The 71,929-nt window shown below is 45.3% G+C and overlaps 1 protein-coding gene and 1 long non-coding RNA gene across 2 annotated transcripts; one reads left to right on the top strand and one right to left on the bottom strand.

Moving 5' to 3' along the window:
- Positions 1–46,332: 46,332 nt before the first annotated feature.
- ZNF706 (zinc finger protein 706) lies at positions 46,333–51,816 on the bottom strand. The gene is made up of 4 exons (XM_064647479.1): positions 51,656–51,816; positions 48,530–48,666; positions 47,251–47,358; positions 46,333–46,637 (listed from the first exon to the last, which is right to left on the bottom strand). The coding sequence occupies exons 2-3, from the start codon at positions 48,662–48,664 to the stop codon at positions 47,263–47,265; spliced, it is 231 nt and encodes a 76-aa protein (XP_064503549.1). The 5' UTR covers positions 48,665–48,666; positions 51,656–51,816; the 3' UTR covers positions 46,333–46,637; positions 47,251–47,262.
- LOC135410755 (uncharacterized) lies at positions 51,011–57,333 on the top strand. Its single transcript, XR_010428858.1, has 2 exons — positions 51,011–51,212; positions 56,892–57,333. It is a non-coding gene; the product is annotated as an uncharacterized LOC135410755 (long non-coding RNA).
- Positions 57,334–71,929: the final 14,596 nt, after the last annotated feature.

The following is a 71,929-nucleotide window of genomic DNA, read 5'->3' as shown; positions in this document are numbered from 1 at the left end:
TGAGCAGGAAGCGAGGTGAATGAACAGCAGAGCTCAGAGGGTTGCAATCAGCAGCACAGAGTCTGGTTGGAGGCCTGTAGCTCGTGGTGTTCCCTGGGGTCAGTACTGGGTCCAGTCTGTTCAACTGATTCACCAATGACCTGGATGAAGGAACAGAGTGTACCCTCAGCAAGTTTGCTGGTGTTACAAAACTGGGAGGAGTGGCTGATACCCCAGAGTGTTGTGCTGCTGTTCAGCAAGACCTGGACAGGCTGGAGAGATGGGCAGAGCAGAACATTTTGAAGTTCAACAAAGGCAAGTGCAGAGCCTTGCACCTGGGGAGAGATAGTAGATGTGAAAGAATAACCCCATGCACCAGTACAGGCTGGGGGCTGACCTGCCAGGAAGCAGCTCTGTGGAGAAGGACTTGGGGGTCCTGGTGGACAGCACTGTCCATGAGCCAGCAGTGCCCTTGTGGCCGAGAAGGCCAAGGGTATCCTGTGGTGACAGGAAGAGTTTGGCCATCAGGTGATCCTGCCCCTCTGCTCTGGTGAGGCCTCACCTGAAGTGCTGGGCCCAATTTGAACTCTCAGTTCAAGAAAAGCAAGGAACTGCTGGAGCAGGTCCAGTGAAGGGCTGTGAATGATGAGGGGGCTAGAGCACCTCTCTTATGAGGAAAGGCTGAGGGAGCTGAGCCTGGTTATCCTGGAGGGGAGATGACTGGGATCTAATCAATGCATACAAATATCTTAAAGGCAGGTGTCAAGAGAATGTGGCAAGATTCTTTCCAGTGGTTCTCAGTAAGAGGATAAGGGGCAATGGGCACAACTTGAAACACAGGATATTTTGTCTAAATATGAGGAAAAAATTCTTTACTGTGAGGGTGGCGGAGAACCTGGGGAACGGGCTGCCCAGAGAGGCTGTGGAGTCTCCTTCTCTGGAGATATGAAAAACCTGCCTTGATGGGATCTCATGCAACCTGTCCTAGGTGAACCTGCTTTAACAGGGGTGTTGGACTAGGTGATCTCCAGAGGTCCTTTCCAACTATTCTGTGATTCTGTGAATAAAGATGATCCTAGAACTCAGTACCACTAACACTTGCTTTACTGTCGCTTTTTTCATAGTTTTGTGCTATTTTTACCATGTTACAGGAGTGGGAAAGAGATTTTGGAGGCAAATACAGCCGCTATAACATTCTCACACAAAGCTTCCATTAAAACCTTGTTTTTGGAGAAGGAACAGATGAAATTTGAAAGAAATTATATTTGAAAAAAAGGCCTGGGGCAATTTCTGATTTCCACTTCAGCAGACATCAGAGATGGGCAAGGGAATCTCGGTGATGGTGCTGTCTGAAGGCTGAGGCTTTTAGTTCAGTAGCACTTAAGTGCCACCCACCATCAGCCAAAGTTTTGTTCACAGAGCTGTGATGTTCTGGTCTGGAGGGTACAGGAGTACCAGCTATTGGAGAAACAGCTGCTAATGCAACTGAATTCACTACAGATATACGAACCTACTTGCTTGACAGTGTTGTGCTTGCTGATAAAAGGCAGATATTAGTCCTGACTTTGCAGAGGTGCTTAGTCAATGCTGAAGAAGTGAAAAGCTCAGGTGGGAAGTGCTTCTGACATTAAAAACGGGACTTGCATACTGCATGAAACATTCAAGTATGGAAGGTTTAAAACATACGGTGACTTTACTTACTCCTACCTTTTGGATCAGTCACTATTGCAGTTAGCTCAAAAAAACCCAAGGCAAACCACAGCCAAAACCGTGGAGCTGCATACAATTTTGACTGAAAACTGTGCAAAAATGTAGCCTTCCAATGGTTTGAGTTTATTGAAACCATAATTCCCTCCTTCCTCTGCTTCATAATTCTCACTGGGAGGGATACCATCAGGAAACTGAGTCCTGCTACCCCCCAGGTTGGCCTCAGTTTTCTGAGAAGGGCTGCAACTCAGTTAGGGGAGCTCAGCTGAGACTTCATGCTGGAACAGTGAACCCTGTAGCTGAACTCTTGAAAGTCTCAGGTGGTTCTATTTAGAAGCTACATTTTCTATCAAATTAGTTAGAGCCCCCCGTGGGCTTAGATCTAGGCCATTTTAAAATGATTGCAGAGTCTATTATATTTAAATATGTACTCCACTCACAGCTGGAGTGGTAGTGGTGCAACTTCTAAACCAGGTCGATGACTAATCAAGGGCAGTTTGTACTAAAAAGAAAAAAAATTGTGGCACATGCATGACTTCTAGATGAGGCCCCATGTGTCCCACACTCTGCCAATGTGGGGCTTGGCAGGTCCGGGATCACTCTGGTCCCAAACTACTTCTGGGCGTTATCCTGGTTACTGTTTAAAGTCATTCTGGTGTTTTACTCAGTTTTAAGTACTAGAAGGCCATATAGTGTTACAGCTATTTGACTGTAGGGTTAAGGGTACTGTTTATATCATCTTGAGGATGACAGTTTCTCATGCACATTGGTATAATGTTACACATGCAAGTGTCTCCACATATAATTGTGTCCGCATATAAGTGCCATATATCCAGCCCTTGTGTGAAACAGCCTTAGTTTCTAAAGCTATGGTGGAATTGATACCACCTGATTTCAGGGCTTTCTGTGTCCCTTCTCTCAGTTAGCCAACTGGGCTCCATTTGTAGTCAGAGGGAAACAGGCACTTAAAGGTGTTTTGCCTGATATTTTTGATACTTGTGCACAAGGATGAGAGGAATCAGGTTCTGGATGTGTTGATTTCTCTTCACTGACTACTGGAGGAGTCCAGAGCTTTGTTTTGGAGCTGCCATCTTAGCATGCAGGCCTCCTGCTCCCTATGCCACTTGTGTCTCCCTGCATCCCTGACGGATCATAGCTTCCACAGGAAGCACTTGTGGGCAGCAAACATAGGCAGCCACACAGTGTAATCCTGGCTGATACACACACTGCTGCAACCAGAGATCCCATCTGAAGGTGGGGTAAGCTGCAAGATACATCTGTGGGAAAGGAAGAGGTTCAGGTATTTGTCATGGACAGCCAAAAGATCAGAAATGCAACGATCCTGAATGTTCTTCACAAACCCAGCACAGGAACCACCCAGCACACCAGTATGCTTTGCCATCATTTCTTCCTGTTTTTACAGACTCTTATTTCTCTGTCTTAACTGTTTAGTGAGGAAGATTTCTCTTTCCTCATTCTCTTGAGGCCTTTTCAGTCTTCACATCTTGTCTGTCCCGGACACCACCCTTCAAGGTGCCCCCCACACCCTTGGCCCTGTTAGGGTGGCAGTCTGCAGAGCCCTTTAGAGCTGGGGCCAAGCCCACCCCACGCTTGGCTGACCCTGCCTAGCCATAGCAGCCTTTCGCTGGAAGATGACCTGGGCTGCCTCAGCTCCAAGCTGCAGGGAAAGCCAGGACACAGGGAAACTGGCCAGCAACCCAAACCTACCCTGGGAGTGTGTACAAACAGATCTGGCAACGAGCCTGGCCTCCCAGGAGCTCCCAGGGAGAAATACCACCACAAGCAAATGAAAAACGCGAAGAGATGAGGACTCAGGAAACAGCCGAGCTTTTCAGATCATCTGAAGCAGGATCTAGTGGGTGTTTTACTCCTTTCAGTTCCCTCTGAAAACCCTGGCTCGCAGTGATAAGATCACATGGGTGCACAAGCCAGTTATTGCACAATTTTGTTCCAGGCAGTTTAAGAGACTGCCTGTTGTTTTTTAATATACACTGCCCCCTCTGGCATCCCTCTCTGCTGCTGCCTGGCTGCCAGTGGCCAAGCTCCTTCAGCAATCCGGGGCACAAGGGGAGGGGGAACAGGGCTGCAGAGAACCAGGGAGAGGCATAGTTTTATGGATCACGTCAGCTAGGACATGCTATATCCTCAGGCAGCATGGGAGAAGGTGGGAAGATGCTGGTCGGGGAAGCTGGCAAGCAAGTGGTGTCATTTCTGGAGCACAGGAGGTGTAAGAAGATTTTTCTGCCTCCAAGTGCCATTCACATTCCTGTAGCTGGCACTTCATTGTGACAGAGTTCAAATTATTTGACTTCCATTTATTTTTGTTTCTTTCGCGGTTTTCCTTAGCTATGTCAGCACTTATGTAATCTCCATCGGGCTCTGATATTAACACCTCATTAAAATGAGCAGAGAACAGGATTCACACTGCTGCTGTGTTTGCTTAGAGGCAGGTGTTCTCTGAAATTTTTATGGGGAAAACTATCTTTATAACAGATAAGGCTAAGAATAGACAAACTCCTTGGCTTGCACCCATCTTTCAAAGAGACATCCAGATGGAAATCCTGAGTCCAGTGAGTCAGACCGTCTGTGCAAGATGAGGGGGCAGAGGGCTCCTTTGCAAATCTTGCTAGATAAGCAGGATTTAGAGAGCATTTTCACTCCATGAAGCTCCCTGTGATCCCACAGGGAGCTGGGGGCACCCATGCAGCAGGTTATGTCTGTGGGCAGGACTGCAGTCATGCTGTTCCTCGAACTGTACAGACATCAAGCATATCCCTCACTGGGGCCTGCATATTGGTAAGGGCTTTTGCACACTGGGAAGTGCTTTCAAGAAGGGAAATGTGATGGCACTGTTCCACAAGAGGAAATGATGTAGACGTGTGCTCAAGTATCTGAGAGAAAGGGCTTGTCCCTCCGATGGGTTCAGAGAGGTTTTTGCTCAAAGAAGAGAAAGGAGAATTTGTCCCTTTTGTGAGGTTCCTGTTGCCTCCCCTTGCCAACAGCTGGAAAGGCAGGCAGAGACAAATATTCATAAAGCAAAAATGGGCAAAGAGCAAGTGGTGCGATGACTCTTTGAAGCTGCCTATTTGATATTTTTCCCACATGAGAGGCATTAACCCTTATTTGGTTGTATATGCCAAAATGAACTTTGTCTTGAAGGAATTTCTGAGCCAGCACAAAAGTGCTGGCCAGATAAACACAACACCAAGTTTAGGATTCTTTTTTTTTTTCAAAGTGTTTTTAAAGAAGCAAGGATAACTGCTGTTGAATTAGGTGGTTTTAAGAATCATCCCTCAGGAGGGAACTAGGTCATTCAGAAATTCCGGCTGACCACTGCCAGAAACAATTTCTTTTAAAGGCAGTACTTGTATGAGTGAAGTGAGAATACAGAAATACTCAGTCTTACACCTCCAGGTTGACAGGTAAGTGAGATATCTGTTGAAGGTGCATCATTAAAATATAATGCAGGTCCCTGGGGTACCATCAGCAAACTGGATATTCATTAATCCCCGTATATGACTGTATTTGAGTGAATGCCAAGTAGGAAAAAAGACTTACACTGTTCTGCAGCCATACTGCAGAAATTTTCTTTAAAGCTGTAAAAATAAAAATACATATTTTCTATTGATTCATGTCCTCTTAAAGTCAAACCCTAAAGGAATGTCTTTGGTGTTTGAAGGTGGCCCAATATGTATCTTTCCCTCACTGTGGGATGGTAGGTTTCAGTATTGTGAACACTTCGAGTGCACAAAGCTAAATAAAAGGTATTGCATATCTCTTTGTGTGTGGGATTCATTCTTGATTCACATGGCAACTTAATTTATACTGTCTTTGTTATGTGAAACAAATCAGACCAGCTGTTCAGTGTCAGCAACTAGAAAATGAAGCTTCTGAGATAATGGAAACCAGTATCATTGCTGTAGTATGTCAGTACTGGTCCTATGGGAAGATCTTTTCTATGGTAAGAAAAAATAGTGCCTATGTACCTTTATTTTTAATTATTTTACAAGGAGTACTCTAAAAGAAATGTCCATGAAGGAAAGCAGTGATGGGAAGTTCTTGTTTCTTCTCTATGATTACCTGTGCTAAGGAGGAGAGCAACAGTGGGCCTTCGTCTGTTCTTCTCAGGTGACAGTGTACTTGGCGTATCATGCTCAAGTGAAGGATCACTGCTACTTGTAAAGTGTTTTCAGATACTCTAGAGAAATGAGAAATTATAGGATAAGGTATTAATTCTATCAGATCTTGCTGTTATCCCTATAAATCCCAGAGGCAAATAACATGGATCTTAGCAAATCAGTCCCCATCTATCAAGGATGGCATTTCAGGGTTTGGTAGAGCAGTAAATTAATACTGCATTCTGGATGACTGATCAAAGAGGTCTGATCATTTCTTTAGTTTCTTTGGTCGTGGAATTTAAATTTTCAGTATTCAAGGATGCTGAAAAACATTTTTTCCCAAAGCTACTCCTCTGTAATGTCATCTGTATAACCCAGTGCAGCATTGTGAAACAAATGTACCTCTTTTGTATTCATAACACGAGTTTTCCTTTGCTTATGCTCTGTGTTCAGAATAACTAAGGTCCTGATCTATAACACAGCCTAATAGCTGTAGAAATTAACAGAAGTGAGATATCGGTCATCTTTGTGGTTCTCGACCTGGTTGCTTAAGTTTCTGGTTAGCCTCATAGTGATTATCTGCTTGTATGGGAGGGGATAGCTCTGTGTCTGTCAGGAGCAGTGATACAGGGGAGAGCATTGGTGTAGTTATGTAAGACGACAGAGAGAAACTTCCAGCAAGTATCAGTTTCACAGGAGAAGTTAAAAAGAGGGATGACTTAAGCATCCAGTGAAACCAGTTTCTCCCTTTTTCAGATTTTCCTCTAACCTTTATAGCTCACTTGCAGCACGTCAAAGACGAGATCCTAGACATGAGCACAGAGTTGGACCTCATCAAATGCCACCTAAACCCCCTGTGGATATGGGGGCCAGCAGGCGGAACATGTTGTTCAGATGTTTCCAGAGGCTCTCGCAGAAGTCTCCCCTGGGCAGAGCTAGCCAGATATTTTCATCAGCTAAAGATACTTCTGACAGAAATCTGTCCAGGTGCCAGTGAGTACTGGCATTTACTCAGTGGCAGATCAAGCAAACAACCCCTCTAGGGGCTAAAGCCTCCTTCTCTTCCCCATGGTACCAGGGGGAACATCCCTGTCTGCAGAAGTGGTCCAGGAATGTCTCTGTCAAACTGGAGCTGTGAACCTCAATCCCAAAGTTCACCTGACTGCCCTGATCTCCTCATTCTCCCTCTGATGCTGTTGATGGCAGATGAATCTCCCTCCATGTCCCTCTGTAAGTTTATGCTGAACCTTTCACTGAGCTGGTTATACCCTTGCTTATGATCAGCACTGATGTAGAAACTGCGCCCTTAGCACACAGGACCAGCAGGGCTAAACTAAAGGAACAACCTCTCACCCCTGCTTTTGGAGGTCAATACCCCCTGCCTTCCTGCCTGCGTGCACTGCCCTCCAATGTATGGACCTCATGTAGTTGTAACACCTCTTTCTAGAAGCACAGCTCCCTCCTTTAGTTATGCTTCTAGAGCAGTGCCACCTCTGATCCTGATGCCATATGTATGCCCTAGACTCCCCATAAGATCCCCCTCACCTGTATTTAGGGATACCCTCACACTGATACACTGCAATTTATTTACCACACTGTGGTTATCAGAAGAGGACATTTTATCCTACAGAGAAGATGCAATGAAGCCCGGAAGGGTGGAAGGGACTTTTGATTCACCAATTGCAAAATCGCATCATGTTCGACTACGAGGATTAAATGCAGAACTCAGCACTTTCTTACATTGGTAAGACAATATGAAGGGACTAATAATTTTCTTACATAGAAAAGATAATAATAAATATTAATAATTTTATTAGATCAGTTAAAGGATTTTCCTAATTCTGTGCATAAGTAATCTGGCCCTAATTGCAAGTACTCTAAACTTTAGCAGAGTAAAGCTATGCCTGCTCTGTGCTGGCACTTCTGTTTAGATCATGCAGTGAATTATGCTTAGACAAAAAAATGTATTAGAACGCTAAGTGGAACTTGACAAACCATCAAAAATATTTTATGGGAAGAAAATGTAGAAAATGAGTAATATTTATGCATAGTTAAAACATATTTGTCAAATGCCGAGGAAACGGGAAATATTAATTAATAATGCTTTTTTACAGCAGAAAATTAATTGAAATTATTCAGAGTCCAATTCTGTTCTCCTTGTGCTGTGACTAATCTAATTGAGATGAATAGGCTAGTTGTGAAAAAAGAAACTACTCAGCATGACTAACTTTGGTAGAATCAAGCCCTCCATGAACATTATTAACTAGTTTTGAAATACAAAGCTTATTTTGTGTTCCTCTACTCAAAGACAAGTAATTTGATCCACTCCTTTTTCCACTTCATTTCCAAGATGTCCAGAAAGGTGTAGCTTTGAATTGTGCCAAGAAAAAAACCAGCTAGTTATGAGAGGCGCAAAAGTTATCCTTACAGGTGAAAAACTACTACTACAAGTACAAGAAATGAAATCACACTTCCAAATTGTGCACCTCAACAAGGCAGGACCTCTGCTAGGGTGTTATGCTGGTGGAGGCTTAGCACCTTCGGTGTCAAAGTGATGTATTGGGTTTTCCAGTGTCAGCTGAAGGCAAATAACATAAAAGCACAGCTCAGGACTGTCCCCTGGATTTCTCAGGGCCCTCATGTTCTGCAGCCATCTGCTGTACAGAGCTGGCTCTCTCAGTGGTGCTCATTATGAGACATGGTTTTAAAGCATTTAACATAACCACAGTCTGACAGACAGGCAAATGTTTATCCCCTTAGGGAAGATATCAACAAAAAGCACATCTGGATGCAAAGAAAAGCTTTTGGATCCCGTCCTTGTGGCCTAACTCCATAAACGATGAAGTCAAACTCTTTTTTTGCCTTCAAGAGGACTTTACACTTTTGATTCAGACATGCATTAACACAAAAAAATCAGAGAGTAGAGGTGACATCCCAGATGTCCCACTGCAGATCTCTGGATTTCCACAAAAGGAAATCCTAGTACTGTTTCTGAGTCCTGCTTTTTGTTTTCTGGGTCCTGTGCAGGCAGTTCTGCCAGTCTCTGAGCAGGGAGGAGAGGTCTGCCTGACACGTGCCCAGGTATACCAAGTTGGTGCTGGTTCCAGATAATTACTGGTTTTCTCTCTGTGTCTGACCTAACAAAAGAACTTTTTCCTTGGTTCTAATATTACAAGAAAAACAAAATCCTTACACCATGGCTGCTTATTAAGCTATCCTAATTTATTCAGTATTAGTCTTTACATAACAAACTCTTAAATAAGACTATAGTCTTTCTGACAATCCACTCCTCAGTGTGTCCACTAACGGTGCTGTGGATTCATGGGGGAGATGCCAAACACAGAAGAGGATGTCCAAATGTTCTGTGTTCAATGTCCCATATGTTTTACCACATTAGTGATAAAATGTTCTGCACTGCTGTTTAGAACAAGACGACCAGTGTATTGCTGCTTACACTGGTCACCTGCCAGAGTTTGGGCCTTACTCTCACACTGACCTTTATGATACTGCCACCATATGAAAGAAAAGAACTGAGGTGTATTATAATTGAAAGGCAAATTGTCTAAAGTTGTGAAAACTAATTTAGAGTTCTAGCCTCCTGCATACATAAGGCCTTAACTAATTGTATCAAGTCCCAGACACGGTTGTGCATTCCTCCAAAAGACTTAACTATGCAAAACAGGACTGAAAGGCGAGCATGTAATTTATATTATGATCTAGGATCCTGTGAACATCTGTGGAGAGGACAACCCCGAGGATGAGTCATCCCACCTACTCTAGACACCTCTCCTAGGAGGTGATGAGTCATCCATGAGAGTACCTGATCTCTCTCCATTGATTGCAGAGGAGACACAGCCGACACAGAGCACCTGCTCAGCTCCTCCCTGGTTGGTGTTAGGTGAATTCTGCCTCAGCTGATGAGTGACTTCACCTTGTCTGTAATGGTGGCAAGGAAGGAATAACATCTTTGTCCTTCCCTGTTGAATATATGGGGAGATTAAAGGTAGCACTAGTTGCTGGAATGAGGTCCAGAACCACCTTAAATTTTATACTTTTCTGGCCTTTCATTTGCAGAGAGGGCATGATGCTTGCGGTCCCTCAGTTACTATCGCCCATCAGAAATGGGTAATTCTGCCTTTAAACCTGGATGGTTGGCAGAGTGATTAATGAGATTTGATTTAAATGATAGCACTGAGCCTGAAATAGTTCCTTGGGGAATGTCTTTTTTCATTTGACTTATGTTCACACTTTATATACAAATTTGAATCCCTTCACTTCTCTGAGCCTGTGCTGTTCATCTTTGAGAGCTGCCTGTAAAAGTGTTTATTGAGCTGAAAGCGGGAGAGATCTGCTCTTTACTGGGGCCTCCTAAGTCTTTTCTAAATTGCTGATGTCTGCCAAGTAGAGGGAGGGAGGCCTTGTTGCTGGGCCCATGGTGCTTTCTTCATCTTGCTTCCCATCATGTTAGGTGGGCTGGCAGGGGAGATGTGGTATGTGAACCATGTCCTGGTTGTATGCACACTTTCTCATTTCATTTATGTGCTACTTTATGTGCCCCTGCCTAAAGCTAGCATTGTGCCCACATACCTTTAGAGAGTCAATGGGTTTGTTTGGGACTCTGTAACATGTAGATTTTTTTCCTTTTTGCAGATACTTCCCTACATCTGCATTGCATTTCTTGTGCCTTGAGTTGCCCTTCAGGTTGTTTTAGGTCCTGCAAAGCTCTTCACCTCTGTGGCCACAAGCTTACTTATTTTAATACCTTTTTTGACATCTGTGGATATTCTTGCCTGAGCTTCATCTTCCATAAGTCACCTAAAGGCATAAAGTCTGAGTTCCAGGAAACTTAGTTGCATGGATGATAGGAAGAATGCTTCTTATTCAGTGTGGCTAATATGGACATGGTCTTTCAACTGTGGTAATAGTGTTCTTATTCTGACCCCCTGATTCAGGCCAAATCTGTTACTACTACATAGGTTGTGGCACAACATTATACCTTTTGAACCAACTGGTACCAACCAGAGGTTCACATCACTGTGCTGATGCCATAGTCCACATGCATGGAGGCCTGTTTTCTTTTCAAGGAGCTTTAAGGAAAAGTGGCCTGAAATGAACATTTTGCTTTAGCATCCATCTCTCAGTTTGGACACACTCAGGTGTTGACTTGAAGGTCATGTTTCAACTTAATGCTGACAGGTTAGAATATGAAGTTTTGAGCAGAAAAGAACAGAGTCTGGGGAATAACTGCAAAGGATGCTCTGGGGGAATATCCTACCAAGCCAAATTTCTTGTGGTTAAAGAGTGCTACTAAAGTCACATACTCCATATTGCAGTTTCTCTTTGGAACAAATTACAATTCTTTTAGCTAAACGTTAATATTTTAAGCATGAGTTTTATCCAGAAATATATTTTTAAAAATCAGTTAAAATTCTATTAACTACAACTCCTATAGTTAATTTAAATAGCTTGTTTGATTGATGGATGGTAAAGGTTTGTCAGACCAGTAAATTGCACTGAGCTGTAATCCAGGAATTAAATGGTTACTTATTGCAGTTCTGTGCAAGAACTGATTGTGACACCAGGTGTTTGCTGTGTACACACTAGGTAGAAGTTCCTGAGAACAAGGTGCTTCTGTATGATTGTTGTTCTAGCTTGAAACTATGCTAATCTCATTAGAGTGGAAAGAGAGTGGCATGGAGAACATCTTAAGAGGGCAAAAAGATTGTTAGTGTCTGGGCTGCTAGGTTGTTGTTTTGAGTTCTAAGGATATTTCCCTTTTTTCTTCCCTATGTTTAAATAAGAATGAAACATCTGTGAAACATTTTCTCTGATGTGCCAGGTGTTCTTAGACAACCTTTTCACATATCAAACCTTACTGTGTCCTATCCTTTCCTCATACATCTTGGTAATGGAATGCCATTGTATGAAGGGAAGCTACCTGATTCATCATTAAGCCTTTCAATTTCTACAAAGGTTGACACTGCTGGCATATTTTCCAATAAACTCCTCATTCCTAATATCTTGTTCATGGTATTCGTAGAGCTTCCAGTGTCCATGAAATCAGGAACTATAAAAAATAACCAGAAATCATGCTACTATTTGTCACTTGCTATTCTTCTGTTTTACAAGCTTGTCATCCAGTTAGGGAACATAAGATACACTGTGTGACGAGTCCAATACTAGTAACAGACAGCAACTTGTCAAAATGAACATTTGCAGACAACCCACAGCATAAAAATGTTTTTTTTTTTTCTGAAGTGTTTGAGAACACTTACAAATAACAATTACATTCAGGAAAGCCTGAGAGTAGCATTCAAATCAACTAAGTCTAAACTTGTATTTTTGACTCATTATTTCATACTCTGAGTGTGATATGTGCATCTTTATGTATAGGATTAACCAGAGAGAAAACAGACAGTAGACAGTAAAAATCTATATCTATCTATCTATCTATCTATCTATCTATCTATCTATCTATCTATCTATCTATCTATCTATCTAAAATCTCCTCCTAAAATCTGCCCCTCTATCATAAAGCATAAGCAAGGCCTGCATGCCTTGAAGACCAAGTTTTGCTGGTGAATGCTGGGTGCTTGAAAAACTTGACTGCAGATCATTTGCTTCATGTTGTGAAGCAAAGACAGGAATGAAAACTACATCTCCAGAAACCTAGCTGAGAGCCAAGGGACACAAGTTCCTTCTTGCATCCCAGTGGTACTAGAGCTCAGCTCGGGAGTGAGCTCAGCTGTGCTGGTGGAACTACAGAAGGACTGATGATCATCCAGCTGAAATTCACTACAAACGTCAGGATTAGCATGAGAAAAAATGGTGGCATTTCAGTCCCCAGGTGGTCAGAGGGCTTGGAAAGGCTGCCTCGGAAGGAGGAGAAAATGGGCTGCCTGCAAGCCTGGCACTAATGCAGAACCCCAGGTCAAGGCCTAGAGGTGTTGGTGCAGGCTCAGCTGCAAAATGGATGTATCATCTTTCCTGACAAATTATCTGAGCTGGTCTGAGCATGGTGTCCTGCACAGAAAACATGTAGTCCCATAACTCCAGCATAGCAAGCAAGTAGTGGTGATAATTGTGATGCTCATATCTCTCTGTCAAAAAAACTAGGGGAAATGTGGATGAGGCACTTACTGCTATGAGTACCCTGCTCCCAATCTGGAGCTGGGTGGAAAAACTGAAGTCCCACATCCTGAACTTACAGGGCTTCCATGCAACTCTCTGCTTTTCCTGCTCATCTTTTTTCATGCTGGCAGCTCCTGCACCAGGCTATTGCCTCTGCAGGGCCCAACTTGGAGCACCAACCCTCTGATTGGGCATGTGTAGTGTGGGGGTTTGTGGGGCACAGGGAACAGACCCCAGCAGACTGAGTAGAACAGCATTTACTTTGCATTGCTGGAGGCAGGCTGTTCTCACTTGGGTGAAAGTACCAACAGACCCTTTCCTCTGGCTTGGAAGCTGTGGAGAGTCTTGGTGCCAGCCCATGGAGCTCCAACATCAGCTGCAGCCAAGGCTGGGCACTCTGCCCTCATAGGACTCTGTAATATACTCAGTGCAGACCACCTGGAAGCCTGCAGGGAAGGATGGCACCCCAGGCAGGATCCACAGAACAAGTGTGCCAAAGGTGGCCAGCAGGAAACATGTGAGACAACTCCTGGGGCTGCATTCTGCCTATCATCAAGATTTGAGGGAAGATAGGAGCTTGCACTCGGGATTCGATGTCCTTGTCTCCTTCTTCCCCTTGAAGTTAGGTGCCAAAACCTTCCTTCCAAACCTAGACAAGAGGAGGTACTTTGCCTTTCAGAAGGGAAGGGGTGCCTCTCCAATCATTTTCCAACAGGGTGCAAGCCCCTCTTGGAGGAGGTTTGAAATCCCAGTTCCAACAAGAGCCCCTTGCTGACTGGGCTATCAGCTCTTCCAGTGGAGGGAGAGTCAGTGCTCCCAAACTCCTATTTTACATGGTGAAATCAAGCACCCACTGGTTTGACAAGCATGAAAAGAAAAACGAACACGGCTGTGCCTGGTGCTCAGGTATGTACCTCCCCACCTTAAGGTTTGTGGGGTCAGCCTGTTTGCCACCAGTTGAAAGGTTTCTCAGAATAAGCTACCTCCCCTTGCCCTGGGCAATGCCAACCTCCCAGGAGATACCATTTCCCTGTGAGGCAGAAGGCTGACTGTCTTTCTGACACCTCTCATCACCTCCCTCTCTTAATTTCTGCTGCAGTGGATGTCCATGGGGAAGTCTCACAGGCTCCCACACATGCTGTCCCCAGCTATTAGTCTCCAGGGTGAAGGGTTGTCGGCTGCAGCCCCTCAGGTTTAGTCACCTGCCTTAGCAAATGCCAGTAGACATTTAGGTCAATTGATTGCACACGCTTGCAGAGTTTGGTTTCTAAGTGAGGGCTGGGTCTCCAACAGCAGCACCTTGCGAGCCAGAGGCAGGAGCTGCCTTTTGGAACGTAGCACCCCCAAAAGCTCTCTCCCTGGAGATCGACGAGAGCAGTTTGAGGCCAAGCTCTTAGGCGGGAGGTCTGGATAAAACCCAACTTATATCTTGTTCATGGGTGTATCTAGTTACATAATAGAAAATAGGTTAATTATGGCCCATATTACTCTGGCACAAAAGCAGGCAGAAGCAGTTACATCAAGAGTGATCTCTGGCAGGAAAGGCAGCGAAGATGATGCAGCCCTATGGGAGGGTACTGCAATTGTACAGACAGTCACCACTGTGTCCTGCTTTGCAAAGAGAAGGCTGAGGAAGGATAAGTCGGGCTGATTCAAAGAGAAGTCAGAGGACACCGTGCAGGCCCTGGATTCTGAGTCAGACTGACACTTGGCAGCTTCCAGCAGCAGGAGCCCTCTGAGAGCAGAAACCAGCAGAGTGAGGTCCTTGAGGACTGGATGTGACAACAAGGTAGCAAAAGAAAAGGTGCTAAACTGGCCGGATGGTAATGTGAGATTAGTGTAATGTAAATGCTTCTTCATCCTGGGGCAGAGAAGTCCAGTGAAAAAAATACACTGGGACTTTATTTACCTTTCAAACTATGGGGAGAGTAGAACTGCTGCTGCCCCCATGCCCTGGCCCCACCACATACCCTGGTGAGGAGCGTTGAAGCATCTTTTCTCAAACCCCTTGTAATAATGGTTTATTTTCTTGCCCAACTTTTAGCATTCTGTAGGAGTTGCTAGTGTTATACCTCTGGTTGCTTAGTCTCTGTTTGTTACGTGGATGAGGTAAAGTATGACACAGCCACTTGTGAAGTGTGCATTGGAAAGTGCCCAAAAAGTCACCCCTTGTCCTAGCACTGAAATGCCAAAAATTAATGCAGTCTGCATCTGAACTCCACGAGCAATGAAAATAGGAAAGAAAATCATTAATGGTGTGTGAGCTGACAGCTAAGACTATGTGGCCACCTCCTCATCCTGAAGTGATTGTGTGCAAGCCCTGGAGGAAGACTGGGCAGGCAAGCTGCAGATTCAGGACTCTACTTCAGGAGAGCAGATTTGGGCTTGTTTAGGGAATTGCTTGGAATCCAGTGGCAAAGAGGTGCCAAGAACCTGGCTCACTTTTAAAGAAAACACTGAGAGCTGAGGAGTATCTGACATGGGCAGTCAGACCAAGAGTTTCAGGAGAAGGACTGCTTGCCTAAGCAAGGATCTTCTCAATCATAAAATCATAGAATGGTTTGGATTGGAAGGATCTTAAAGACTTAGACTGTTCTACTTGAATAGATGATTGGACAAAAGACCTCTTGAGGTCCATTCCAACTTTGTCTTTTGTGTTTTCTTGATCAGACCTGTCTGTGAAAGAAATGCAGGTGGATTGCTTCTGACCCAAAAGAGCTGCCACAGCCCATGGCCGGGTGAAATGTACTCATGAGGCCCACTGAAGCATGTGGTCCCATTCAAGCCAATTGGTTTGTCCAGCTGGGTGGGAATAGGACAGGTTGATGGGTGCTAGCCATGAGAAACCTGGAAGCCACTTTGACTCAGCAGGGCATCAGACAGCTGACAGAGCTGGGCTGTGGAGTGAAGGTGACCACAGGGCTGGCCAACAAGGACATGCACAGACAGCAACGCTGCTGGGGTGCCTTTGGGGTAACATGGCCAAAAATGGGACGTGTGGTGATGGTGGCTGGGCATGGAAAACCCACAGTCCCTCTCAGGACTGTGCAATTCCAGTGTAAAGTTTTTGTCTTCCTCTGCCCTGTTTGCTGAGTCCCCAGCGTGGGCACGCTGCTGCACTGGGACCCAAAATGACAAACGTGATCAGGTTGGCCCCACTCCTTCCCTTCCCGTGGCCTGATTTCATAGATTTGCTGAGCATTTGTTGCCTCTGTTCTTGCTTCTCCTTCCCTCTCCATGCTCTTGCCTTATTTTGGCTGCAGCAGCAGCAGTTGTTCATTTTATTCGCTTGCCACATGCAGGGAAGGCGCCAGGAGGAGCTGGGGGAAGGGAAGCTGTGGTGGAGCGTGCAAGTGTGCATGTGTGTGTGTGTGTGAGTGTGTGAACACATCTCTGATGCATGAGCAGAAGCAGCCTGGTTCCTCCTTGGCTGCCTCTCATCAGAAAGAGGAGGAGAAAGTGCCAAATATCATCTCAGCAAGGGAGCTGCTAGTCAGGGAGCTGGAAATCTTCCCTCTCTTCAGAGCTCTGAAGAATGTAAGAGCCTTATTGAAGTTTTTCATGGCTCCCCTGCATCTTCAGAGAGCTGAAGTAATTTTTCCCAGAAAGCATGATGTTCATTAGGATGGCGAATGAGGCAGGAAAGTTGCCTGGTATTTAAGACAGACCACAACTGCATGGACTGGATCCAGCTGTCAGGCACCTCCAGAGCAAACACGTTTAATTTCACCAAGATGCTTAGGTAAGGCAGGATTACCCCCTTTGCAGAGCCTTCCTTTACCACACTGGGAACATTCTTGGACAGTCTTAATTCAGGGTTTGGACACTGTAACTTAAAAACTATGAGAAAATCTCCTTAATTCTGAATACCATCAGGGAATAAGAGATATAATTTTCTCTACTTGGGGAGCCTTTACAATCTTTCTCTGTAATAAAGAAATAAAAAAAGCAAGACAGCACTGCATGGACAGGCAAATAATACAAGTGTTTTCATCACATAAGTCATCTTGATTTATGTGCCATAAATCAGAAGTGTGAGCTCAACTCTTTGGCTGGGACCTCTGCACTGGTGGTTGTTCACCATCAGAATTTACCCATGCAAGAAAACCTCATGGGTTAGTAGTAATTTTTATTTCTACTTGAGCAGAGACAAGCAAATCTGGACTTGAGGCTGGTCTAGTCTTCCTGTTCTATGTTAGCATGCACTATGAAATAGTTGGAATTGGGCTACTTTGGATTCTGTCATCCTACAGAAAAAAATCCTTCAAACCACAGATTAAGTCTGCATGAGACCTGTGGCTGCTGCTGTGGGTGGAGCAAGCAGGCAGTGCTTTTGCAGGGACCCGGACAGCAGAAAACAGCATTTGAGATCCTCTTTTGATATGAGGCTTAAACGCAGAGGGTTGTACTCTTCATCTGTGTGGTTCCTCAAGGAGACAACTGTATGTGGTCTTAACCATGTGGAATTGGTATTTCAAGTTTTCTCATTTTTTTTTTTTATTTCCAGGAAGAAGCTGTATCTTTAAAATAGCATACCTGGGATGTTAAGGGCAGGCAGAATGACACAGGAATTAAGGATACAGTCTTACCACTGTAGAGTATTGGAGACTAAGAGCTGCTTGTGATTCCACCTGAGAAGTGAATTAAACAGAGGATTGTATAACTTGCTGTGAAGGTATCTTGCCTTTAAGATCTTTTCAACCTTTTTTTCTTGTAACAAAAACAACCCTTTCCTTGCAAAGAACTGAATTACTCATTGCAGACTGACATATTGCCTTTCCATTTCTGCTCTATTCTGAGTAGTTGCACTTTTCAGCTGATACCTGGAAAGAACATCGTCTCTTAGGAGGCTGCACAGGATGGTTAGAAAATACCTGCCTAGATGAGTCACTAGGGAACAGAGAGGGAGAAAGAAGGCTGAAAGCATTAAGTGCAGGCAAAAGAAAAAAATAAGCATATAGTTACTATATCCAAGATCTGCAGTTTAACAAGAAAAACATCTAATTTTTTAATAAAACAAACCCCATTGGGACTATTGAGAAATAAGGGAGGGAATTAACCTCAAAAGAGTTGTCAAGCTATGGTCAACACCTCCTAGGCTCAGGTTAGCTTGCCTGGAGGTCAAGCATTCATGTACTGTGCAGTTCTTCCTATCTGTACAGGTGGGGTAACACTGTAAAAAAGAGAAGATTGATGGTAAGTACGTGTATGTGTATGACTATGTGTGTGCAGCATTGCTAACCCAGCTCCTGATAGCAACAGCAAAGGAGCTTTCACTGTAAAATTAAGTGATTTTATTCATCACAGCTGCCAACCATAGTCTGAAGTGTGACTTAACATGACACAGGTCACTGCAGCAGCTCAGCTGCTGTCGCACTGCAGGGTAGTCTCAGCTCTGGGTGTTTTGGGGTGGCCACTGGGATGTGCTTTTGGACACAGCTCCCACTCATGCCACCAGCACCATGTTCCCCAGCACCACAGTCAGACCTGGATGGCTATACTTGAAACAGATTGACCCAAGCTCTATCAAGCTGTAGGAGAGAAACAAAATACCACTTACAGCAAGGTTAAAACACTTGTCCTCCTTACCTAATAATAGATTGGAAAAATAATTAATCGGGGACAGTGTTGACCAGCATGAGGGGAACTGGTCAGGTCACTTGTATACAAGCTGATACTTGCCATGTGTGCACCCATGTGATTGATCACACTGTTTTTAAAGGTATCTTTCCAACCATAAGGTGTTTTCCCATACTTGTTTTTTTCTTTAAATGACCCTCAAGAGCAAGTGGAAGGTCTTGAAAAGGACACAGGCTTCCGCACAGTGGCTTGGTCTATCTCAGAAGCTGTTTCTAGAATGATACAGAGCTCTAAGGCTCCTGGATTGACTGTGCCACTTTAAAATCACCTTTTCTGAGTTATACAGCTGATTCTCACAGGAGATGCTTATGGCTTTGTGGGTCTTTCATAGCCAGAGCTGTAATTTTTGCACTCAGTGTATGTTTAAAATGAGCAATTCAAGAGGCCATGGCATTAACCACCAGCTGTAATTAGCAATCTCATTTCAATGCCCCTGTGTCCCCATTCACAGTGCCCCAGAGCTGCTGGATGGTGGCCAGTTACAAGCACGAGTAATCTACTTGCAACAACAGTCCTGAAAATAGTGAAACTAAATATGAAAGTTCCATCCCAGAGTCTGACACATTTGTCCAGACTGGGTGTGAGCTTCCCACAATGTGTCTTTCCAGAATCCTGGAGTGTCTGGCTCAGTAGCCAGAGGCTGTGTAGCACACTGTGCTAGTCTGGCCTTGGCATGGGGTGAGATACAGTTTTCCATAATCACACTGGGGTGATGTTATTTGTCATTGTTTGAAGAAGAAGGAATTTTGTCCATGTTTCCAGGTAGATTAGAAGTAGAAAACCTACCTCCTCCAGATTCCCTCAAACTCAACCTCCTCTTGTCTCCACTGTTTTATAAAAGCATGAGCAGGCAATGACCTGAAGACCATCTCATAGCAGGCATGTGGGATTCATCATGACAACAGCTGCCTGCACTTATTACTGTCTACCCTCTTTTGCACTTCCTTTCCCAGTTCAATTTTCTCCTCAGTCTCAACACTGGAGTTTTACATGTGTTTTCAATTGAGGTTTATCCCAATGTAAAATACCTGCAGAGCTTCACTGGGAACAATCAATGGAACTCTTGATAGATGCTTGGGCAAAATTCTTGATGGGATCAAAGCCTTGGCTGTACCTGGACAAGGACTTCAGCCTTTGGTCCATGTTTACACCAGAGCCATCCCTGCTGGGGTTGCAGCCAGCAGTTGTACAGGACACCTTTATTCAGCTAAGATGGGCAGCAATAAAATACAGTATCATATAGCAAAATGTCCCTGCTCATTGTGGGGGGCTGGACTAGATGACTTTCCAACCCAAACTCTCCTATGATTCTATGAGCATAAAGGCCTTTATCAACATGCAGACTAATGTGGAGGAACAGTCATGGGATTTCCTCACATACATTGGGAATGTACTGGATGCCAACCGGGGGAGCAGGAGACACTGTTACAGAAAGAGCAAGGCAGAGAAGACGACCAAGCAAGCAGGAGCAGTGGGAGGTGAGGGAGCAGTAGGAGCTGAGGGAGGTGGGGCACAGAGCCTCTTGCTCATTGCTGCCAAGGGAAGCAGCTCTCTCCTTCCTGCAGGATCCTGAGATGGCCAGGGTTGGAGCAGGGCCAGCAGCTGCTGCAAACAGTGCTGCTCCACAGCTGCCCAACTCTGCACCTTGGCTTCTCCCATGAACAGAAGAAACCTCTGGACACTGAAATATTGTCTAATGCTCAAGCTATGGGACCACGCCAGGCTGGTTTAACTTATGCTGGAGCAAATCAGGTGCTTTTACTGCAGGTCCTTCTGACTTTGCCTGTGTAGGAGTAAAGAAAATTGTCCCCTGACTTTTTCCTGTGGAGACTGCAGTGTGATGGGATATATTTAATCTGCACAAGCTGGCTAATGCAGCTCTGTGCATCGGGTTTGGCTTTGATTAATTTCTAGCATATGTTTGGGGCCAGCAGATTCTTTTCACAATAGCACTGTAAGGCTCTGCACATCAGGACTGTCTCAGGGCATGTTGTATTGCCCAGCACGGGCAGCCTGCAGCCCTGTTCAGCGTTCTCCTGCCTGGTCCCCGTGGCTGTGCCAGCACAGGAAGTGTTTAGGGGAATGGGCTGGCTCTCGTGTGGGAGGCAGAGGCTGTTGCCATGCAGTCTGCAGAATTCCCATGGAGATAGTACTTGGCATGTGTCTGAAGCTCACCTCCACACACAATCAGGAGCTCCACTTATCTTGCTACTCAGCCTGCAAAACTTCTAATACTTGAGTGGACTTATTATAACACAAATAGAGTGACCAGGGAGACTTCCTAGGGCCCTGGAGCATCAGTGCCTTGCTTTATGCCAGCTAAGGGCTGCTTTATAAATGTCTTTGGGAAACGTTTCCTTTTAAATAGGCATATTTGCTTGTTTTTAAAGTGGAGGTGACTTATGCAATCAAAGTCAAGCAGCCTTAGATGAATTTCTGGTTCCTTTCACAGAAGAAAAGTTGCCTTGTAAGGCATGTGATCCCAGCAGCAAGCTATCTCTTGATGCAGAAGTTGTTTGTCCTCCCTCTCAGAGTGAGCAACCTGGAATGAATGATAACGAATAGATGCTTATCCTGAAATGACTGTGAGCTGCAGTGGCAGGAGCCAAAATGGGACTTTCAGATGAGAGGTGGATGGAGGAGAGAAGAGTGGATGGGCTTGGGAGATCATCAGTGGTCCTGGGGCTCCAAGTACTTGGGTTCCCACTCCAAACCTAGCACAGGCATTAGCATCTCAGAGTAATGATGATTTGTGGTGAGTCTGGTGATGTGGATTTCAGTGAACAAGAGCTCTGGTTTCCCAGGGACCTGCAAAAGACCTGCCCTTCTTTTTTGCCAGCTCAGCAGAGAGACACAGAGCGGGAGCCTGGAGGGCAAGGGTAGTATTGACACATCATTACTAGAGGGCACAGGGAGGGAAAAGGGATGACGAGGGACAGCCTACTTAAAGCATTTTTAAAGGTCCTTAGAACTCCCAAGGATCTGCACCTGTGTCTTGCACACCATGCTGTGCCTGTTTGAATAGCACCTTTTAGGAGCCAAACATCTTATGTATTTAACCATCAGTATTCAAGCTGGAAGCACAGTAAAAAGCAAAGGACAGCCTCAGGGCAGGATAGGTATGGGCCATCCACAGGGGTTCCCAGGCCCTGGAGGGCACCCATCAGCTTACAGCACAGTTTTAATTGGCTCTGAAAAAATAGAATGTATAGTTCAAATGCCCTCGTTGTTTGCTAGACTGGGGAAATACTATGTTTATGTGCTGTTTACAAGATGGATGCCTGTGAGTGTTACCTCAGTTTGAGTATTAATTAATTGTAATGTGCAGTAGCTCTGGGACAGATGAGGTCCATGGGACTGATTAAGCCCTTCTCCAAGTCAGTAGCAGCAACAGTCAGAGAAAAATAAGGACTGCCACAAGAATCTGACGAATCCATCGAACAGCATACTCAATCAGCTGAGAAATGAGCAAGCAGATATTTAATGTGACATGGGAATGGTCACACAGGGAAGATGAGGGGACAGCACAATGTCTGTGGGCATGACCTGAGACATCTACTGTTTGCCAGCTGTTTGAGGGTGCCTGCCCCTCTCAGGGCAGCCTGCAGATGATGCAGCTGCCCAATAGCCTGGTGCTCTGGGGGTTTCCTACCTACTGTGCTTCGACTTGGCCTCAGCCCAGCACCTTGTCCCCAACACCAGGCAAAGTATCACTGCATTAGAAGACAAAGCCAACTGAGGGGCAACCACAGCACTGCCATGGACAGGTCAGCTTTGTCATATGCTCTGGGTGCTTTCTATTGGGCAGCAAAGTAGGCTGTGTTGAAGGATTGTTCAGCCACACTTCAAGCAGGCTGCTATGGGATGATGTTTTCTTTTTTTTTTAAAGACAAAAGAGAAAGAAGAGTCAGATTTTCCTAGCACCTGTATTGAACTCCAAACCAAGAGATCATGGTGTGTAGTACCTACAGTTTTGTGCTCCACCCATGCACTGTTTGCCAGCAGTGGGAATGGATGTGCACTGATTGCCCTGGCCCCAGATCTGGGCACAGTGCACCCATGACACTGGCAAGGAAATCATGGGGTACAATAAAACCTGTTTATTTTAGCAGAAATTAAAATCAATATTTTCCAAATGCCTCAACGGCCAAGGAGCAGTTGAGCCAAATAGTTATTTTTGGGACTACCAGAAGGCCTTGTTCTTCATTTCAGACAAAGCTGCAGCTCCCAGCAAACACCCTGGCAGGTGTGTTTTGAAAGGGTCCTTGACGGGACTCCCACAATAAGCACAGCCAAGCTGTACATGAGTTAGCACATTTGAGAGACAAACCAGCAGAACAGGAATAATCCAAATCTAACCCAGCACCATCTTCCACACAAGGCACTGCAGCTGTATACAAAAACCTCATTAGTACCTGATGAGAGGGAGGCTGGGCCCACAAATATGTGTAATTTGCAATATAGGTTCTGTGTAATGCTGTCAACATCCATGTGGCTCATGAAGAGGGGAAACTTGTCCCCTGCAGCAGCTTTGCCAGGGGTGCCACAAGAAAGCTGGGAGGGTGGGTGTGGCATCTCCCAGGGGTGCAGATTCACACATGGACATCACCAGAGACCAACCTGGGAAAGCCTAGTGGCATACAACCTATAAAAGGGGAAAATAATGCCCAGCTGGGCTTTATTTGTGCCCTGTAGGCCCATGTTGGTCAGGGTGAAAGCCAAAAGCAGCAGAAACACAAGGAATCAAAATAAAAGCAGCCACATCCATCTCCCCTGCCCAGGCAGGCAGCTGCCAGGGACACATTGCCAAGCATGAGAGCCACTGTCTGTGCTACACCCACTGAGCTGCTCACAGTGGCACCTGCCATGGCCCCAACAAGTCCTGCCAAATCCATCCCTGTCACTGGTGCCTGAGGTGCAGCAGGGCCTGGTGCCCCGCTGTGCCAGTGATGCTTCCAGCACCAGGCAGGGGCAAGAAGTGACCTAACATTGGTGGAGAGTGTGTCACTTGAGCTGTCCCCCCCTCCTCAGCTCCCTCTGCCTGGCATCTCCACATGGACACAGTGGTGGGGGGCTGCTGTCCCCTTGGACAAGGGGCATTTGGGACCCGGGTGACATTGCAGAGGGGGTGGTGGAGCTGCTCTAGGGGCTGCAGGGACAAGCTGCTACCTGCCTCTTACCCTCCTGCTTTCCCTCTTGCCCACAGCTGGCCAGCAACCAGCCCAGGGACTTGCAGGCAGGAGGTACCCTTGGAGGTATCACCACTGCTGAGGTGGAAGGACAGGGCACTGCCACTGTCATGAGATGACTGTTAGGTTTGCTGGGAAGGACCTGTGTCCCAGGCCAGCTCCTGCTCCAGGCTGCAGGAAAGACAAGCTTGTGATCTATGGTGGGCATTGGTGCAAGGCCAAAACTAATTATTATTTATTGCTTTATTTTTAGCTGAGCACTTGTGTTTGTGTGACCTCTCCTGCTGGGTGGCTCTGGCTCCTCAGGGGTGTCTGCAGGCATGCACAGCACAGTGAAATCCCAGCTCCGGGAGAGACAGCACTGGGGGGGTGGGTGAGGGTCAGGCACATTGGGTGAGGACTGGAAGGGGAGGGGATGCTTCAGAGCAGATACAATCCATATATATATATATATATATATGTTAAAATACTTAATGAAACAGAGGTAGGCAGAATTAAAAGGTCACTTCAAGGCTGCCACATGGTAGCATCTTTAAAGCTATCATGCAAGTGCAGCCTGGTGTAAGAGCACAGCTCTCATTAAGGGCTTTTAGATTACAAGCTCCCTTGTTTTTTCTTTCCTGATGGTGAGATATAGGGGCCTAAACCAGGAAGACAGTTTCCCAAATGCAAGCCCCTGTGAAGGGTGAGGGTGGAGAGGCACAGTGCTGCAGCAGCTGCCTGGCCATGTAACCCAGGGAAGAGGGTTACCTGCCTCCTTGGCTTTGCCCCTTGCCCCAGGGACACTGCCTGTCCCCAGGGCTTGTCCTGGGAGGAAAAAGCCATAATACAGGGCCATAATTGTTTTCTTTTCGTTTTAAAGGAGTTAGTCCAAAGGAGAACTGGACTGTGCCTCCTCATACTGCTTCTTAAATACCTGGGATGCCAGCTGGCTCCCTCCCCTATCCTCAACTTTTGCATTCTTCTCTCTCATTATCCCATCATGGCATTGTAGCCTCTAACAGCCTCTGACACCCGAGGCTGTGCTCACCCAATTTTCTGCTCTCATACATTTCATCTTCCCTTTCCTAGTGCAGCTTCTTGAAAAGTTACTTCTCAGTTTAGTCACCAGCTTTGCTTCTCTAGATATTTTGTTAATTTTCATTTCTTTTGCTTTATGTATTTTCTCACTTGTTGGTTGTGTCAATGACAGGTCAAGAGGTGGCAAGGCACTTTTATCATGCTCATGTCAACAGCTGGGACCTTCCTGGTACCATGGGACACTGTGTTTGTCCAAGGATGGCGTAGGAATTCAACCATTACATCTGTTTCTGTCCTTTGAAAGTCCTAAGCGTTTGTGGTGCCTTTTTAAAGTCTGGAGCAGGTCTTTGTTGGTGCAGTTTCTCTGCTTCTTAGCTCACTCTGTTTTGAAACGAGATGGTTTCAAGAATTATAGCTGGAAAGCATTGGAACAGGCAGGCTTTATACTTTGCCTCTCTTCACAATTACAGTGCTTGCACACTTAGAATGATTTAGTTCATTTAGCATTTTAAATTCCACACAATTTCAGGAGCGCAGGGGGATACATTAGTCTGAATTATTTCCTGCCAAACAATTCTGCCATGGAGACTGTCGAGGCTGCTCATGGAGGTGTGCTGGGGGCAGCAAGCTCGCTCCACTGCAGCTCATATCCACATCTTCAGCCCCAGAGAAGGAGTTTCTATGGAGACATTTGCAGTAAACAAATGTATGGCTTCCCCAGTGTGCAGGCACTGCAGCCCTAGCCCTGCAAGCTCTTGGGTTGTATTTTTTTGGCAGGGGCTGATGCCTATGTACTCCAGCCTGTGCCCTCCTCCAGCCCCTCGCCCTGCCACCAGTAGTGCTGTCTTTGCACCCTGGGGGATGGCAGGTAGGAGCAATAATTCCCAGTATACTAGCTAGGGGATGAATTTTGAGGGGTCCCAGCATAGTATCATGCTCTCCTGGCAGTTGCAAACAAAAATCTCTTCAAATGCTTCTGTTCATATAGCTAAAACCAGGGAGAGCCACAAAATCCTATGCAAAAGCAGAGTGGTGGTTTCATGCCTTTTCCCAGCATGTCCCAGGCCATGTCTCCCCCTGTCCTGTATTTGCCCATGCTGTGGTGCCATGGCTGGAGACTCGCACCCCACTTGACAGTGCTGAGCATCCCTGGGCTGCAATTCCCAGGTCTGCAGGGAATTAAAGCCCCTCCTGTCAGTCTATGAACCACTTCTTCCCTGGGATGGCTCAGCAAACCAGAAAGCAAGGAGATGATGCTCAGTTACTTTCTACTGGTTTTAAAGTAATTTTTCCACTCCCTTATGATACCCCAGCAGAACTTTCCTGGTTTCTTTGCGATGGGCAGTTTCCGTATGTGTAAAATGTCTGTGGCTTTTTCTTACAGAGGTAGACATGATGGCTCCAGTACTCCAGCCAGATATTTCTTGGGTAGTAACCAGGAACTGTGCTATAGTTTAATTATTTTTCCTGTTAAGACTTCTCTTCCAGTTCCAGCTCTGCTCTGCATCCCCTCTCGGACTGCAGCGATGCGTTGCGCTGGGCTGCTCAAAGGCTTCTGCTTCTCCAGGAAATGCTGTCTGTCACCAAAGGCAAAAGCTGAGGCCCGAATACATAAAATATGCTAAATTTTTTTGCCATTATTAAGCTAAAGATTAAATGCAGTCACCGATAACTTTGATATCAGAAGACCAGCACAAAACAAAGCAGGGACTCACAGCTGAGTGTGCATCCTTATTTCTATCACAGCATCCAACAGAGCAATTGCTAATAGACCTGAACAAAATTTGACCCATATTGATTTCCAGATTCTGAGCTGAGCTGGCGCAAGTGCTGGCTGCAGCTCTCCAACACTACTGTCCTCTCAAATCTCAATGTGAACCAGGGGTGGAAAAGGCGCTTAGGATATTCATAACTGTTGGACAGGGAATTCAGACCAAATTATCTGAGTACCTGGCCTCCTTTCAGCCCTGGCTTGTGCTTTATGGGGGGACAACGGAACAGGCAGATGGCCATGGGGTGTTGGAGGTGCTGCTTCAACTGTGGGCACTCCCACAGAGGGGCTGCATGAAACAGAGGCCATGTTGCATTAAAATCTCCCTATTCTTGCTCAGCTATAAGAAGAGATTACTCAAGCACTTCATGAAAACACCATGTGCTCCAGCACCGGGGTAATAGCAGGGTTTTAGACATCCATCCCTGCCTGTCTCTACCTAAGACCCAGGACTTGCTCTCTGTGGCATCTGGTGGACTGTCAGCTGGGCCACAGCCCTTTAGGGTCCCCCATGTTTCAAGATTGCAGCAGGGCTGTGGCTTCACGTCTCAGTATCACCCATAACCCCCCTTGCCCACCCACTGCCCACAGCTGGTGGGTGAGTGGCCCCCACATATTGCCCTCTTGCCCAGGCAGAGGCTGCTGCTGCAGGTGAGTGTCCCACTTTCAGTCAAAGGAGTTAGTGAGGGTGCCCTGCTCCTGCTTGCTTTTCTAGTTCCCTTCCTTTGAGAGTTAATACATATCTTGCTCTATTTTTGCACAATAACAACAGCGCAGCTCAGGGGAAATTTGCACAAGGAAAAAAACTTTGTCATGCAATTGTGGCTTGGTTTATTCCCTTGGTTTAGCTCTGAGTGGCTGGAAATTGGAGGAGTGCCGGGGCAAGTACCTTCCTGGTGCACCCTGCTCCCGTCAGCACATGGGCTCTGCTGCAGGCAGCTCCCATGCTCAAGTGGCCTGATTCCAAGTGACCAACCTCACCTTGTTACATAAAGGCACTTACTGAATACCAGTTATAAAACTCAGCTTATCACTTTCCGAGAGACAGAGCTGTCCCAGCACAACAGCCTGCACGTCACTCAGCTGTTTTGTGGGGAAGACGCATCTTCTGATCAGAGATGTTGCCATGGCCAGCAAAGGGGGTGGTGACACCTGACAGCTAAGCAGGTCTGGAAGAGTCCCTGATTCCTGGCCTCGCGCCTTGCTGGCAGAGATGTCCTCAGGAGCTGTTTGCAAGAGGCCATGGCAGTAGCCCAAGTCAAGCTGCCTCTACTCTCATGGGACCACTTCATACGCCCTTGGTTTCTTTAAACTAATTACTGCTGAAAGCTCAGTGGCAAAACAAATTTGTACAGGCCTTTATATTGCTGAACCCTGGCTATGCTATACAAGCTGCTCCAGTGAGCGAGGTTAGGAAGAAGTGCTATGGTAGACCAAAGCTAGATATACAGGCCATCCTTAACAAGAGACCTTTGGCAATATGAAAATAATCTTGTCAGAAAAATATGGATTAGATATGGTAGGTGAAGAGATGAGACAGTGAAGGGGGCTGGTATTTGCTCTGCAGGAATACAGCGATCAAGAACAGACCCTGTGATAAACTGTGTGAGTCAGAACAACGAGCATCTCTGCAGCACTTGGGGTGGGAGCCCAGCTCTAGCAAACGTGGGTTATTTGGGTTCTGCTCTGTTATCAGCTCGGCAGCCTTCGGAATTGACGTCCCAGCTGTCAAATACACAGTGCAGATGTGTTTTCAGCTTCTCAGAGCGCAGGATGCAAAGAGAACAGAGCTGTCTTTCTGGAGCATGCTAGTGGTCACTGCTTGGTGTGAATGAGGGCTCACACTGCCTCTCTACAGTGATCTGGGTGGCTTTTGGGCTGGGGCCACTGTGCTCTGAGTAACCCATGGGCTCGGTTGGCTGAGGGAATGGCTGGATTGCAGCCCGTTCCCTTGCTGCAGAGGTGAGGGATGCTCTGCCTCAGCACCTGCTTACGCAGCAGCCTGGTGCCGCTATCCTCGCCTGCTAATCAGAGCCTGTGACTGCGACAAGCTGATGCTGACCTTTCCACAGAAGCTGCATTTCCTTCTCCAGGTTAAGAGACTGTGTTAAACTGCTGCTGCCCCACTTCCCCCTGGAATATGCTTACCAAGGAAAGATATACTGCACATTACCCTGAGCCAGGGTTTGTGTTCCAGGAGGCCAGCAACAGACCCAGGACTGCCCTTAGGAGCTGCCAGCAGGATGGGAACTCCTGCCAGCACCTCCTGGACCCAATAAGCCAGAGGAGCTGCTTTCTGAGGAGCTGGTCATGCAGGAGGATGAGCCCCAGCCACCAGCAGAGCCTCAGACTGCAGATGGGACAATTACAGGAAGGACTGACTCATGGAAACCACAGAAAACAGGCCTGGAAGTGCCTTGGAATACCTTACTGCTTATCAGGCTGCTGCAAGATAGGATTGACACTGGCTGTGTGACTTGGGACACATCTAGCCAACCACTGCTGGCTTTTTCTTGGTTTTTTGTAGCTATTCATGCAGCATTATGTATTACTGGTTGCTCTGCTAGTACTACACTAGGTTTGTCATTAGGTTTATATTGAAGAAAGGTGGATTTCAGTGGGTTTTTTCTCTTTCTTCATGAAAAGGAGCACTCACTCCAGATGAGGTTTCTTCATCACAGCAGGGCGACTGGCATCCTGGGGTCTTGCCCTGATGCTCCATCAGCAACAACTCCACAAGCTCCAGAGCATGCCACCATGTGAAAGCTCTCCCATGATGGCAAAGGATAAAGGGATTCTTTCAGCCTCCTCTTCCTAATTTCCTTGATTCTGAAATATGTACATAAACCCTATTTGCAGCATCCAGTCCACATCCACCACGATGCAAATCTTAGCATTCAGCAGTTTCCATCATAACACAGGAATGTTTTAGTCATCATGTTTAATGCTGATGCCCCGAACCCCACTAGCTTCCAGCACACCATGCAATGCAGGAGCTCCAGCTCTGTGCAAAGATCAGGAATACTGTGGAATGCCAGACAAAATGCCACGTGTTCTTCTGAGATGCTGGTATGTGCCAGAGATGCTGGTTCGCAGAACCCACATCAGAGCCCATGTCAGAGCTATGTGAAATGGGCTCTGAGGCAAAAGGAGGTTGTGAAAGGAGGGGAGGGCAGGAGGGAAGGTCCTGCCTTACTCTAGACTCTGGTTGGCAGCAGACCAGCTGGGTTTGCCCCATGGATTTGGCTCTGTGCTTTAGCTGTATAGGTGAGGACCTCCTATAGTTTTGCAAAGAAAGGAGGGATTTGGGCATGCCCTAATTAAGGGGATTTCTTGGGCATCTGAGGCATTGAGGGAAAGGAAGAAAGGTAGTATAATACTGGAGGGGTGCGGGGCAGCTTGGAAAGGATCCCTGGCCCAGGAGCTGTGTGAGGAAAAGAGAAGAGAGAGAAAAACCTGAGCAGGCTATGGGTGAAAAGACATGTTTGCCCAAGGGAGCGGGACAATGAGGGTTTTCTCAGCAGAGGAGTGATCTGGGAAGAAGAAAGGTTAAAAAAACACCAGCAATGCCACTGACCACACCACAGTGACACTTGGGGAATTTGGGCAAATCTTATAGTGGCAATGTTCACAGAAGGAACTCTATTTGGCTTTGATTAGTACTAAAGAGCACAAAGGTCTTCTGTCACCATGATGATTAATTGTCTCAGAGTCTAATATATCCATTGCTAAAAGCAAACATTAAACCAGGAACAAATTAACTCAGCTGAGCCAGCTGGTGAATCAGCCACGAGCACAGCGTCCCCCTGCTCCTCTCTGCTGTCTAGGGAGCACAACCTCCACTCCCTCCAAAGCACAACGAGCACCCAGCTCCCACAGGAAGTCTCGGGTGACCATGGGGAGCACTGCAGCCCACAGGAGCCCTTGGAGGAGCCCAGGGGAGGTGCACCTCCCCTGCACCTTTGGCTTGGTAAAAGAGCAGAATTATAATGAAAAGGGTGCCAAGATACATTTTTTGTTCACAAACACATTTCTCTTTATTGGACTGTTACTATCTCCCAGAGGAGTCCAAAATTTTCCTTTTGGTTTGGAAGGATCTGCTGGTTTATCCATCTCTCCTGCCCAGCCTGGTGTGTCCAGTGAGAGGAGGATGTCCTTCTTAGCCTGGGGGCATCCACAAGCTCCAGATTCAAACTCTCTGCCAAGCACGAGCAGTGGTCAGTACTGGGTGGGTGATGGTGCCAGGGACTATTTGGTTTCAGAGCTGTGCCTGGCCAGGCTGGGCTGGTCCTGACTTACCCTGAAAGCGCTGCATCACACAGGCCAGATCTCACTTACAGCCCCCGGGAAGGTCAGTGGGATTTACACCTCTGACCCTCAGGCTCAGAAAACCTGGCAGCACCCATCTAGTGTTGAAGCAGGCATCAGCCCTGGTCCTACCATTAACATTTTGGCATTGATCTACCAGGGGCCAAGACACAAGTTCACCAATTTGCGGCCTTTAATTGTCAGACAGAGCATCCAAACTACATGAGCCAAAGGCAGCGGGGCTGCTAGTGCAGAAATTACTAACCGATTCGTAACTTCAAATATCCAAATATACAGCCTCATCTTCAAGCATCTTACAACTCTCTAGAAGCTTCTGGTTTGATTTTTCAAACACTCCAGCAGTTTGTCACACATTATGGCCAAGTCTGCTTTTTCTGCCTTGGAGTGATATGCAAGGAACTCATCCCAAAACACCACCAGTCCTTTGCTGGAAAAAATACATTTTACATACAGCTCCCAAGAATCAGTTGCTACTGGTGCAGCTACCCAAAGGCCTGCAGGAAGAGAAGCTTGTGATCTGCTGGTCATGACCTTCCTGATTTTTTTATACCAGTAACATGGGTATTAGCAAATGGGGTCTCTGGTTCAGGGGAGCTTCCCTGCTTTAAATCATCCATGGGCATAAGCCTGGCTTAGGCACTAAGCATCACCTAACTGGCAGAAGCTCTGCTGCTGAGCCACTGAGTGGGGCAGGAAGGAGCACCAGCATCTGTGGAGGGGTTGTGCCTTCCCCTCTTGATGGACCAGCAACTGATGGTGTCCTGGTGGAAATGAAAGCAAGCAGGCAATCCAACCTGAATGAACATTAACCCCTGATCAATTCATCATTTCAAACTTAAAGCAGGTTCTAATGAAGAAAATATGAATGATGGAAGAATGGGGTTGTCCTTTCCCTTGAGCTAGAGGACGTGCATCCTTGCAGGGGGGATTGCATCTTCTCTTGTCATGGGAGCACAGGGAGGGTGCCTGGCCCTGTGCCGCAGGGAAGGATTCTTGGGAGGCTGCCGTTAGAGACTGTATCACAGTAACTGGTTTCCAGAGGCTGAATTTAGGTTTGTGTAGGTGGTATTTCCCAGCTGTGGGTGTCTGGCGTTGCTACCTTCCCACAGGGTTTTGTATGTGGAATTAACCCCTCTACCACCAAACAACAAACCCAGCAAGCCCTCCAGGGCTGGTCAGGGCCATGTGGACAGAGCTCCCAGCCCGTGGTCCTGGCACCCTCCCCTGCCGTGGACATCCAGTTTCCGTAGGGCTTGCTCACAGCACAAGACTCCTGGGCTCCGTTTTGTGCTTGGGAGGGAACATCCCTAGGGGTGCCAAGACCTGCTCCCACCCCAGCAGCACCCCATTTCGTTCAACTCCCTGCTCATGTCAGTCTCTAGTCATTCAAACTGTCCCCATTTCCCTGCTCTCATCTAGGTCAATCACTCCCTCTCCTCACCTGCTGTCCCAGTTCTCCCTCCTGGTTTGTCCCCTCACCACTTTCTTTGCCATTCCCCATCTCCTGCCAGGCAGCCTCAGGCTCCCCAAACCTCAGGGTAAGGGCTGCATGGCCAGACACCATTTCACACGGCTGAGCAACAGGCAGCCCTGGCTTGAGGATAGCCTGAGTCGTCAGTGGCTGCCTGGTGCCACCTGCCCTGGGTTTCAGCCTGCCACTGGGATTGCAGACCTGCAATATCCCCTGCTTCTGCTCAACAGCAGCTTGGCTGGCACCAAAGCTTTGGAGAAGCTTCAGCCAGACAGATAAGTAGGGTTAGAAAAGTCTTAAAAAAAAAACTTTAGCAAGAGAAATACTTTTAAAAAATTACTTATATTTTTAAACTAAAATGTGTGGGCCTATACATGAAAACCAGGAGCTTGGGTCATGCTATAAAGCCATTCAGACTTTTAGGAGCAGGACAGCCCTCAAGCTGATTGACCTTCTGGAAGTCTTCTCTAAACTAATTGTCAAAATCCATATAGGAATGAAGCCCCTTGAGGAGACATTTCCCCCCATCCTGAGCCCCACCTGTGCCTCTCATATCTTCTCTTGTTGGCCAAAAGAAGATCTCAACACAGGCACTTTGCTTTTCAGCTACTGAAGAAAGCTTTCAAATTGCAGAACGGAAACTAGTGCACATGATGATTACATATTTTTTGTTTCTTAGTGGTTCTTTATACGTTGTAAAGAATTTATGATATTACATAATCATGCCTAACGAGCTGTGCTATTATTTTTCACAACCCTCACATTGCCCATCTCACCCCAAGGACCTCCCATGTCACTTGGGGCAGTCACACCCCTGCCCTGCACATGCTGCTGTCCTCCCTCATCCTCTCAGGTCTCAACACCAGGCTTGTGTGGTCCCAATTCACCCACAGGGCTCAACAGCTGCAGGCATTCCCATGAGCTGGCCTTGGGCACGTGCCCCAGCAATGACTCTGTGTAGGGGTGAGCTGGGGAAGAAATGCAGCTGCACAGGGGTCTGCTCAGCTGGTCTGCTGAAGGGGTGCCCAGGGGCAAGGGCATCATCCTGCCTTAGGGCTGTGAAGCATCCAAACATGCTTCTTTTAATATGTTTTGTTGTAATGATTATACCTCAGCAGAAATTACACGCTCGAGACCAAGCAAATGGCAAGGTGCTTACCCCGATTCGCAGGTCTTCATTGGTAACTGAGCCTTAATTTTATGACTGGAAGTAAAAAGCTGACTCACCCTCCCCGGCTACATTCAGCACTGATGCAGGAGTTTTCTGGCTTTGCTCTGGAGGCATGACAAATATCAAGCACAATATGAATTCAAAAATCATCCAGATAAACAGCCCAGTAACAAATAGGGAAGAGTTGCTTTGGCAAAAGCTAGACAGGAACATTGGGAATTATTTTTAACTACAACAATCACTATCGAACGGCTGGAAGGATGGTAGAAGTGTAGTGTTATTACACTGTGCAAAATTTGAGGTAATTTTTTCCTAGAATTTGCTTTGTTTCCCTCATATTATTGAATTCACCAGTCTGTCTAGAATTCCTCTTGCAAAAAACATAAACAACCTGGAAATGGAGGAAATCAGTAAATCCAACTTAACATTAAACTCCTTAGACAAATGAAGCCGTGAAGGTCTGACGATGGCTCTGGCTGCTCACGGGCAGCAGGAGCCTTGTGTTGCTGACTGGAGTCACTCAGTGTGTCTTGCCCACACTGCAGCTATGGGGTTTGGGGCTGCTCATGTAGGATTGTGGCTCTTGTCTCCACAGGTCCATTTCCAAATGGCTTTAATTAAAAGAAAGACAGCAATGCCCTTCTGACCAAGACAAAGCTAGGTGGAATAAGGATGCTCTGGATGTGCACCATGAACCAGCCCAGCCGTGAAGCTGACAGCTTCGCAGGGTGCAGTGCTGGGACATGTCACCAAGGACTCGGGCTCACAGTCAGTCATGTTTGCCATACACGAGTGTGCTGCTTTGCAGCTCAGAGGAGTAGGTTTTGCACATCGCGATTAATTCTCCCAGGCATGTGAGCGCTGGACAGAACAATTACAGCTGTGGATGGTTTTATCCTCTCTGCCAAGAGCAGAAAATGGAAGGGCTGCAGAAGGAGACAGTATTATATCCTGAATCTCCCTATTTAATAGTGGAACAAAATGTACTTTCATGCCTGTGCAGTTTGCAGCGGCAAACTGAGGCTTTCTTCCTCTTACCCCAGGGTGCTTTCATTTGTTCTGCCAGCCCATTCCCTGTCAGTCAAAGAATATACATTATTAATGTATAGACTAAATGCTGTTTTCACTCATCCCTTTGCTCGCAAAAGCACCGCTTACATGAAGAAGACAAGGAGAATTTCGCCCCAAGATTTTAATCATGTCACACTGATCAATTGGTTTAACACAGATTTAAATGGGGAACTTTTTGTTCTGATTTTTTTGGGTGTTTTAATTACCAAAAGGGTTATTGTTTCGAAGGGGAATACCCTGGTAGCTGCTTGAAGAGGTATCCTTGTAGATCTGTCTGAAACAGCAAAACATTAAGACTGAAAATATATCTTTATAAATTGTGATTATAAACAGCTTGAATTTATTTTTTTTTAAGGGAAAATTTATGTGCAGGAAGAGATGGCACCTACAAAGGACGTTTGAAATTTTGGGCTAATCCTACTCCAACTGAATCAGTACCCAAGTCATGCTTTTGCCAATTCATGGGCTCATATCAAGACATACATGAATTGTATTTACGCAGAGCCACAGTCAAGTTGAGCAAATCCAAGACCTGGCTGTTTGTGCCCAGAAAGCAGCTATGGTTTGGAAAATACAGGATACAGAACACACATGCAAGCAGCACTTTGGATAACAGTTACAGAGGACTAGGGCACATTAAATGATCCTGAGAGGATCTTTTAATTTATGACTGATGCCATGAAAGTTAAAGGGAAACGCTGCAAAACAGAGATCAGGTTCTTGCCCTGATATCCAAAATGTAAGGGCTGGACTCAGCAAGTCCTGCTCCTCTGATTTGTTCAGCACTTGAGCTATGTAGGTGGGATCCCTCACGTGGATTTTACACTGCCCACTCTCACTATGCACTGTGCTGAGAAGGAGAGTGGGCGGGCTGGGGAATCATTTCCTCTCACACAAGACATGTCTCTACAGACAGAAGGACACTAAATGAAAAATAAATGAGATGATGAAGCACAAGAAAGAGGGAGAAGCAAACAGGTTGGGCAGGAGATGCTGGAAATTCAGCAAAGCCAATCTGCAAGGTGTTGGCAGTTCAGGGTTCACTGGGGGTAAAACCAGAGTGGTAAGCCTTGACCTGGGAACTAATTACCTTAAGTCCAGGGTGTGAAACACACCCAAGGTTTTTAAAGAGTTGTCTGATTTCCCACTTCAGAACAAGGGCTGCTCAGTTCCACAGTGGTTTTAAGTGTGGGGAGAGCAGGTCAGGGCTGCTCCCAAGCCCTCCTCTCTGGGGTAACTCTTTACTAGCTGAACATTAACATTGCAGTACAAAACCTACCTGTCCACTGCTGTGCTTTACGACTGCACAGCAAGCAGAGAGCAGAGGGCATTGGGGTGGTTGTGGATGTGCAGCCCTGCTCTCTGCCCCATTTGGTCCCAAGTCTTGCCCTTACATCTCTGACTTGCCAGTTCCCTGCCACTTAATAAGGCCACATGTGTGATGGAGGGCTGAAAAGGAGAAGGAGACATGGCAGAGGGAAATGTGGTCTTAAAAAGATGCCTTTGCATGAGTTTGGGCATTAAGGATCAAGGCAGTAAATACAAATTAAAAAATATATAGTCTGAAAAGCAAAGACTTTGTGAAGTAAATGATTAACTCACTGAAGAAGAAAAAGCAAGAGCCCCTCTGCTGCTCATGAACTGTTTATCCAGTAAAGAACATAGATAGGCAAACAAAAAGTTGTTTCAGCATCTGTCAGGTGAGACAACTTCGGTCATAGCAAGGTACCTGTTATGCAGGGGGAAGATTTGTCAGCGTGATCTGAGAAGGATGGTGTGGCTGTGACCAGTGCGCATGTGGGAAGTGCCCAGAGAGCCCTGGCCATGGAGCTGGAGACAGCTGTGCCAGCTGGTGTTTGAGACCCAACTGGAGGATGCTGCAAAGGCAACAGGTGGGAAGAAGCTAGAAAATAGCGATAGAGATCAGGAGGACAACAGGAACAGTCTGGCAGCTGCTACCAACTTCTGGGATGCAGGGTTTTGAAGAAAGGCAGTGAGGTCTAGAGTGAGGATGGTAAAAAGAGGAGGTGAATATGGAAAATCAACAGACGAGGACAACTATCTTTTGGGCAGCTTCCTGGACACCCACTCTCTAAGCAATGAGCAGGGTCAGGCCACATCTGCTGAAGGCTGTACATTAGAGGGAGGGGTGCTGCACAGAGGAGTTGCCAAGGACTTGGAAAAAAGCATTGACTAAGGAAGGCAGAAGAATTGGCAAGACTTATAACTTGTACAAAGGGATTTAGATGGAGACCCAAACCAAACCAAGGGCTCATGTACAACCCAAAGGGATAAGATAGTTATAGCAAGACAAGAAAAATAAAGGGGTAGAAGAGACATGGACAAGAGGTTAAGAGTTTTCTTTCAGGGGTATGAAGCTACAGCTTTTGGCTAGACATTCATTTGGAGATGCAGAGGAAGTGGCTGTGATTTATTCCACAGCAAAGAGGAAGATGAAGGAATTATTAGGAATAAAAATGGTGGCTGACTCATGTTTTTGGACAGGAAAGACTTATATAGCTCTCCTAGAAAGCTAGCTGGAAATGGGGATGAGGAAAAGACTGCCATAAGAATGGAGAAATTAGAAAATGCTAGCCATTAGAAGACAAAAAAGGATTATAAATAATCATGCTGGTTTTGATATGTCTTCCTAAATTAAAAAAGGACTGTTTCTACACAATATGAATCCACAGATTGGGACCCTTAAAATAGGTGGTGTTTCCTACACCTTAGGAAAAACAGAGATGCCTTTCTCAAAAATAAACAATGTGTCCTGTACTCTGAAATCTTGTAAGTAAGAAACTGACCCAAGGGTGACCACTGGGATTATTTATTTAATGTCTCTGCACACCAGTTTGCCTGAGCATGGCTTGAGACAGACCGTAAGAATCTCTGTAAGAATCTTGATTTTGAGTTAAATTCTGCACCATCTGTTTCATTATAATCTGCTTCCATTCACTCTCCAAGGGGACAGTAACAGCTTTACTTGTTTTAAGAATCTGGACAACTAGCCTTCAGGAGGAATAACATTTCAATACTTTCTCTCATAATCAGTGTTAGCAACAAAGTCAACAAGTTCTTGGTAGAGCTCATACCTGCCCAAGAGCGAGAGCTTTTTGCTAAGAAAATTCTGGAAGGCAGCACTTTTTGGCTGTTGAGTTCATAGCTGACAACTCTGCTTTTCTGGTGGAACTTTCCAATGTTCCCATTCCTCTGTTCTAGTCTCCTCTTGAACAAGGACTGCTTTCAGTGGGGCTTCCTGTTCACTTCCTTCTACAGAGCTTCCTGGAAATGGAAGGACTTCCATTCTCTCCCTGCTAGCTCTACAGCATGTCAGCTCCTGGAGTCAAATTCTGGTCAAAAGCAGCTCATAAATGTACAGTGAAGTCTCAGCATCAGTTTTGTTTAAGTTGCCATCCAGATTTTCCCTTCCTGAGACACCAATTATGTACAAGCCTGTTCAAGAGTACTTGAAGAGATGAGGATCTGGGTAAGGATCAATGCAGCATGTGGAGGTCTGGCATAGACAACCACAACAAGGAGGGATGAAAGAGGAACAAAAAACCAAAACAGTCAAGCACTTAGCACATTCATTACTACATTAGAGCGATGGTGTTTGGGTACTTGCAAAGTATCTGTCATGGGTGCCATATAAAGGACAATCTCTTCAAGATATTGTTAGTTTATTGCCTTTAAATGGACCTTGACCATCATTAGCAGTCAATCAATTCTGAGCCAGCCTCAAGTGCTCAAAAGCAAACATTTCATGTAAGCAAATGCACAGTGAACTGTACTTACAGTCTCTAACCAGAATCCTACCTTTCCCTCTTCTCCTTTCCTCATGCAGCTATCAAGGGAAAGATGTTTGCTGATCTCTTGCAGAAATACTGACTCCCTGCTGCTTCCCTGCTCCCAGACACAACCTGGCACCTCTGTCAGACTCTTCCAGGGGCTCACTTGCCCATACTCTGCAAAGGGACTCAGTATTAGGTGCTTCAGCGTGAGTTCTCCTTCCTGACTAAAGGAATACAAGCACCAATGCAAATACGTCTTGTGGTTTAGGCATTTCTCAAGTGTTTCTCTAGTGCCCAGCACTGCAGGATGTTATTTTGCAGCTCTAAACCACCACCCTGCCCCATAATCACAGAGAGCATTTTCTCTACCCAGCTGTCTATTTTCACAAATAGGAACAACAGGATTGCCTTTAAGATACCTCCCTTTCTGCAATTTTGGCTGTCCTTAGCCAAGGCCAGTTAGACAGGACCGGTTACATTGCTTGTGTGGTTCCACGAGCCTCATGTTGAGAGGGTGGCAGGTAGTCAGGAGAGCAGCCCAGAAAGCACCAGGTTGCTTCTGTCCCTTTGTAGGGAGTGAAAGGTGAAGTCTGGCCACCCCTGACTAAAAATAAACAGCGCAGTCAAGGCAGAATTAGCACTTAGTAGCTTTACGCTGGACGTTTTTATTGTTGCATGGTTGTGCTCCTACATATTCACCCATTCCAAGTGGGGAAGTGGGGGGGACAACACAGAGATGTCTGGGTCCTAAGAAAACACCTGGACTCACAGAGCAAGCAAGAGGCAATTAATTTCAGAATTGTCTAAGAGAGTGGTATCCAAATCTCTGTCCCTGGGGTACTAGCCTCTCTGGGGTCCACAGAGTCATGCTGGCCACACAGTGTTTCCAATCAAAAGGCTTATGATAAAAGACCAGGAGAAATTTTGAGGACTGACAGTCACACTACAGACCAAGAAAATCTTATAACTTTATCAATTACAATTTGTAAAGTCTGTCTTGGTATAGCACTGTATATGTTTTCTAGGACAGAATACAGCATCTCCCTGCCTTCAGAAATTGTCTTCTGATATACAGACGTCAGTATAATACACTGATTTTAGTAACATATGTGATTTATAGATTTTACAAAGGTGTTCAAGCTAGCTGCTTTCTGCACATGCATGCGAATATTTAGCACATGACAAAATTAAGTTCCTGCTGACTTCAGTGATGCACAATTCAATTATTGTTTGATAAAAATACAGACAGGCTTTGTCCACTTAGAAAGCAGCCCAGAAGCTGAGAAGTTGTCCTCCTCCGCTAGTGGCAATTATGATCCACTGTCACATTCTTTCAGCTGCATAACAGCTCTTGCTTTCAGATGCAGAACAGCAAATTCTTTGAAAGATTTACTGCAGCAGGAAAAAGCAGCTATTTACTATTTCTTAACTTTACTTAATATGGTCCTCAATAAACACTATTTCTTAGATCTCATAAGAAAATTATTCTCTTGTAGCATTGATCTGGTAACAGCTAATAGCAGCAGTAGGTGCCCTTTAGAAAATCTATCCCAGGGTTAATTTTCTTCTAAAATCACAATGAATTTAAACTTGCTTTCTAAATACAACGGGCAGCAAGTGAAATCTAGTCACAAATGAAAATTATTTTTCCCTCTGTTTCTGTGCGGAAAGTAAAGCAGCTTCATTGCACAGAGACTGTCCTGGTCAGTTCCCATACTGCACACAGCCCACTGCCACATGAAATCTGAGTTGTGTCTTCTTCAAGAACAGAACATGCAACTGCATTAAGCATTATTGTAACAGAAAGTGAGTAATGACCATAAAAATAATTCTGAATACCAGCAGGACACATTCAAACATTTTAGACTTCTGTGGGTTTTTTTTCAGAAGACATCATTCTTCAATTATTCCTTTGGCTGGAAATACTTAGTTTTCACTCTTCAAAGGATCCACAAATATTCAAAATAAAGCAACCATATTTTTGCAAAATATGCAGTGAGCATTTACAGCTAAAGAAACGTGTACCAAAAGAGAGTTAAAACTATCAGCAGGTAATGGCTACTGGAATTCGAAAGCACATCAGGAATAAGAAGTTAAAAATTAAGGCCTATCCTGATGGCCTGTGAGTATCCTGGTAATTAACATGCATTTGTTTTCCAAGCATACTTTTATTTTGCAAAGCACCAAATAAGACACAAAGGCAGCTTGGGTATTACACTGTTATCAGTAAACTAAGGGTAAAGAAGACAGACACAATATACTCTTGTGAGGGGTTGGATTGCATTGGCATCCATATGGAAAAGACAGGCAGCAATGATTAAAGTATAGGGATAGTCTTGAAAACCAGAGGAAGAAATGGCCAGAGTGGTGTCTGGAGAAAAGTCACTCAACCATTTAGTCTAATTAGTGCTATGCAGTTTTATATACAGCATAACAGCTATGGCACATTCAGGAGATTTATCAGGCCAGCCTGGTCCTTCTCACTGCCAGCATGCAGGTAAGTAAATACTCATCAGAGCTCAAACTTTAATGAGATGCTCCGGCACGTTTTGGACCTTGAACTGATCAGGATGGAGTACATAAAGCTTCTGACAGCTTCACAGTGGGCAAACTGTGTAAAAAAAACAAAAAGGATTTTCAAAGAGTGGGCCTCCATGGTCGCAGATTTAAGGGTGTGGATCCTGACTGACTGGGTTTTAGATGGCTCAAAAGTCAACACAGTAACACCTTCAATAGCAGAGTCTAAAAACACAGCTGTTGTTCTAAAAGGCAGATACAAAGCCTATAAATATCTATGGAAGGATAAAGTTAAGTATAGGTCCATTACCTGATGAGGAAGGGAAAAAAAATCAGAAGATAAGATTCACAAATAAATAATAAACAGCATTTTTTACTTCAGTCAAAAGTTAACTAAATATGTTAAGAAGTTAAAAGAGTAAGCTAAAATAGGCAAAGGACTTTGATGGAATTCAAGCTGGCAACAACTAATTACTCCTACCCTAGGATGCTCCAGCAATCAGCCACATCATTATGGATCATGACTGCTGCTCTCTGAGAACTCATAGAGCATAGAAAAGAGCCCAAGAAAGTAGTGGGACAAGCACAAGGAATTTAAAAACAAAGGGACTCTGTCAGTCAACCTAAACCTGGAAAAAAGGCTAGAATCATTTTTATAAAAATCTCTTAGTAAACGCATAAGGAAAAGTAACCCAGCAACAGCCAGACAACAAGGATTTGTCAGGAATAAAGTATGCCGTACCCCACTACCATCCATCTCCTTCTTTGTGAAAACCACCCTGGTGCCCACAGGCACACAAGATCCCAAATCTCCCTGTTGTTGTAAAGGACTTTGACATTGTCAGTTTATGAAGTTCTCACAGTGAAATACAGAGCTCCAATCCATACTGATCACAAAAAGCAGTTCCCAAAGGCTTACTGGAACCTGTGAAGTTACTCAAGCAGGGTCCTGCAAGGCTTTGCCTGGGATCTATCCCATCAGTGTGTTCATGAAAAACACAGACTAAAGAGTAAAAGAGTACACCTGGAAGACTCCCCCCTGATACCACACTTGGATGAACTGTAAACATTTTGGTCTGAGATCCATTAGAGACAGCTAAGTGGACACTAAATAGAGGGACACAGTGGAGATTATTAGTGGTACCAAAATGCATCTAGGATGTTGGTGCGAAAAGGCTAATATAATTCCAGTGTATGTTAACAGAATGCAAGTGCCAGAGGTTAGTTGTCCCAGCTACTCTGCACTAGCCTCAACCAGCACTTTGGGTCACATTTTGGACCATACAATTTAAGAGCACAGACTTGAGAGGATCCAGAGCATCAGCAATTGCTAGAGTTAGATTATGTGACCTATGAAGAGTGATTCAATTAACTGGGTTTATTTTGAAGACTAGAAGGAGAACACAATAGCAATGTTCAAATGAAGGCACTATTCATCACATCTATTGCCAATGAGAACAGTAAGCAATTGACTTAACTCACAGGGATAAACTCTTGCTGTGGTAACTCTCCAGTTGTGCAGTTAAGCATGCTGCTTACAAGGTCATGTGATCCTTTTCATTGGAAGCCTTTAAGAGTTAGAGAAACACTTGCTAGTTAGTCTTGGCAGATTTGATCCAATCTCAGAGCAAGGAGATGGTCTAGATAACTTACTGAGACTTCCATTAATCCATACTCCTCTGAAAGACCTCCTGCATTCAGTAAATTTTGCACACTGTAATTTTGTAACAGCTACAAAGAAGGAACACACATGTATGTTTGCCATGCCATCAAAGTGCTGCATGGATCTTGAATTTATATATTTAATGGACAGTATTTTTCAAAGAAAGCTGTGCCATATTTCCTGAAAAAAGTGAGACACAGACAGAGCAGATTTCTGTTAGATAACCACGTTGGGACAACTATAGATTCCTCCTTTCCCAGGAACCCCAATGCTAAAAGCTACGTAAGAGAATTATAAAACATACATGCAACCTAATCCACTTCTTTTTAAAGCTACCAAGATAACACAACTCAAGAGTTGTGAGTCTATTGTGCCATATCTATATAAAAACTGTAACACAATAGACAATGTATTAAAAGATTTCAAAATAATTTAAAGAATGGACAGTAAAATTCCACAGACAGCACTTCACACCCTCCCACTGTTTGAACTAGAGCAACATCGCTGATGATGCTACAGAATATGTAAAATCACAAACTGAATACCAGTGCAAACATGAGTTTTGGAGCTGAATTCAAAGTCCACTGCAAAACCTGTAAGGTTCTAAATAGGTAAATCAAAGGTCCCCATATTACACACAGCAGATGACTGGGTAGACAGAAACACAAGCTGACCTTTAGTTTGTTTGTGGATTCTGTAGGACTAATTTAGTTTACTGGTCAGACCCTGGAAGACTAGGCTTCTAGTAAAGCCCAGTAATTCCCAACTTGTTTCTGTGAAAATAGGAAACAAAACAGACCTCAAGCCTATCATTTTTTGATGATAAAAGACATTCCACCTAATAGCTCTTCTTATCAAGATGGGAAAACTGTTCAATATAGTTTACAGAAATGCTACAAATTCCTTCATTACTATGTGGTTTGCAAACAGCCTGTGGTCATTAGCTTTACTTACTTGAGCTGAAGTGTTTTCAGCAAATAACTAAAAGGGATAGTCTCCAGGGATGTTTCAAAAGCGCTGTATAAAACCAACTATTTCCCTAAGGCTATGCAGCAACTGTCTTCAACTTTTATTTCAGATCTTTCACACAGCTTTTTGATAGCAACAAACCAGAAGCCCTTCAATAGTGTAAAGCAGATGTAAAGAAACAAGCCTAAGTAAGTCTGATTAACAAAATTGCAAAACGGTTCTTGATTATTCAATAGTCTCCAAGATGGCTTCACCATAATCACACCTTCTTTTACTCTAAGATCTAAAGTGAGACATTTTTTCAGAACATTTTAAGTGTCGCTTAAAATGTGATTTCAGATGCTGCTTAAAGAGATTCCCAGAAGATGTGGGCTTCTGAAAATCCAAAATCACTCTTTAAAGTTGTTCCACAAGTATCCATGACAGCTGATGTCCATACTGACACTATAAAACCCCTTTACCTGAATGCTGACCCTGCACAAAGATGAATCTTTCTCAAGGAAACACAGGAAGCTTTCCATGCCTTTTTTCTTTCTTGCAGTTAGACAGCTTCAAGTTCCATGGCTGTCCACAGCCAGGAAATTAATTTTCTAGGTGCAGCAATACTTGATTTTAAAAGCAGGCAGGAAATACGACATTTTACATTTTACATTTTTAATTCTCTTTAATCAGACACATTACAACACACAACTGTGTCTTTAGCCAGGTACCAGGGCGTGTTACCTCCAGATCAGGAAGAGATGATGGAGAACTAGTCCTTCCTCTGACCTTTTAGGTATAAGGAGTATTGCAGATAATTCTAAATGAGGACTATTCCCACATTTGGGACAGCCTTTATAACATTTCAGTCATAGCTTTCATTTAGTTCTGTTTGAGATTACAGCTATTGTAGCTAGGGATCTTATTGAACCAAGCATCATCCTTTCCTTCCAATAATAGAAACCCCATCGTTTCATAAGGTATTTTCAACTTGAGCATCATGGAGTTTTGAAAAAACAGTTCTAACTGAAGTTAATCATCCCACTACTGATGCAGCTTTCCAACTCTTCAGTGCTCATTAAGAGAGATTGTTTATGAAACAAAGTCTTTTTATTTAATGCTACACAATCTGAATTGAAGGAATAGAACATATACTTCACCTCAGGACCAAGCTATAGGGATACATCCCCAAACATTTTTCAAAGTAAAACCAGATTATCAAATACCAATCAGCGCAAGAAACATCTTTATCCATTTGCACTCAGCGTATTCTTAGACAAACTACAGCATTAGAACATTGCAGTACCTCTCCCCCATACAGCACAAAGGTCAAGAGCAGATTTCTTGCCTTGTGGAGCCAGTTTGTCGGGATATATGTATTGATAACATTAAAGAAAAATAAATCAAGCGTTACATTCTCATGTCAGGTGTACAAGTGCAGTAGTGGATTACGCTGAGGAGAATAACATTATCTATAAAAGTTAAGTGGTATACAGGTTATCCCAGAGTGACTATAATACAGAGTAACTTTATGCCAAAGTAAGTATTTACAGAGATACTGTCACAGCAAAGAGGACAGGAAGCTAGTCTCACAGAAGTAGTTCAATAAAGAGCGAATGAGTGGATGAAGACAAAGGCTTTGACTTTATATAATAAAATACCAAGTGCATTCTTTTAAGTGAATGAGTCTTTGAGACTATGGTCCTAGATTTTAGGAAGCCATTTGAAGGCCAGATGTACAGTCCTGCTGCATAGCAAGGGTTAGTTGGACTGCCAGAATTTTTACATCTATTGTAAACTCGCAAATCCCAGCAATTCTAGTATTGCTTCTTACTGCAGGGTCAAAACTAAAGCTCTTAAATAAGCCCCCTCCAAATGCCAAAGATGGAAATTTGTATATCAGACCTTCTAGCACAATTCAGATGTTTTTCCACTTCTGTGCTGTACATCCGGGATTAGAACTCAGCCTAGAACAGTTTAAAGATAATTATGTTTATCTGCTCAAATGTTCTTGGCCAGTTATTATCCAGCTTTTTCTTATCAATGTAACTTTAATCACATCCGATTTCTTTAAGTAGCCATATTATTTTAGTTACTTTGGCTCTTTTCCAACACTCTTATTTTAAGCTGGCTGTGAAGGAAGGTTATTAATGGCTGGCTATTTTACGTATTTCTTGAAGAGAGAAATAACCAGACAGATTTGAGGGGGAACATGTGTGGTTGACTGCTCAAAATATCATTAAAAATATTTTCAAACCCATTTTTCAACTAAGAGCAGATCTGCTTTAACCTAGTATTTGCAAGCATTTTTCAAGTCAGCATACCCAGAAGCATTCAAACCTGCCACCCCTCAGCTTCCTCAGTCATCTACCTAAATAGAAAGGATAAAAGCATAACCAGAGTCTCTCCAGTGCATGACTTAAAGGAATATGACCCCTCACAATAAAGGAATCCCATTTGAAATGGCTTGCAGTATTTAGGTTCCAATACCCAGGACAAAAATGTAGGAGGAAGTCTCATGATTCTCATGCAGCTGCTTGGGCAAGTGCTGTGCCTTGAGCCATCAGCTTGACCACTAGTGGCTGGGCTCAAGCAGGCAGCACATTGGACAGTAAATATGAGCAGCTTCCCTTTCCATTTTAATTTACTGTAATGTACATTACTTTCAGTGGAATGATACTGCTCATGTTTTGGCAGGATGGGGAAAATTCCACTTTTGTCTTTTTTATTATTTTATAAGGCAGATAATGCAGAAAGTTGAAACAGAATTTCTACAAGGAGTTAATCTGTGATATTGTAAAATCAAAGTACTACTTTATTAAGTGAGTTATTTTACACAATATGAACATCAATATAATTACAATTGTAAAAAAATTTTTATAACAAGTATGGACTGATTTTTCAGGATTTCCAAATAGGGCACAACTGTACATTTACACAGAATTGTCTTTTCAAGAAGCCCAAGAGGGAACAGCATAAAAATATGAATGTTTCTGTAGCCCCTTCATTTTTGCTGATCAACAGTTTTAGAAAAGCAGCTGCAGGTTTGTTATGTAAGGTCTGACAGTAGAAGAGTCAATAGGTGTCATGACTTCACCTATAAAAAACAAGAACAACTCAGTTAAGCTGAACCGTTACACAATGCTGCTTATCTCTGCGTGAATGAAATACCATAATACTGCTTTTTACCTCATTTCAGCCTTTTATTATAACCACTTTCAGTTACAGCCTAACAACTGGCTACTTCTACAGTTAAGTTTTGTATTTGAATGCAGAAAAAATCTGCATTCACCTGTATATCAAGAACAAAAAGGCTCAATTGTTGGAAATATCCTAAATTACTGTCTCCAATACATGTTTTGTAGCGACAGATTGTATTTATGTATTTTGTTCAAAGCAAAACTAACATTTCAAAGCAAGAACTAAATAATGAATTATTCCTACAACATTAAGAATGAAGATTTGAAATAACATTAATCCCTTTTAAAACAACCTCTGTGCACACTGAAATGCCACAGCCATTTCACCCACGTAAGTACTAGCTTGCTTCTTGCTTCTCCTTTTAACAGTTCAGGGGTCTAACTTTAACCTATAGTAATTTTTATATTAAAAGAAATGAAGCAAGTTTTAAGTCCCAATTGTTGGTGGTAAAAAAACTGATTCATAATACAGCTTTCTCAGATAATCAAATTAAAAATTAAGGTAATGACCTGTAGACAACTTTACGCCTGAACATCAGCCAATTCTGGAGGAAGTGGAGTCTTAGGATGCTTGCTTTCAAAGTGCTGTTTGAAGGTCTTGGGATCCGGCATTTGAGTCTGATTAAAGAGAGACATTAAACTTTATGCACAGTATAACTGTTAAAGAATGCTACAAAACCTATTCCCCACTATGTTTTATTTTCTTTTCCCTGAAGCAAACTGTCTCCTCAATGACACTGCTCTAGTGACAGAAGCACCACTAATTTAGCTGCAGGGTAGGACAGAGTATTTAACCTCCTATTTTCAGAGGTGCTTTTAAGCACTACTATCACACAGTTTTGGCACGTCCATCAATGGTGCTATTCTTGCTAGGTATCTCCCTGCATATCTTACACTTCATATGTTGCTTTGGTGGAAAACCTCCTTACTATCTTCTTTTTCAACACCTTAAATGTTTATCCTTTTCAGAACCGAATCTTTATGAAAGCTATTTCTTTTGTTTATCAATAGGCCAAAAAGTTATATGGCAGGAACTGATTCCCTACTTGGCACCAGCTATCTCAGACCTTTGCTACAACACAGTTGCAGACATCCACTGCCCAAAGTGATGGATGCTGCAGCCTGATTTCACAAGTACTTAAGGGAGCAACCCTTAATCTGGAATCTTATCTAAGACATTTAAAGTGACAAATCTATTCTGGGACTGACCATTTAAATGAAAACAGCAAGTTTATCCTTCAGCTCCAAACCGAGCACGTTCGGGAAAACCAGCCAGAAGGAAATGTACAATCTGATTAGGGCTTGCATTTCTGTTCTCTTGTCAAGTAAGTTATTCTGGCAAAAGTTACTGTGTATCAAACTTACACTAAAGCTTTTGGCACCACCGCTTTTCCTCTCTGCATCAACATCAGTAACAAGTGATTCTAAGATGGGCCAATTCCATCATAAAAAAAAGTATGTTTCCTTTTGGAGATTGAACAGGAAGCAATCTCGCACTTTTCAAACTTTGTATCTCACACTAACAGCACATACAGACCACTGCAACACAAAAGGCAAAATAACTACCCAAACCGGACCTGTACATGCCCTCTGATTTTCTCCTATCTCAATTATCAGTACAGCTGAATCTGTAAGCAAGTCACATAACAGATGCAAATGCTTCTTATAGCTACAAGCTCTACAACCACTTTAAGTATTTTAGTTTCCACTATACCATCTTCTAAAAATTCTGCTCTAGGCTGGAAGACAGACCTCCCTACAATACTATTTTGACTTCGGTTCCTCTTACCCTACAGACAGTGCAGGTATATATCAAGGCAGCCTTGGCTGCAGCCTTCTGATCATGTCCTTGTTTCTTTTTTTGCTCAGCTTGCTTTTTGGCATTTTTCTGCTGCGACTGAATCTTCTGCTGTCCACGAGCCATATCTACAAACAAAAAGAAGACATTTAGTCTACAAACATGAGAAACTACTGCTGCTATCTGACTCAGGAGCTGTAACAATGAGCACAATGCAGTCATGCACTCTGTCCACAAGGCCTACAACTCCCATAACTCAAACACAACAGACATCTGTTCTTCACTATGTAAAGACTCTGGGTTTAGTGTCCCTTTTAAAATACACACCAGAATTATTAGGCCATTCTAAGGTTTCTTCCTCTACAAAGATTCAAGGTCTACTTTTGAAAAGTGTTTTCAATTGTCAGAATAATTAAAAGTTCCCTTTGCAGTTAATAGAAACTTATTCTCTGTTTCCAAAGGGACAGAAAAATTCTGGGGGTTTGTTGTTATTTTCTTTTTTTCCTTAAAGCTTACGACTCAGCCTTTATTTCTGGAACTTGAAACAAGTTTCAAGAAAGGCAAATCGAAGTATTACCTGAGGTGTATCAGTGTCTTTTGGTGTAGGTGCTTGTGAGCTGCTTTGAAGTTGGGAACACCAAGAACAACAGGTCACCCCTCTTTATTGAAGGATATTTTTACAAGTGGCCATCTTTTTTATTTTCAGCCAACGTTACATGCATATGTATTTCTTGAAAAGAAATAAAATCGCTCCCATCAGAAGCCATTACTCTACATAACACAGGAGCATAAAGAAAGCAAGTGTTATTGCCATATGCCACTACAATGTCCACCAGAAGAAGAAATGAGATGCAAGAGTCACATTTCAGGGAGCATCAAGACATCGCATATGCAGTGCTCCAATAGCAATGCTCCACCTGCACCCAGCCCACCAGAGACACCCAATTCAGCCTGTGCCCCACCCCAAGAGCAGACACCAGGCAGGATTTGGGCACACCAACGGAGCACGATTCAGAGTGTGGTTATGTAACCCAGCAGCCCAGTTTCTGCTGTTGTCTTTCTCTCAGTCCCTCACAGTCCAGGCACAATCCAGTTGTGCAGCTCTCTCAGAAGCACAACACTGACTGCCCAAGCACAGCACAGCCAGTGAAGTCCATTGTTCTCAGGACTACTAGCAAAGTCTAGTGTTCCCAGGAGGATGGCTGCTTGGTCACTGCCCCTCCACATGACCTGGGCACTTGCTCCAAGTTTGGCAGTCGTGGCACAGGCCACTCTGCAGCTACACCAGGCCCGTCATGTGGTCCTTCCCACCAGGGCAGGCGGCCTCCGGCTGCTGTGAGAGAAAGGCCTATCCAAACAGTGACTGACCTCCAGTAAATATGTGTGAAAAGCCCATAAAACCATTATGAAAATGAAGTCTGTATGAAACACCAACATGTGAAAATTCACTGGTACTGTGAGAACTTCTGGACAGGTAACATCACAGTGCCTAACAGCAAAACAACGGTCCTGAGACCCAGAACAGCTCCTGTGGATTGAGAGGCACCTCTCGGCCACAGCCCGCTTCTTTCACTGTATCAACCACCACCATGTAACCAACCCTCTGCAGAAGCACTACAGTACGTCTTCAGTGTTCGCTCCCCTTCAGTTTCTCTAAAAGAGAATTTAGAAGTCCATATGGCTAACAAAACTGAACATAACACAAATTCCATTAAAAAGCACATAGAAATACATGTGGCATTCAACAGTCTTCATAAGATACAGCATTGCCTGTTAATAAGACTAAAAATATCAGTCTATGTTTCACTGTATGCCACAGCTACTCCAGAACACCCCAGCCAGGGCCTCACACTGTTTATATACAGCATGGCTCAACCAGAACACTGGATTCCCATTTAAAATTTTAAAATAAGGAAAAAAATGCAATATTGCCAATAGCTTTGCATACACTGGAAGGAACTGTAGGTTTTCTTTCGCTTCTATTTTACCGGCATTAAAGCAATCCTACAGAAGTCAGGAGGGTCCCAACAGAAAACAAGCAGATGTAACAAAAAATAATTCTTTTCACAAAGTGTTTGCATATTACTTTGTATTTCAGTGCCTTGATAAGCAGTACATTGCAACAGCCAACCACACTGAGCTTTTGTATGTACTTGGCAACTGCTGGTTTTAATTAAGTCACAGACAAGAAAATATGACCAAAAACATCTGCTCAAAAGTATCAACCACCATACTATGCCCGAGACGAAAAATCCAAGAGTTTAAATACTGAAAGTTACATTAATACAGCTGACGGACAGTGTATCTGAAACACAAAGAAAATTAAGATTTAAATTATCGTTACTCTAAAAAAGTTACAAAAATAACCCCAAAGCTCGTTTAAAAGAATGGTGAGCTCATCAACAAAGCTAAATCAGTATTTCAATTACTCAACGCAGGTAAGTGTTGTTTTCCTTATGAGGCACACACACCCTCACAGAGTCCAGCAGACCGGCCGGCTGCCTCCAAATAAAGAACGCGTGAGCACGTAGGACACCGAACACATGGAAAAAAAAATCTGATACCAAACCGTAACAGGATTTTTTGCTGCCAAGTCACAGCAGCAGCAGCAGCAGCGCGGGCACCGCGGCTGGAACCCGCAGCACGGCAGTGCCTCACACCGGGTCACCTCCCTGTAAGTAACCAGAGCCCGAGCCGAGTTTCAAGTCCTAAAACTGGACAACGACAGCTGCTTCCGCTGTCACTTCCAGAGACGAATAGCGGCGGGAGGCACCGTCTGAGGCCTCCCCGGTGCTCCCGCGGGGCTCGGCGGCCTCTCCGCCAGGGACAGCCCGGCCCGGCCCGGCCTGCGCCGCGCGGGGTCCGGGGGCGGCCGCGGCACCCGGGCGAGCCAGGCGGGGCACAGGCGGCCGCGGCCCCACCACGTGCCCGACGGGAGGAAAGCGGCCGCGGCAGGACGGACGGACGGAGGCCGCGGCCGAGCAGCCCCAGCGCGCAGCGGGCCCAGAGCGGAGCGCGCCCCGCGGCCGGGCCGCCTCCTTCCCCCTGGCCAGGCTGGGCCGGGCCGGGCCCGCTCCCCCCGCCCCGCTCCGCTCCGCTCCCCCCGGCGCTGCTCACCAGAGCGGGATCCGGGCTGGGCGGCCCTGGCAGCGGCTGTGGAAGCTCCGCGCGGCCGCGCCGCCGCCGCCGCTGCTCGGGAGGAGAACGAGGAGGAGGAGGAGGCAGCGGCGCCGCTCTGCGCGCGCGCGACCCCACCCCCGCCTCGCGCGGTCCGGCCCGCGCCGGCCAATGGCGGCGCGCGCGCGTTACATAACGCCGGGCAGCGGGGGGCGGGGGGTTGTGCCGGGAGCGCGGCCCAGGGGTCGCGGCGGTACCGGGTCGTGGGTTCGAGTCCCGGCGGCGGGGGGTCCGGAGGGGCTACCCCTGCAGCAGCCAGGCTGGGTGGCCGGGGCTGCCAGGCCTGGCTTCGGGACCCTGGGACCCTCGAGACCCTGCTGTTCTGGCCCCGAGGAGGCCCGCGGGGGCGGGCGGGGAGCCCCGCGCTGAGAGGGGTCTGTGGTGGGGTGCGATCGCTGTGCCCTAGCGGAGATCAGACAGGACAGACAGCCCTGCCCTGCCCGCCTGGTTCCCGGGAGCGCAGCCCCGGTGGTGTCCCGGGGAGCTCCCTGTGCCGAGCCCCGGGCCCGCGGTGCCGCAGCGCCCGGGGGATGCGGTACCGGCCGGGGGATGCGGTACCGGCCGGGGGATGCGGTACCGGCCGGGGGATGCGGTACTGCCTGCCCTCGGAGCACCGCCGCTCCCCGGCAGGCCCGGCTCCCAGCCACATTCCTCTGTGCTTAGTTAGAGTACAGGCGCAGCCTAAAAATAGTGCTGTTCCTCCTCAATGCAATCTAGATAAGTGGCTCAGGAGAGGCAGTAGGGAAAGGGCTGGAGATGAGGGCAGGCAGGGATGCCAGAGAGGATGAGATCCTGTTCTGGCTGCCGTTCACACAGAAGGCCTATATATAGACTTGAAGGGTTAAATGAGTTGAAAGCAGAAGGAAATGGCCTGAGATGAGAAGCAGAATTTTCTCCAAGTTGAAAGTGGAGACGTGGTCTGGATGCTTCTGGCAAGGACCACAGAGAAAGTTTACAGGCTGTGTCCAGAGCGCAAGTGATTTGAAAGGTATTAGCTTGTGTGGATATAGATGTAGGCAGTCCCTGTAAGGAAGGGTAAAGGAGCTCTTTATTTTCTATTGACATCCCAGAGGAAGGCTGAATGTCTGTGAAAAGCAAAATAGAGGCAGCATCTCTGATTAGAGACGATGTTCTGCTACTCACTGAGCAACTGTAACTTCAAAATTAGCCTGTCATCTTGAACAGTTCTGTGTTTTGGGCAAAAAAGCAACCATAATATGCTTACTAGAGGAATTATGAGGTGTTGGCTTTGTGTTTTACAGGGCTTAGGATGGATGATTGTAATGTTCTGATCTGACAGAGGAAAATGCAATTAAAAAAAAATCCCTAAAGCAGTAGACTGAATGTTTTGGGACATCATTATGAGTCATGCTCAGAGCATAACAATTACAGGGGAGCCATGTAGCAGATTTCTGACACTTAAGTCACTGGAAGTAGGTCTGGATGTGACATCTATGACAGTCAAACATAAGCCTGTGATAAAAAATGGATTTCCTAACACTGCCCTAAAAAATCCTATTTTCCTAACATTCCTGTTTGTGACTATGTCTTCTATGTTAAACTCATAGCACCGAAAATTCTTATACCTGGGCAGTTCAATCCATACTGCATTAAAATATCTTGTTGGTAGGTTCTGAACTTTATGGAAATAGGCAACTATAAATAACCCTCAAGTGCACGTGTGCATCTGCTTGTAGGGTGGTGTGGAGAGGGAGGCATTTTGTGTCCTCTGCTTGCAAGCAGGTGGCATTCAGAATGAAGTTTCACTTTCATCAGGGAGAAGATTGCCAAGAAAAAAGTAGCTTCTTTCCTGGATGATGCTATTTTTGGAAGACTGCTGGCATCAGATGTGGAACTGGAGATGGCTTTCAAGGGTGGTGTCCTCATCCTATGGCACTGCTATACATCTGGCTGGACAAGAATTTCAAATAAAGCAGATTGCCTGAGCGCACACTGAGTTCTGGCTGGTCTTGGAACCTTCTTCTTTTGGGAGAACAGAGGATCTCCTTGTAGGACAGGGGACTGCAACTGTCCCTCTGGCTGCTCTGTCTTCTGTCCCCTTGTAGAATCTGGTCACAGCTTTGGTCCCTGTATTGCCCAAATCATGGCTCTGCAATTTAGGTGGTTCCAAAGAGACTGTCAGGAAACAAAAAGCCAGGGTGGAAGAGTACGAGTCCCCGTAGCTGAGATTTCTACTATGAAGATAGTAAGGAAAACTTCCCATTCACTCTAGATAATTTTGCAGAATTTATTCACTGCATGAAACTTACTTGTCACAACAAAGGGGATATTTCCATGCATGTGTGCAGGTTAGCAAAGAGGCAGAGGGTAGATGTAGTGAGCTGTTAGAGAGGCCAGGCCAGTCTGTGCACTGGATGCTTTGCATAACTCTGACAAAATGAGCCTGTGGTAATTGCAGTTTATCTGGCTTATGGACTTCCTCTGCTTTGTGCTGCTCCCACATGAGATCAACCAAGCCAGAGTGTATGAATGAAAGTATAAATAGAAGCTAAAATATAAAAAATGCAAGCTTTAGACTGAAATGTTCAGTCTGAACAGACTGAAATGTCTTAAAATTACTAGAAATACACTGCAGTGCTTTTCTGTGTGCTTTTTGTTAATTGTTGTTTTCTAATTTAACATCAATTCTAAAACTCAAATCTCCTAAACCCCACGGTATTCTGCATTAAAATAGAATGAAAATCAAGAATACCTCTTGGTAGTTAAGGGTAGACCAAATGCAGGGAGTTTATTATCCCCAAGCCAAGCCTTATGAAAATGTTTCAGTGGTTACAATTCACTGAAATCTGTAGCAGCACTGTACACACAGAAAACACAGGTTCTTAGGGATATGGATGAGGCATTGTAGCTCTTATGAAGCCCCTAAAAATAGTCCAAATTAAAAAAAAAAAAAAGACTATTATCTTCTTGATGAGAAACAAGGCTCCAATTTAAGCGCAAGGATGAATGCGGTGAACAATGTGATCAAAAACAAAGCAAAATGCCAGTCTACTGAGGAGAAATGCAGGAAAGGGAACTGGCAGAAGCAATGCTGTAAGGCAGGATTATTTCTTAGTTTTTTGGTTTTTTTTTTTTAAACTGTCTTGATTGTTTGTTATTCTCATGCTTATTTCCTGTCTCTTTGGATTCCAGCCCCTCATCATTTTCTTGCCTGCATGTAAGTGCAATTTCTGTCATTAGATCAAAATACCTGTTCTGCTCAACAGTGACTTCTTGACAGTTGGATTTTGTTGCAGGTCAGTTTGAGCTGTCCCGCCATATAACGTGTGACTGGTGTCCCCAGCACAGTTCCCTGCTGGGAACCAGCTGACATTTTGACATGTGTTATTAAACCCAATTTGAAAGTAATTGTTGTGAGGTGCAGGGCAAGCTTGCTCACAACAGCATAGGTGGGGCTGCATCTCCCTTCTGAATCAGCCCCTGTGCATCTGCCAGGTCCTCCCACTGCCATTCCCTACCACACTTACTGTGGTGTCTTTTTCCTGCTCATTTGCTTGTGCACTCACTATTGACCCAATGTCACATTAATCATACATCATCTCACTGGATAAATGCTGGCTGGTGGCCGAGGGCTGCCCTTGGCCACTCACTTGCAGGGAGTTACATGCTGGTACCATGTGCCTGCCTACTGAGTGTTTTTATTTGGTGCCCCACCATGACCCCTCATCAGTCACAAGAAGTGAAAGGAAGGGAAGGAGACTTGCCCTGGGCCCTCAGTGACAGCAGTCTTCTCACTGGATTTTGTGGATTCGGACCAATGTTGACACAAACACAACAGCAGAGATTATCTCTGCAGTTGAAGCCCGTAAGACCCAGTCTTTGAAGTTTTTGAAAGGATATTCGAGGCTGATGTGATGGTAGGTCAGAGTCAGCATCACTGAACATCAGGGATGGGATGTCATGGTTGCAGGCAGAACCCCAGCGAGGCTGGAGTCCTGGTAGTTAGTACTGTTTGACAGAAAACATCATGCAGCAGTGCCTATCCTAGCCCAGGGGCCTGACAAGGTAGCATTTCGTTTATTTCCCTTCCTCTGCCTTGCAGACTTTCACCTCCTTGCTCCCCCATGTGTTAACATACAGTTCTTTCCATGTAAAGGCATTTTTCACAGCTATAGCCCCAGCTTTCATACATCCAGTTCACGCCTCCCTGACACAGCATTAACTCCTGTCCCTCCACTGACCCCGACTGTTGTGCTACGTTTCTGCAGCTGGGATGTGGGCACCTCATGTGCTTGCCCAGTATTGCTGTTGTGGCAAATACAAAAAACCAGAGGTCTTAAGTCATATGTTTGTTTCACAGACTCAATAGATTCATACCTCTGCACTGGTATGAGATGATACCAAGTCACAATACATATATACTGGAAAAAGAAATATTTTAAACCTGTGATGATATGCCTCTTTCTGCAGATTACTGCAGAACTAGGTGTCCTGTAGTGCACAGTATGCTGATCCACAAGGTTTAAAAATGGAAAAAGAAGGAAAGAAAAAGGAATAGTGAACAAAATGAGAAGGAAAGCCAAAAGACTATGCTCTGTTTTGGAAGGAAACTGGCACAGCAATGCAGCTGTCTTGGCAGGGCACCTCAGGCTTGTGGTACCCTTCCAATTCCACATTAGCTTTGAAGGACTAGCCCCATTAGCAGCAGTGCAGCATCTTTTCATGGTTTGCCTGCTGCTTTTCTGAACAGCCTCTTTATTTCAGGGTGGCATCCCATCACGCCTGATGGGTGGCATCCTCCAGAACAAGGACAACCTCAAGTGATGTCCACCACATTGCCAGCTCCCAGTGCTCCTCACTGTCCTACTGCTCCCATCAGTAGACTCCAGAAGCACACAAACAAGAGGACAGTGCCCTCTTCTTCTACACCCACAGCGAGCTGGCAGCATGCCAGGTGCTCATGCATTTGTTAACCTTTTCTAAAATTTTATATAACTGTCACTTCTACCTCATCTCTACCATGAGCTCAGGCTCTTGTGCAACAAGGCAGCCTGTGGAAATACTTTTGCCACTAAACCTTAAATTAAGACAAACCTAAGGAAGCATCCCAAAGTCGATGGTAGATTGTGGTGGTGTGTTGGTTTGCTTTTGCTGGCACAGAGACTACACTAATTGTCCTGTCTCTCTGGGTTTGTTTCTTTTTTTCCTCTCATAGCTCCTGACCCTTTCCAGCAAGCATGGACAGAGCTACTTCAGTGAGCATTCCTCTCCACTGGAAGGGGAAAAAAATGTACAAGGGAGGATTCAACATGGAGCTGCCCACATCCTCTGAGAGACAAAAATGTGAAGGCTTGAGTAGAAGGCTCATGAAGAATGACAGAGACAGAGGCAGTCAGAAGCATGGAGATGTAGTTCCTAAAAGGCTGGCAAGGCATATGCACCTCCTGGAGAGCATGGGCAAAGATTGTCTTGTGATCTTTAAGTATTTTGCAGTCTCTCCTCTTTTAAATCCATTTTGTTGGAAGTGAGTTTTGCTAAAAACAACAATGTGCAAATGCCTTTCTCAGCATGTCACAACTTTTTTGACCAACCCACATAGACAAACTGGAGACCTTGAGAACATACGCTTCCGTTCTATATAAACAGTTTAAAATAGATTTTAGCTTTGCACAGCATTACGTACAGTTACTATTTTTAAATGCACTCCCTTTTTTGCGTGTGCCCTCCATTCATGCTTTTGAGTCTTGTACGTGTTCAAGTCCCTGCCTTATTGTGAAAACAAATATATCTGTACATTTTTAATTAATTCAAAATACCAAGATTTCCCTCCTCTCCACCAGTAAAATATATGTATGAAGTATGAAAACAATCCACAGATGTCATGTGAGCATTAAAACTTGCAGCAATTGTGATTAAAACCTCTTACAAACATGCCAATGTTGTTGACAACTGGCCTCTAGCCTCAAGGAAGGAAACACATCCCTCAGCTTCTGACTGGCTGCACATTCCAGAGATGCCTCTGTGTCAAGGGTGCTCAAAGCATCCACCATCTCTGCTTGCTTCCTTCTTCAGGCCCACCTGCAACACTCCAGCCTCATACCAGAAATATTTTGGTAGCTGCTTATTGTGCCCAGTGGAAGGGGCAGTTACTTCTCATGCAGAGCCAGCCTTTCCATCTGTCTTTCAGTCATCCGCGTGCAGATCTCATTGCCATTCTAGAACTGCTAAGGGCAGGGTGGGAAACTCTTTTTGTTGTCCAAGCAGCACGTAAAATCTTGCTGGGCAATGAAGCAACAAGCCAAAGGTGCATCCCAGAACGAGTATAGAGAGTCCACAGGAAAGGGCTCTGCAGCTGTAGGATGCTCTCCATGGAAGGAAAGCAGCCTTGGACATTCAAAAGTGGCACACACACACTGCTGGTTTTCCCAGGTCTGCAGTGCTGGCTCAGTCCCAGCAGTCTGCTGCTTCAGGAAGAGATCAGCGAGAAACATCTGCTGGATTTCAACGTTCTCCTTTTCAGATGCCCCATTGCACTCACTCTGAAGTCACTGCATGACTTAATGGCAGGAATCCAAAGAGCCTGCTACAAATGGAGCTGTGGGGATTGCTCCGATTGCCAGTGTTTCCTGCCAGCTGCTGACAGTGCTTGGAACATAGTAAGGTCTAGCTCACAAACACTGGTAGATAAATAGGACCTGGCAAGAGAAATCAGGGGAATGATTTGGTTTGCACCAGGCCACTGGACCCCACTGCTTTCTGCAAAAGATCCCAGAGTGCTGCAGCAGAGCAATGTGCTATGGGATGCGGAGCCGAGCAGAAAACACATTACTGCAAGGAGCCAGAAATGCCAAAAGACAGCAGCTATGTAGAGGTAAAAGACTTTACTTGTGGGACAGCCAGCCAGAATGTCTGTCCTGATTGTTAGAATTACTGCAGCTGAGTTACTGTGGATATATGAAGTCATGTCTCTGTAGATGCTCATAAGTTTACTCTTAAGATAGATTGCCATGGGATGGAAGAATGGAAAACTGTTTTCCTGCTAAATGGCTGGTGGCTGAGCAGCAGGGGCAGAAGGCTGCTTTTTCACTCAATCCTTTAGCTTGGCTTTTGCTTGAAAACTGTGGTAGAAAACCAAGGAGGATGAATTAATGCTTCTGTGAAAACACTCAGTGCACATCTCTAATCAGGCAAGACAGAATAGCACTTAAAGGAGAGTCCCAAGAGCTGGTTGTGAGGTAACATTAGGTACAGACTTTGCACATTAGTATTTGAGAGAGATGGCCAGTCTTCGCAAGCGAAGATTTGGGAAAGGTCATAAACCCTTCGAGCCTGCGCAGTGGATTTTTTAGGTGAGACACAGCGTGCGCTGAACTGAGCCCACCCTTTAATCCTGAGGTTCATCTGCCGGGGCCGAGCAAAGCTTGGACAGTGGCAGTGAGGTCCCCAGGATGTAGCTGGATTGCCATACAAGGCTGACGAGCTCCAGCTGCCCGGGGGGCCGGGAATTGAACCTGGGTCGCAGCGGTGCGAGTCCTGCACTCTAACCACTAGACCACCAGAGGCCCCTACATTAGTATTTACTAGGTTAGAAAAATGTAAAGCTCTAATTTAAACTACTTGATTAAAAAAACAAAGACATTTTAATCTGACTGCTTGTCTGTAAAGCTAATTTAAAAAACTGTGCTTTTGCAATCTGGCTAAAAAATTATAATGAAGTGAAGTGGAAATGCCTGGTGCGGGAGACCTGCATGTCTGTCCCAGTGGGAAAGTGTCTTTTACAATGCTTCCATGGGCAAAAAGGCCAGGTTAGAAAACAAAGCCCTGATCCTGTCTGTGCCTAGACAGGAGCTTAAAGACCTGCCTGCTGCACTCTCTCCATTCCCAAACAGAGACTTCAGCTCCTTACCATCCTGCTCCTGAGCCTTCCTACTTCCACATCTCCAGGGTACCCTTCACCAAACTAGCTGTCTCAGGCTTTTCCTGGTACTGTCCCCTATGTCCCAGCATCCATAGTAACAACTCCATCTGTGCAAAGCTCAAACCAAAGGCTGCCTGCACAGCATAAGTCTTTTCACACTTCACCTGTTCCCTATTTTAAAATGTGCACCTCTAAGCAAAATAAATTTAGACTGGAGATGACCTCCCAGACTTGTTGCTTTTATATTTTTCTCTGATATTGTTCTTTAGTTAGAGAAATCTTTTCCTCAGATATTTAAAATCAGGATTGGATCCTTCTTTTACCTTTCTGTTTGACAAACCAGAGAGCTTGAGCTATTATTGAATAGCACTTTGTAAGAACAGGTCCCTGTGGGACCAACACTAGTAAAAAAGACTGGCACTGAGGATGGCTTCCCATTAACAATTATTTTTTGAGATTTTGTACAGTCAGGTCCCAGTTTGTTCCCATAGTTTCCATCAGCCTAAAAACAGGACACCTGTGTTTCTCTCTTGAGTTCTTAAGACTCTGTGGACAACCTGCCCCCCAGGGTAACCAAGTCCAGGTCTCACTAGTGTCCAGCAGTCCCTGTCCTGACTGCTTTACTGGGTGTCCAAAAGTCCTGAGGGTCTTCCCCTGATCTTTCTCTGGATGTCCCTTCCCTTATGCCAGGCAAAGTTTCCACAAACAAAACTGCAAAGCCTGATATTCACTAACCCCTATGGATGCCCTGACACCACTGTTGACTTGGCAGCCTCCAGCAGTACCCAGATGCAGCTGTGCATGTAAAACACACTGAAGGACTCAGACTGACATAGGTACTCTGAAGCTCAAATCCCCTCTTCCTCATCACTCTAACCCTATAGCCCTGTGCCAACACAGAGCCTCATTAACACTCCTCACAGGCACTGCAGCTCATAACTCCACCAATTAGATCTTAGCCTGGGTCAGGAAATGACCTTAGTGCTCTACACAGCTTGAAAGCCAGTGGCTCTCCTTGCTAAGAGAGGCGCTGTGGAGGGCAAGGTGCTTGGGCAAACAGTGATGATATGGGAAAAAATGTATGGCTTTGCTGTCTCAGCACAGGACGTGGCTTTTTACCACACCTACCTGCAAAGGTAGAAATTCTCTTGGGAAAGAGCAGGACATGGGAGGAACCACCCACAGCCCAGGCAAGATAAAAGGCTTTGGTTGAGTCTCTCTGAATTTGCTCAGAGCTGTTGGGGAGAATTATATAACAATGTTGAAGAACCAGAGACAGACACCAGCCAAGCTCATGGCAGGCTCACTATACACCTCTGCTTTTTTATGATCCTGTGGAGTGCTCTGACCTCACATGCTGGATCCCCTGCTCTCAGCTGTCTCATGATGGGACAGCTACATTCTTAAATCTCAGTGGTGATGTTAGATGCAGCAGCAATTTCTCTGGGATGTGCTAACAACACACAGAGACTCCGACACATCAGCATCCTGCCCTGGGCAAAGGCATGGTGGCTGTGGAAGCCTGTGATTACTTCAGCCAACAACTTTCTCAGCGTAAAATATTTGGTTTTAGCAGTTAGGACAAAGCCAGATGGCAGGAAGATATTAAACTAGCAAGCCTACTTGCATGTCGTGTCTTATCTAACCTTAGCACATTCAGAAGAGTTTTAGCTGGAATTTACTGGAGCAGAAATTATGAACCAACTTGATCACATGGTAAAAAGCCTGGTTGCTCCTGAGTGCCTGCAGCTCTTACACTGCTTGTGATAGGAGAGGCAGCAGAGTAAAGCATCAAGGTTACATGGCCTGGCGCAGTCCAGTGATAGCGCTTCTGACCAAGTGTCAGGTGGCCTCTAGGAAGGGCCTCAAGATCTTGTTACTTAGACTCTAAGGGTGAAACAGCTGTTCCACTGTACTGCAAACAGAGAGACCATAGCAGTGATATCCAGCACCATACCAGTAATACTCAAAAAGTATCCAATATCCATTCTTCAAAGAAAGGGCTGAGTCCAGACTGGACAAGCCTAGCACTGGCAAACGTGTTCCAGCTTGCTATGAAAGTCTCCACTGGAGACACAGCAGAGCCCAGAGAACTTAAACTGCTGCCCTCCACGCACTGGCTTTGAAGAGGGCTAACAGCAATCCAAAGGTTCATGTCACAGCAGAGCCTTAGCCAGCCCTAGTTTGGATAAGAACTGAAGTAATATCATGACAGATAACATCAGCTATGAATAACATTATTTCTTAACGTCTAAGAAAGGTAGGACTAAGAATTTCTGAACTTTGATTTGCTCACAAGGCATTCAAAAAATAAATGTGTGTAATACTATGGGTTGCATTGCTCATGGGTGCTGATGTGCACAGGTCCATTGGCATTAGGTGCATGTCAAATGCTCAGACAAAGCAGTACTTGACCTCCTCTCTGGTTCTTCTCTCTATTAAATCAAGTCCTATGAATGACAGAGAAATACTCAGAGAAAATCAACCCACTTCTGCTGTTTTGAGTGCCATTGCCTGTGTTTGACTCTTTCCAGAAGGTGCAGAAGTGAATTTAAAAGAGGTGCAGTTGTTCATTTGCAACTTGCATGTGGTATGAGAATGCAGTACCTGGCCCCGAGCTCCTCATCTGCCAGACGTGTTGCAGTTCTTGACAGCTGATCACTGCGTTTTTCTGCCAATTCCTCTTCATGGTCTGTTTGCTGCTGTTTTGGAGATCAGACTTGCTCCTTGGCATCTATTCAAGCTATAGAGTCCCATTTATTTCTAGCACAACATCCATTGCCTCTGCAGTACATTGACACAGTCCGTGCAAGCTCACTAACTCAGAAGTAGCTCTGATCTCTTTTCTGTTGCCAACAGACAGAAGCAGCAATTAAGATGATGACTGCATTTTTAAGGGATTTCTCTTCAGGAGGAGTGTAGCACCGTGCACTCAGTCCCCAGCACCTTCTCCTCTCGAGGGAGCCTTTACAAGCTCAGCTGAGTGCAGGGGTCCCAACAATGCCAGGGCTCCACTTCAGACTCAGATCTCGGCCAGCTTTAAATTCTTTCCATTGACTTTATCTTAACCTTTCTGTTCCACACACAATGTTATCAGAGCTACTTAGGCTTTACTGGCATGTCTCATATATCAGTAGTTATGTTTTGTTGATAGGACTAGACTGGTTGAGGTGAATTGGCTTACTCAGAGCATAGCTAGTGACGTGCACAGTTGGTCTGACCATGTATTCTTCTGGAGCATTTTCCCATGGAGAGGAGGCTTATACAACCTCTGAGTTGAGTCTGTCCCACTGGCAATTTTGAACCCATTGGTTGATTTCAGTCAGAATCTGAGGGAGCAGTTAATCAGCAGAGGCAGTCGCCCATGCACAGATTATCCTCCCCAGGCCCTGAGAGCTTCACTGTGAATTTTGCTCTCAGATACCACAGAATCTACATGGAAGAGATATTACATCCCACCTACACAATTTTGGGGAGTTTGTGTCTTGCTGGACACCAGAGAATCCAGCTATAAATCCATGGGAAAACTGGATTTCCTAACTGTGCTGCTCAACTGCTTTTTAACTTTTTAAGGTAAGGTTTTTATTATAACTAAGAGCACTGGCTCAAAATCCAAAGAAACTCTCAGGCAAATGACCTTACAGTCATCTTTTTGCTGTTGATATCTGCATTAGCTCAAAACTGCAGCACAAGAGAAACAAAAGAAGATCATCAGCAAATGATGGCAATGTTAATTACACACTGGTGCTATAAGTGTACTGAGCTCTGTAGTGATAGAAAAGCACCAAGCTGGCCCCACTAGAAAGCACTAAGGGTTTCCAAAGGCAGAAGAACCTAAACTGGTACCCAAAGAGTACCAGAACAGGAACATTTCCCAGTGGTGGTTGCTTCATACTTGTGCTGGATCTGTGAGAAGCACTGCAGGCTCCTGAGAAGGTGGTGTCAGCCTGCTGGTGGGAGGGCTTTATAGAGATTTAAGTTAATGAAGGGAATATAGCATAGAAATAGCCTCATAGAAAAGGGGACCCCTTCCCTGAGTGCTCTCTGCACGTTGTGTGAGCAGGGCTGACATTGCAGGGTGAGCCAGTAAGCACCAAGTGCCATGGGCCTGCTTTGAGGGACTCCAGAGCACAGGCAGCTCAGCCAGCCAGCAAAACTCCTGACGTGTTGGAGTAATGGCCAGCGAGTCAAGTTTGCCAGAGCAGAGATAGCAAGGAGGGGATGTAGTCCAGGAGCAGTCTAATTAAGATCTACTATAAAGACAGTCCAAGCTGACCTCACTCACTTTTATCTAGGAAATACAACACGTGACCCCAGCCTAGCAGCAACACATGTAGGAGCAAGGGACAGGTCAAGTAAAACTGGGTTTCCTCAGAGTTTACGCTTTGTGGTTGGATGCATGAGCTCTCATCACAGCCTTCCCTTTGGGGCACGCACAGGGTTGCTCAGGCCACACACACACAGAAGGTCTATCATGGGGTTCTCTGCTCTCTGAGATGTGATGAGCTCATGTTGGCCTCCAACCCCTTGCTAAGTGGGGCAATTAAACAAATTATTTTTCTGTTTTCTGTGGTCGTTTTCCAAGAAACTAATAGTAAAGTCATATTGCTGAACTATCACACTGTGCAGAGCAGCATCTTGCAGCTCTGGTTTAAAACTCCTTTGCAATATAGGATGAGACTGGGTGTTTGCATGAGCTTCCTTCAGCAGATAATCCCAAAAATGCAGGACATACTCAGATCTAGAAAAGGGACTTAACAAATATACATAGGACCCTTCTCCTTGAGGCAAGCTCTGCCAGGAAGCAAATCCCCCAAGTATATGGATATCAGGAATGCCGTTTAGTAATGCTACCACTATGTCTTCTCTAAGGAGGAGAGCTGCAGCCTTGTGTGGGTAAGGTGTGTAGTGGAATTCCCCTGGAAGCTTCACTAGTATCTAGGTTTCTTGGAGCTTGAGAGGTTGATTGCTGATTTCCAAATAAATTTATGTATTGCATTCCTTCAAGATTTTAGTATGTGTTAGACCAAAAAGCTAAATAAGCTCTCAGCGGGTTTTTTTTGTTTGGTTGGTTTTTTTTTATAATTACCACTGGTCAATAAACAGATCAACAAACAAGTCAATAAACATACAGGCCAGGTGGGCTTGGTAGGAAGCTGGTTTGATAAAGTGCAAATTTATACTGCAAGAGAGCTGTCTGTAGTTATCTTCTTGGCAGTCATCACTTCACATAGAGGGATAAAATAATTCTTGGCCATTGCTGTTATTTGTCTTACCGTTTTGAAATACATGGTTCTAAAAGAGTACTAAAAGAGTGCACTTTGTTTTCCACTGGTCTCTCTGTCTTTAATGTATGTAAACAATCCTCTTAGTAGCTTATCCTCTTCTCCTCAGGAAAGTTTTTACATGAAAGTTAAACATGCTTCTGTTCTTCAATTGTTTTTTCTTTTGCCTTCCTTTTCAAATTCTAAACAGCAGCAATCGAGAAACGCGGCTGAGCGGGCTGAGCCTGCGATGGCACCCGCTTCCTTCTGCCACCTCGCGGACTGCGGCTACAGTACACGGAACATGCATGGCTTTTCCAGCATGACACACCTTGTTTTCCTGTCATATTTAATGAACGATCCCATGATAACAGGAAACACTACGCATCGCCACTGCTGGGCATGTCCTGGCGCTTCTGAGAGGAGTTTCCCCTCCCTGCGTCAGTGCTGTCGTAAGCAGGAGTACCTCTCAGAGCGGTGATGACATCTGGAATGGGCTAACCTTGTTATTGCAGCAGAATAGCCTCTGTTATTACTGGAATTGTTGTTGTTGTTGTTGCTGCTGCTGTTTGTTTGTTTATTTGTTTTTAAAATTGGGTATTTTTTAAAAATGTGAAGCCTGCAAAAAGAGCAGTACTGTCTTATTCTTGTATACTCAAAAAGAAATGGCTCAACTAAATGTTGCAGATAGTGTAGCACAGCAAAAGATAGTTGGGGCAAGCATTAAAAAAAGCTTTTTATTCCAAGAGTGGAGCAGTTTTCAACAGGAGAATGTGGAGTGTCATAAACTGATGCTTGCCTAGTAAGACTGAACACAACCACGCAGCACTATGTCGTTCCGCACTGCAGGGACAACAGGTGGATACAGAGAGACAAAGAACTCTTCCCTTCCTCCAGTGCTGGGACAGGGCTGTCTGCTGTTTTCTCTATTTGTTCTTTAGGTAATCTACAATTTTAAAATCATTCTGGACTAAACGACCAGCTATGTTATGTCAAAGCAATTGTTAAAAATGAAGCTTTGAAAAGTCAAGTTGGGCACATTCTTTGGATTTGCTTTTGCCAAGCTATCTCAAACTGAAATACAGAGAGAGGCTGTGTGTTTTTACCTTCTGAATAACTGCAATTGTGGCAGCAGCCTTGGAAGGACGTTCACCTCTTAAATGTAGCAAGTCTGTAAGAGGCATGCAGCTACATTTAAGAATATTTTCTCTTGCCCGTAGTCAAATTTATGTATGTTTGACAAGCTGTAACTGCTCCATTATCTTCAGAGTGTGTTGCAAAGAGCCATGAATCAGACTTGTTGAGTGAGCCCCAGTATTTTGATTATTATATGATCATTTATATTTATGTATTCATGGGCCATACTGAAAACATAATTGCTCAGAGTAACTTTCTAGTGAAGAGCTTGTTAAAATCTTACAAGACATTAGACATATGACTATTCCTCTCTTTACTGAAGAGACTATATAAAGCTCTGAGAACATACATAATCCTGACTTCAGAAACACATTTCAGTGAAACGTTCCCTGCTGACACCTGAGGAGTCACTGCTAGCACCTCCTGGTGGCCCATTTACCCTACCTCCTCTGGAACTCACGGGGTCCAGAACAGGAGTGTTTCCAAAACAGCATTCAGCTTCCTGCCCAGCACATCTTGGTGCTATGGGCTTGAGCAACCCCACCACTCTCATTGACCCCCAAGAAAGTGCCTGACAGGTGCACCTGACCTTAACAAGGGGAGAAAACCAACACAACGACCTCAAGCCAGAGCTGGAAGCTGGTGAAATGACTGTAGAAAGGGTGATACACAAGCAGGTCTCCGCAGGGAGACTTGATTCAAAGAACTCATCCATGCTGATGCTGTTTCTCTTTAGGCTACTAATTAGTGCAGCTCAGCATAACATGCTCTGCTGACGCAGTTTGGAGGTTTGACCTGTACTGCTTTGCATCCTGCCTGGCAGAAGCTTCTGACCTGATGTGGGGTTTTTTTGTTGTGGTTCCTCCGACACCTCCCACACATGGCAGTCCCCAAAGTCTACAGCCATGTGCCGGGGGGAGCAGAGACACATGAAGCTGGGGATGGGACCACCATGGGGCAGGGATGTCATCCACTCCTGACCTCCACTCCTGCAAATCCTCTGAGCCTCTGGAGGTCCTCAACCGACAGATCTCCTACACCTCCTGTGGTACCCAACCACCCCTAGAGGTCCTGGTCCCCACAGATGTCCCCAATACCCTCAGTCATCTCCATGGAGGTCTCTGTCCCCCACTAGAGGTCCCACTACTCTTGGAGGTCCCCAACATCTGGAGGTCCCCAACCTCTGGAGGTCCCCACCAGTAAATTTATCAGTGACTTGGTTCTGGGTCCCATGGGCTGGTTACGTGCATGCAGAGGAGGATGACATCCCCTGACACCCTGAGGTCCTTGGCCATGTGATGAAGGTATTGGCAGCTCTTAGTCCACAGTGCCATCTGAACATTCACTGTGATCTGGTACTGGTCCTTTTGGGGCTTCATCAAGTCTCCTGAGGTACTGTGCCAATGCTGGTGCTCCTCTCACTCTGGGTGCTGCACCATGCAGCTCACATCCAGCTCCTCCATGACAATGAAGGTGAGCTGCAGCAGCACCATGATGGTCACCAGAGACATGCCCCTGGATGATGATGGAGCACCACTGTGTTAATCCTCCTAAAAATGAAGGCAAGAAGGGCAATGCTTGGGTTCAGGATGGGGGCCTGGCAGGGCATGCTGGCTCCTCTGCAGGTTGCTGGGTGGGCATCCCTGGTCAGTAGGATCTGGGGTGGTGCTGGGGTGTCACAGGCAGAGTTCTCCAGAGATCTCCACTGCCCCCTTCCCCCAGTGCAATACTACAGCTCATGTTACCCAGGTTGGATGGAGGTGCCAGAGGTGATGCTGCCATCTCATTATAAGACCTTGGTGTGGGCCACTGGCACCAGCAGGAGCAGCAGCAGGGCCCAACTCTCCTCTTACCAGGCTAGTGTAGCCAGAAGCCCCCCAGAATAGTGCTCTACATGGAGCTAGCCCTGTGTTTGCAGTGGCCTTTTTTATTTCTCTTGGGTTTCTGGGTTTTCTTCCCTTGTCTTTCAAGGGCCATAGCTATATGTCAGGGAAGGCATCCCCAGGGAGGCATGCACACGTCCGGGGGACAGACTGTCACAGACAGCTTGAGAGCATCTCTGGAAGGGAATGTCAACCAAATAGGGGAGTTCCTTCATGGAAAGGAAATTTTCCCTAAGGGATTTATGATTTATGGATCTCCCAGACTTGGAGACCATACATCCCCAGCTGGGTGTCCTCACAGGTGCATCAAAGAGCAGGGGAGGTGAGAGGCTTGAAAGGGAGCAACAGGGAAGGAGGAGGATGACAGCAGGGGGGTAAAAAGTGCTTGAGGAAAACCTATGATTGACCAACTCACAGAAAATGGAGGTACCTCACAACATGAACTGACATGGTGCTTCTTTCATGGAGTATGAAATAGCTGAGGGCTCCATCTTTGCTCTACACACAATGATTTCCATGGACTGGAGCTTTCTAGGGCAGTAATTAAGATTAAAATTGACAGATCAAATGTAGAATAAATATACCATTAAGGCTGACAAAGCATAATCTTTCTGCACAGCTCATAGCAAAAGAGAAAGTGAGTAAGAAGGATGGGATAAAACAGGCATCGTTGTCCCTGCCTGCTGGAGAGTGGCGTCTGGCACTTGGAATCTCTGCTCAGGCTGGAGGGGCCCAAGCATACATCTGCTACCTCCCCACAGAAACCAGTGAGGTGCAAGCTATTTCAAGGACAAAGAAAGATTTTCTACTCTTTCCTTGCTGGAATTGGGAATGCACTACAGTATGGCCATGGATGCAAAAATCACAGGGAACAAAACAAGAAACAGTGGAAGTTTGGTTCTACACCAACAGTTGGACTCTGTATCCTGTGCAGGGAAAGTTGGGATTTTCTGCTTTTAGGATTATTGTGTTTTTTTTCTAAATACCCATCATTGGCTCAGGTGAAATGTGCAAAACAGGGCCTGAATGTAGCATCGCCTCCAGCCACATGTGCTAATCACACCCTCCTTGAATGAAAAGTTCAGAAGTTTGCCAGCAGTAAGATTCTCTTGTCTGCCTGCTCTGGTCTTACACTTCTTTGGTCCCTCAGGAAAAAATGATTTATGACTTTTTTTGCCTAAGCCAGACAGGAAACACTGGATGTGTTTTCTTATTGTGAAAGCCACTGTTTTTGAAAGTAGCACAAGAGGAGCTTGACCTCTCTTATGTGTGCCTTTATGAGCCAGTGGAGGAGAGGGAGATGCCAGAAAGCCTTCACAGTGGAGAGGAACTTTTCCGAAGGGTACAGCAGGGTTAAGCTGGGCGTTTATTTCTGAAATGATTCCATTAACGTTCTTATGCAAATGAAATGTGAATCCTTGAAAAAAGAGACACTATGGCAACTGATTGAAACAAGAAAGGGCAAGAACTAGCTAGCACGAGGTTGGCCTGTTTGATGAGATAATAAGAGCCGAAAGGATGTAGGTTGACTTCCTGAGACCAGCATAACTAGTCTTTACCAGTGTGAAACAACTAAACAGCAGCTTGCAAAAGCTATTTGTCTGCTTTGTGGGTGTTGTCATGTAATGAGACAAATACAAATATTTGTCCAATAGAAACAAAAGTAAATGCAACTAATGAAGCATATTCATGTTGGGAACTTGGCTACCGGATATTCCAGAGCAGTTGCTCATGTCTGATTCACTCAGGAGGGAGCTTAAACATACTGTCATGTTCCCATTGCTCGTACTTCTGAAGCATTGGATTTGGGCTGCTTTTATAAGTACATGGGAAGTTTTGGGGCATCAATGAAAGGTGCCAGTACATACATAAAGCACTAATCTTTGAGTCCTTGATTTCTCATGGACAGTGGGCAACAGAATCCCAGGCTGAGATGGGAAGACGTGAACTGATGAGTGCCTATGATTCCTCATGGCCACCAGCACGCAGCACCACGCTAGTGGCTAACCTATGGGCTCTGACAGGACATGTTTGAAGTACAGCCTCTGTGTGGGTTTGGCCACTATGAGACTTTCAGCCTTAAGGGATGAACCTCCCTTCGCTCCTCTTTATCCTCCCTGATGGTGGTGAAACCACCACTGGATGTCCTGGACTCCTGATCTGGGAAGTGAATGTATTAGGTTTGCATGGCAAGGTTTCAGTAACGGGGGTGGGGGTGGCTATAGGGTTTGGCTTCTTTGAGAAGCTGCTAGAATCTTTCTCTGTGTCCCACGGAGTCAATGCCAGGCAGCTTCTAGACAGACTGGTGGCTGGCCAAGGCTGAGCCCATTCAGCCACGATGGCAGCACTCCTGGGAAAGCTGAGCCCATCAGTGATGGTGGTAGCACCCCTGGGATGACATATTTAAGAAGGGAAAAAGAGTTATTGTGCAGAAACAATTGCAACCAGAGAAGACTGGAAAGAGTTTATGTGAAAGCAATAACTCTGCAGACACCCAGGTCAGTGCAGGAGGGGGGTAGGTGCTCCAGACACTGGAGCAGAGATTCCCCTGCAGGCCATGGTAAAGACCAGGGTGAGGCAGCTGTCCCCCTGCAGCCCATGGTAGAGCAGATATCCACCTGCAGCCTGTGGAGGACACACACTGGAGCAGGTAGACATCTGAAGGAGGCTGTGAGCCCGTGGGAAGCCCATGCTGGAGCAGGCTCCTGGCAGGTCCTGTGGACCCATGGAGAAAGGAGCCCATGCTAGAGCAGGTTTGCTGGCAGGACTTGTGACCCCATCGGGAAACCCTGCTGGAGCAGCCTGTTCTGGAAGAACTGCACACCATGGGTGCAGTTCATGAAGGACTCTGTCTCATGAGAGGGACCACATGCTGGAGCAGGGAAAGAAATCCTCTCCCTGAGGAGGAAGCAGTGGCAGAAATAGTGTGATGAGCTAACCACAGCCCCCATCCCTGTCCCCCTGTGCTGCTGGAGGGAAGAGGTAGAGAATAGTGAATAAAGATAAGCCCAGGAAGATGAGAAGGGGGGGGGGGAAGGTGTTTTTAAGATTTGGTTTACTTTTCATTATCCTACTCTGATATGATTGGTAATAAAGTCAGTTAATTTCCTCAAGTTGAGTCTGTTTTGCCCATGATGGTAACTGATGAGTGATATCTCATTGTCATTAGGTTGACCACAAGCCTTTCATTATATTTTTTCTCCCCTGTCCATCTGAGGAGAGGAGTGATAGGGTGGCTTTGGTGCATGCCTGGTGTCCAGCCAGGGTTAACTCACTACAGTGATCCAGGCTTTCAGGACTGCAGAGCCTGCAGGAAGAGCTGAGGATGCAGGCACCTGGCTCCCCAGTTGCCCTTGTCTCATAACCTCTCCTTCTTCCATTGCCATTTGAGATAGGAATAGGGAAGCTCAGAGTCTGTCCTGAAGGCAGGCTGCTATTGGTTTTAATGGAAATAGGCCCTTTGCGAATCCCAGTGCATGGGCTGAAGGCAGGCATCTTTGTACCCCTGTGCCAGGAGAGACCTCGAGGGCTGGGCTTCCCTCTCATGTGGGACTGGAGCAGAGAGCAGAGAATGACTGACTGAGCTGACACTCAGTGTGAGGACAGTGTGTGGGTGTTTAAATATCCAGTTCCACACACCTAAGACTAAGACACAACGCTTCAGTGCCCTCTGCTCCTCAGAAAACAGCCTGTAGACAGCTGTGCAGAGATCTCAAAGTCCTCATACTTGAGAAGTAAGATGACTCCTAAGAAGACCACCCTGACAGCAGTGCTCCTGGGACCCCTACAGCCCCAAGAAGTCCATGGCTGGAAGCCTATACTGTATCTATCTCAGCACTTTGGGAATCCACAGCTTCTTCCCCTGCTACTAGAGAATTCAATGTTTTACCATCATACAGTAAACTTGCACTTTTCCATATTTTTTTTTTCAGGTCTGTGAGCACAGTTTTCCTTGCAGATCAGAAGAACAAGCTCCAGGTGGATTTAGAGACTACCTTCCAGGTTTCATGCACTGCCACGCTGCAATGCTCCAGTCTATCTTATTCCACTT

This window comes from Pseudopipra pipra, chromosome 1, assembly GCF_036250125.1.
Source record: "Pseudopipra pipra isolate bDixPip1 chromosome 1, bDixPip1.hap1, whole genome shotgun sequence".
Classification (NCBI taxonomy): domain Eukaryota; kingdom Metazoa; phylum Chordata; class Aves; order Passeriformes; family Pipridae; genus Pseudopipra; species Pseudopipra pipra.
Note: the sequence above shows the minus strand (reverse complement) of the source record. Positions and strands in the feature narration are given on the sequence as shown.

Coding starts and splice junctions, on each gene's coding strand:
- ZNF706 (XM_064647479.1), bottom strand. CDS start 48,664: ATGGCTCGTGGACAGCAGAAGATTCAGTCGCAGCAGAAAAATGCCAAA. Junction 47,359..48,529: donor ATACCTGCACTGTCTGTAGG/GTAAGAGGAACC, acceptor CTCTTTAATCAG/ACTCAAATGCCGGATCCCAA.